Genomic DNA, 59,368 nt, shown 5'->3' with positions numbered 1-59,368 from the left:
AAGTACTTTTTGTCATACTACAGCTCAAAATCTTTTCAACGGTGATCAACGACCAAAGATACTTTACGATGTGACTCACTTTATCGTGTTTGAGCCTTGCATAGTTGCAAAAATTTGCTTTGTTGTCATTTTTCGATGTCATTCGGCAACCTATGGTGAGGCACCAACTATTGTGGACATCCTTACCTCATTGTGAGCTCAGAACCTCTGCCCACTAAAAAATATGCCAAACCTACCTACTAAAAAATGAACTCACCTGTGATCAAATGTGGGTCTGCCAGTTGACTGGATAAGCGCCTGGAAGTTTTGAACTTATGACATGGTAGTGATGCTGAAGATAGTTGGAGGTTGCTGGACGATGCCGAAAAATGATAATAAAGTTGGTCGGAAAACCAGATCTCTGTAACTACCCATTAAAATCTGGACTCACTTGTAATCAAATGCACCACTTTGTGTGCGTCTGTCGGATGGCCTTCCTGTTGATGGGACAAGTGCCTGGAGGTTCTTGTCTCATGGTGTGGTAGAGATGCATAACCAAAGGTTGCCGGACAATGCTGGAAAATGATAACAATCTGTCAAAAAAACAGATCTTTGTAACTATGCAAAGCTCGAGCACGATAAAACGGGTTGCATCATGAAGTATCTCCGATCGTCGATCCGAGATCACCGTTGGAAAGATCTTGACATGTAGTATGCCAAAAAGTACTGGTCTTGCTCTAATTTTGCCAGAATCTTTGCCGAAAGTTGCAACTGCACTACTAGTGTGTAGGTTTGACATGTTTTTAGTGGACAGTATATATATATAACATATTTGTAAAGTTTTTTGTGGTTTATTATTTTCCACCAAAAGTATTTTGAGCATGTTTAGTCTTATATTTAAGAGGGAGAAATTTTTTTAGTAGTTTAAATAGAGTGCTTGTTCTCTATTCTTTACTTTGGTAAACCTTGTGTGTTAGAGTGACTTGTGGACGTTGTTGCACTTTGCACAGGAACAGACGCACCGTTCGCGCACACGAGCATGTGTGTTCGCAAGGGCACTTAAGGCACAAGCATGTGAGGTGTTGAGGTTCGCTTTGACCAAGCCGTCTTTTAACTTTTCATTTTTTGAATGGTCTGGCTGTTTGAAATACTTTAAAAATGCATTTATATAGCATTTATGGGGTATTGTGACTATTGGACAGTTTTGGAGGTCCTTGATGGTTGGTCAAAGGCGGTTGACCATTTAGGGTCATTTTTTGTTTAATTTTCAAACTGTTGGATTTATGACCTTTAATTTCATTTATTACAAAACATCATGACTTTCTTAAAGTCTATAAATTTTTTCATTTTTTGTTTTTTAAATCATCAGATTTTTTGATTCTCAAGCTTTCTCTTTTTATTCTTTTGTTCTCGATTTGTCTTTCCAAGTTCAAGTGTGGGAGAGGTCACCTAATCTTGTAGAGCAGTGTCTCTCTTGAGGTTCAAGCCTAGTTGTATTATGAGAACTCAATCTTGAACAAACCCTTTTCGCATTTTCAGAATTCTCAAAGTGAGGGGATTGAAGTTTTAAAGATAGCTATCTTAGGAACGTGCCTCTAGGATTGAGATCTCGATTTTCTTTTGGTCACCACTTGTTCCAACCTACATAGAGCATTATTTTTGACATTTTCTAAAAGCTTTTTATAGCTTCCCCCTTGCAGATATTGACTACATTGTTTGGTACTAGAAAACATGTTTTACCTCATGTGGTTTGCAAGCATGTTTTGGATCATATTGCCTCTCTGAGTTGAAATTAAGATGGAACATAGTGTGACATACTTTAGAAAAATAGACTAAATTACAGCGAAAGAGAAACACATTTTTTTATGTCATATACATATCTGATAATAATGTGTTTTTAATGAGCGTTAGATCAGCTTTTCAAGCTCTTAGCCTATTGCTGAAACTCGAACTTGGCTTGCAAGACTGGGACCAACTTTTGAGCAAAGCTAAGAAGCTCGGTATTTTGTTCTTCCCTACCAGTGAATTATTTTCTTAGCCACTATTTGGTTTTGTCAAAGTACTCATTCATAAAAGGATCTCTTGATCGTCTACTGGTTTCAACACTTGTTGGTAGGGGTGTCAACAGGTCGGGTTTAGTTCGGACCTGGTTTTTGGGTATGGTATCCTGACCCAGGTCTAATCAGGTCCAATATAAGAAAAACCATACTTGGACCCGGTAAGAACTACATGAACCAGACCTGGATCATACCCGGCAAAACCATTTTTTTTTTATCATTTTTACATTGAAAATTTATGGGTCTTAATCGGAACCCAGGTCGGGTCGGGTTTGGGTCTCGTATAAAATTTCACAAATTATACCTGGGTCCATGTATTAATCGGACCTTTGGGTCCGAACTCATGTCTTAATCAGTCTTATTATTTATCACTATACCCGAACCCTATAGTGTTTGGTTCGGGTAAACCCACCCCGTTGACACCCCTACTTGCTGGACATCTACTAACGGTTTTTTTCTTTTCGGTGAAGTAACCATTTGAAGTAAATTCCAGTGCTGACTGTAGTCATTTTCCAAGTGTCCATGCAGACATGTAGGGCTGGTAAACAAGATGAGCTGCTTGTGGCTTGGCTCATGTTTGGCTCGTTCGCTCTCATAAAATAGGCTCAGCAAGCCAAACACAAGCAACCAATGTTGGGCTCATATAGGCTCGTTAATTAGTAATAAATATATTTTACATCATAGAGCATAGGAGGTTGAAGTGTTTGGCTTGCAAACAATGAGTTTAGAGTTCAAATTCTATTGCTTACAAATTCAAAACAATTATTTATTCTGTAAATGAGCTAGTTCGAGCTTGGCACAATGGGTTTATGGTGCAAATTCTATCACCCTAAACTCTTAAAAATGTACTTTTTTGTAAATGAGGTGGCTCGGCTTGTTTAGCTCGGGCCCTTCATGAGCTCAAGCTCAGTTCTGCTCGACATAAAAAACAAGCTGAGCTTCAATACCCTCTGCTCGTTGCCCAGCCATGCTGACATGAATGGTTTAATATCTACATGTCACATAAACATGCCGGAAAAGAGACCCAGCGCTATTTTTTATAATTTTCAATTAAGAATACTTTGGGAGAGGGTGATTGAGTCTAGGTTGAGGAAGGTTGTCATGATATCGGAGAATCAATTTGGTTTTATGCCTGGAAGATCAACTATGGAAGCTATACATCTTCTTAGACAACTTATTGAAAGATATAGAGAGAGGAACAAAGATTTGCATATGGTTTTTATTGATTTAGAGAAGGCATACGATAGAGTACCTAGGGACGTTCTCTGGTGGACAATGATGAAGAAAGGTGTTTCTCTCAAGTACATTAGTATAATTAAAGATATGTATGAAGGAGTAGTAACCAATGTCCGCACTTGTGGAGGGGTGACAACCAATTTTCCGATAACGGTTGGGTTACATCAAGGATCTGCTTTAAGCCCTTTCCTATTTGCGATAGTGATGGATGAGCTTACGAGATCAATCCAAGAAAATGTACCGTGGTGTATGTTGTTTGCTGATGATATTGTTTTGATTGATGAGTCTAGAACTGGGGTTAATGCTAAGTTAGAATTATGGAGACAGACATTGGAAGCTAGAGGTTTTAAGTTGAGTAAGAGTAAGACTGAATATATGGAATGTCGGTTTAGTAAGCAACGAAGTAGTGATGGGAGTGTAGTGAAGCTTGGTGAGCAAGATATACCGGTGAATGATTATTTCAAATATTTGGGATCCATCATTCAAAAGTATGGAGAAATTGATGGAGATGTAAATCATAGGATAAAGGTTGGGTGGATGAAATGGAAAAGTGCTACTGGAGTGCTGTGCGATCGTAGAATGCCATTGCGGTTGAAGGGAAAGTTTTATAGGACGACTATTAGACCCGCTTTACTATATGGTACGGAATGTTGGGCTGCCAAGAGACATCATATTCAAAAAATGAGTGTAGCTGAGATGCGGATGCTTAGATGGATGTGTGGAAATACAATAAAAGATAAGATTCGGAACGAAGAGATACGTAAGAAGGTAGGTGTTGCACCAATTGAAAATAAGATGCGAGAGAATCGTTTACGGTGGTTTGGACATATTCGGCGAAGGCCTAATGATGCTCCAGTTAGAAGGTTGGAGAAATGGGAAAATATATTAGTTAAAAGAGGTCGGGGTAGGCCTAGGAAGACTTGGATGGAGATGATAGGAAAGGATATGAATGCTTTGAACCTCACCGAGGACATGGCGTTGGATAGAAATGATTGGAGGAAAAGGATTCATGTGGAAGACCCAAAATGAATTTCTTTTTTGGTTCATATCGCTGACCCCAATTGTTTTGGGATGAAGGCGTAGTTGTTGTTGTTGTTGTTCAATTAAGAATAGTATATAAGGCACGACACGAGTCAAATGGAGTATCCATGTGACAGCTTGGTAGCTGCTATGGCTGAATGATATATTATCTGTGTTGAATCGGCAGCAATTGATCACTCATAGAGGCCAGTCTGAGTGAAAGGAATGCCAATTATGATTTGGCCACTTCATGACTACCTTAGATGGTACACTGAAGGGCAGCCAATTAGAGAAGGAGATAAATATATGCATACAAGAAGGTTGTGTGATCATCATTGGCTGCACGAAACTTGAAGGGGTCTCTTTTACAGACATTTTTCTAGTTTCAGAATTGTATTAAGACATTATAACAATAGTAATTTTCACTATCCCCAATGCAGTTTCATTTTTCAAAGAATGACCTTATTAGATGAATATGAGTTGAATTCATAATTTTTTGAACCAGTGAATGAGATAGGTGGATGGTTAAGTTCATATTCTTCAGATAATGGTAATCAGTTTTTTTTTCTTTTTTCTTTTCGGGGGTGGGGAGAGGGTGAGCAACATTTTACACCCCTAATAATTGGCCTTTTATTTATTATCTTTGTTTGTGTATAGCAAATGAAGTAGGAAACCAGTATTCAATGTAGAATGAACAGTGAACATACAGGCATTGATCATGCAAGCTCGGCAGTTAGTTTGCCATTATATGCTATATGGGAATAAGTTACTCTAGAAAATGCATCATTACATGAATGAAGTATCTGAACTAATCATCAACATTTGTTACAATGACCAATCAATAATCAAGTAGATTTGGTACTTCAACTGGATACTGGTGGATGCGGTCTGACCATGCATTTTTGTCATCCTTCTGCAATTCAGATACACACTTACATACAACACTGTTACACTTGAAGCCACTCCCAAAAGAAAACTGCCAAACCCTATGTCCTTTATTCATCCTTCCCTTGGCTTCAATGTAACAGAGCTCATACCATACCGAAGAAGATGTGTTCCCAAACCTATACAGTGTCATCTTTGAAGGTTCTGCTTGTTCACTTGTCAAGCCAAGCTTCTTCTCCACTGCATCTATGATAGCCCTCCCCCCTGCATGGATACAGAAATGCTGGATATTTTTCTTAAAGTTAGGAATATAAAATGGATGTTCACTTTTTGAAAGTTTCCGTTGGATTACCGACAATCCATATCGGATCTTCTCTGAAAGTGGTAGAACTAGAGGACACAATAATGAGATGTTTCTCCCAAGCGCGTTTCCGGCAACCTTTACTATGGTCTTTGATAGATAGCAACCAACCACACCATCTTGATCTATCTGTTGAAATATGCATCCATAAGCATCATCAAAGGAACACATACCCATATGTGTTCTTATGACATGTTGAAGTACACATTTTGCCTTCTTTCTATCCTGTTCTCTGTTTCCCAACAGTATGGCACCACCACCTATTCTGAACAGACAATTAGCCATCAACATAGACTTACTTTTCTCACCATAACCATAGGGACCTATAGCCTCCATGGTAAGAACCAAAGCTAAAGAGTTCTTGTGAACTTTTAGCAGATCCTTAGCTAGACATATAGAAATCATTCCTGAACTGCAACCCATCCCAGAGATATTAAAACTCATGACATTGCTTTTCATTCCAAACCTACCAATGAGCATAGCACAGATTGATGGCACAGGATTGAACCCCGAACAATTCGTGATCAGAATGTCTATAGAGTTTGGGTTTATGTTGTGCTTATGAAATAGATCTTCTGTTGTCTAGAAGAGTACTTCCTAGACTTCTTTTCTTGCAGCGGCAAAGGAGAAATCTGGTGGCAGTTCATGAATTCCGAACGGCATACAGGACTCGTTTCCGATACCGGACCGTCTGAGGGCCTTTAACTGAAATTCTATGCTTTCATTATTGGACCATTTTGCAAGTATCAAATGCTCAATGTAAGTGGAGACTGTTACTCTCAAGTCATCTGGTGGCCGATAGCATGAAAAATCTATCAGATAAACATCATCTCTCTTGGTTGATAGATATATCAATGCTAAGACTAACATCATTACAATGAAATAATGGAGGCTGCTTATCTCCATTATTTGAAGTTGACTGAGATATGGTAGCAGTGAATTGAACATTACTGCTATGAATAAATGTGCAGAAGAAGGATTGTGGATCATAATTTCAATGAAAATTTATAGAAGTGCAACACTAGGATATAAATCGTTTGTTGGGCTCAGTTACATGCCCTGTAAGTGGGATGCTTTTATGCATGAATAATGCTGGGAATCTGGGTCATGCAAAACCAGCTTCAACAGTCATCATTGTGGCATGATATGGTTATGACTATGTTCTGTTATTCCAGATAGTTAATTTGTTTCCTTTTTTAATTGTTTTCATGTTCTAGTGTAACATAAGCAAAGCCAAGTTAGGCCTCCGCAATATCAAACTGGTGAACTAGTTGCTTCGCTTGGTTATGAGCCAAGAATGGTAGGTGACTGAGTTTTACTTGTTCGGAGCTCTGCAAAAAAAAAAATCTGTTTAAGTTGGCATGTGGGGTCTGACTAGGGCTGGTAAACGAGTGGAACAAACTGAATAGAGGGTGTTCAAGTTTGGCCCATCGTTGTGGCGAACTGAGCCGAACTCGAGCTCATGGCAAGCCCGAGTTAAATGAGTCCAGCTTGAGCGGGCTCATTAAAAAAAACATTTTTGAAAAATGAAAATAATAGAATTTGGACTTAAGCCTATTGAACCAGGCCCAAAAATGATCGTTTACATAATACATACATTGTAACAAACATGTAAGCAATAGGATTTGGACTCCAAGTCTAACCTTATTGCTTGTAAGCCAAACATTTCAACCATCTGCATTTTATGATATAAAACATATTTATTATTAGTTAACAAGGCTATATGAGTTGAGTCAAACACTTGTTCATAGTAAGCATGCTGAGCCTATTTCACGAGTTTGAACAAGCTTTTTATGAGCAAAGCCACAACCGCTCATCTCCTTTCCCAGCCCTAAGTCCCACATTGTGGGACACTTCATTCTTAGTAGTTTGAGTTTTCAGTGGTCAATTTTAGGACGGCCTCAAGGCTCTCCTGTTTTCTTTTGCCCCCATTTGTTAGAAATTTTACCTTATTTAGTGGGTCAGACAATTGATCTTGAACCAGGTACACTCAGAGGCACGCATATACACGCGCTATCTTTCAAGCAATAGTTGTCCCACTTAAGATCAAGTCTTTGGTCCAATGAGGTACTTGTGCAACTATTCACTTAGGATAAGATTTTGCCTACTCACGAAAAACCAGTCAATGCCTTGCACTGGGTGAGACCGATAACCTTGACACGAACAGTCTTGAACAATCTCTTGACTAAGATATAAAGATCTAGGTTCGAATTGGGTATAAATCTTGAGTTTTGATATGAGTATGGATCTAAACTGCAAGTGGGTATGGATTTGAACAACAACTAGATTGAGATCTTAGTAATGGACCCAAACACCAATTGGGTCTGAATAGCATATGGATCTGGATCTATATCTGAATATAAATTGTAACTAGATCTGGATCCAAATAGCAACTGAATCAGGATTTGAACTACAAATCGATTATGAAGTAAATAGTAACTGGATTTGAATTTGAATAGCAACTCGATCAAGATCCGAACTGTAACTAGATCTAGATCTGGATAGCAATTGGATCATGATCTGAATTGTACCTTGATCAGGATCTGAATAGCAACTGGTTCTAGATCTGAACTGTAACTAAATCTAAAACTGAATAGCCTGAATAAAGATTTGAACAACCGGATCTGGATCCTAGATAAGGATCCAAATTGAAATATCAAAAACCCAAAAGATGAGAGAGAGCATAACAGAACTCGTGGGAGAGGGAAAGATTACTCGTGAGAGAGGAGAGGAGAGAACGGGATGAGAGAAATGGGAGAAAGTTGGGGTTTATATAGACCCTAATCTTCAAGTCACCATAAAGGTCATAATGGTTATTTAAGAGGCCCAAATGACTAGAATTAAATAGTCCATGATCATCCAAAATGGCCAGCCATAAAGGCCCAGCCATTATGAAAACAGGGGCACCAAAACTGGATAGAAACGACCCTAGCAAGGTTAAATCCGAAACTTAGTCAAAAGACAACGGTCAACTAAGCCAAGGATAAGGGGTGGCTTATGGATTGTTTCAAACCTTTAATGCCCATGCAGGTTCAAACGAAGTTGGATAAGATCTAGAAAGATTCAAAGAGGATTAATGTTGGGTCAAAGTTAATTAATAGGTTGATCAATGATCAATTTTAGACTTGGGGATTAGATTTATCTCAAGTACTAAAAAGATAAACGAAGGTCCAAGGTCCAAATCTAAGTCCAAAGGTCAAGAGTCAAAGATCAAGAGTCGAGATCTAATATCCAAGATATAAGAATAAATGATACACAAGCTTAAGATCTAATACCCTTCAAGGTCTTGCCCTTTAAGCCACCACCCTCTACATAAGGAGAAGAGTTTTTCCAAAAACCTTTAATGTGGAATTAAACTTTTGTAAAGAATTCATTACCCACAAACTTAAGGAAAAATGAAAAATAAAGTGAATACATACGAATAGTTTTGAGTCAAATTCCAACAATCCCCCACATGGATCAAAACTATAGAAGATGACTCAAGAGATTGTTCGCGAATATTTAATACATAAGTGAAAGTACCTTTTGGGTTTGAACCCCCATGTTTGATGCAACTTTTTCAATAGAGTATTTTTAAAAAGATATTTTCAATAAAAATGTTTGTGTAAACCATGCATCAAATAATAAAAACCGGTTCACACTAGTGGTGAAGTCCGGGGCAAACTCAAAGAACAAGAAAAAAAACTTTGTATTCCATAAATAACTAAACTACTTTTTATTGCCTTAAAAAAATTAATTAACTTAATGAGAGTGTGGCCCCTTGCAGAGGGCTTAAACAAATAAAAATGAATGATTTTATTACAGACCCAAATGAATTAAATGAAAGAGATAAAATAAAATCCTAATATAAAAATAAGAGAAAAGTCACTACAAGAATTATGTAGATTAGCGAAGGATGCTAATACATCGCCAATCCATCGCTAAACAGTTTAGCGACGAATTAGCGTCCGTCACAATTCCTTAGTCACTAATTAATGACAGAACTGATTTGTCGCTACTTTCGTCACTAATTTATGATAAATTAGCGATCATGTTCTGTCGCGAGTCAGTCGCTAAATAAGCACTGATTTAGTTTTGCGAAAGATACATATCAGTCGCTATTTTAGCGATGGATTACATTTCGTCGCAAAATATCGAAAATTCATTGCTGAATATTAGCAACGGATAATATCTGTCGCTAATCCATTTTGTCGCTAATCAAAAATTAAAACAATTTTGTTTGAAATATAAATATTGAGATAAAATTTCTCGTTATACAATTTATATAAGTTGTGTATAAAAGATAAAGTACACATAAAAAATACATATACAAAGTAGGTGAAACAAATTTAACACAAGTTATAAGTGAAACAAATTTAACAACCCAGTATAATCTTCGCCAAGTTCTATTTAGTTATAAGTGTACATATACAAAGAGTTTTGTTTGAAACAACAAGTACGTGAAACAAATTCAACACATGAAGCTACTCTTCACCAAGATTCGGAGCATCATCCTCTTCATTGTCTCGATTTGCCCCTCTATCCATGCCTCCATAAGCTCCTCTACGCTGATCATCTCCAGCATCCTACAAGAGAACCAAAATGTTAATCGACTGGTTTTGAGGGTGCAGTGGGGTAGAAAAAGAAATCAATAAAGACCAAGCAATTAACATGACAAAGGAGTTCCAGCTAGATCACAAAAACATATAGAGCTACAGGTGAATAAAAAGAAAATGTGATTGTAAGATAATCATATAGATCCTTTTTTTAAGCACATGACAACATAAATCTGGGGTACTTAGAAACGGCCAGGCAAACCTGCAAAGAGATAATTGATGATTACAGGCACATACCATCACCTGGTAAATCAACATTTTAGTGAAACAGACAAGAGTACTTACCGAGTTTGGGAAACATCAGATTTGCAGCTCCTGCATCCATTTCAGGCCCACGACACAGTCGCTGCTGAACATCGTAAAGATGTAGGACAGCACGATGCAAGACCTCTTGCTCTCTGGTCAAAGAAGATGCTGGTCTCTCTGGAACACCAATCTCATCCTTATCAATACACAGACCAACTTGTAACATCTTGTGGATTCTCACAACAAAAGCATTAGGCTGCCAAAGGTGAGCAATGTCATCTTAAGCAGCTGCTGCTTAAAAACTCACAGAATTTTCAGCACAGCAGCATCAATTCCTGTAATTTGGTGCAGGAGAAGCAACAGCCAATACAAGCAATGCCGTATCAAACAGCAACAACACCAAATCCTAAATTTTCCACCACAGTACCAGTTGTCTCAAGCAATGCCACCTTGAACAGCAGCATCAACACCAAAACATGAAATCCAAACTTGCATTAGAAAACAGCTAAAGAAATAGATAAAATCATAAATGTCAAAATCCAAACTCCAAACGAGCACCAGAATTATGACCACCTATCAAAAAAAGAATCCTTGCAACAAGTGACCCACAAAGACTGCCATTAGGGATGCCAATGAACTGGATTTTATTTGATATCCAACCAAATTCAATTTCTTTTAGTTGCATTTGGTAAGCCAAAAACAATATCCAATTATAATCAGATGCAGATATGTTTTTTGATTTTTTGCAACTGAATCCGAAAATTATGCATATTTGACAGATAAATGAATCCGTTTAGCCAACATCCACTTAGTCGAATATGGTATTGGCCACATCCAATCCGAATCCTAACTGCCATGGGAAGCAGGTTATGGTTCCAAGATTTCTTCTCCAATATCATGAAGCCCTTTTAGGTAATTTTATCTCACGCAAGAGCTACTGACTACAAAAATTTATCCCAGGCCTTCCTTGCAGCAGATTTAGATAACTTTCAGTAGCATCTACCAAGGACTTCAACAAAATGGATTTGAGATCATTATCCAATATTTATAGTGAAATGCACCAAATATCACTAAATTAGTTCCAGTTCTTGGTTATCAATGATTTGAATTAACAAATAGACAAAAGAAGAAGTTGAAAGTTGAAACTAAACAATTTCAATGATGAAACAATAGAAAATTTGAGACAATGATACTTATTACATGTGCATCAAATTGTCAGCTAGCTTGTTTATGAATTTTCTCTTGTACACAATTTGCAAAACCATGGTTCAAGAAGGGTGATAAGATTCCTTTTCGTAAGAGTTTCATTTTCATGAACAGGTTCTTACATCCCTTATAAGAGGGATCTTATCACACAACTTGGCTGAAGCCAATCCATGGGTAGCATATCAAGATGGCCATGTACAGCTACATCCCATGTGTATGATTACTTGTACAATTAGGGTTTCATATAAATAGGACTTTGAAGCAAGTTTTTTTTATTCCATCATTTTTTTTAGTTTGATTTAATTAAGTTTTATGTTTTAATTTTTCAGGTGTTCAAGAGACCTGGTGTTCCCATAAACCCAATCAAGTTCAAAGAGGTGAATCCTTTTGATAATGGATCAGAATTCAAAACTGGAAAGATGAAAGATGTCAAGAAGAAAAGCAGCGTGAAGAAAAGTAAGTCAAAAGGATAGAAGTGATGGAAAAGTGCATTTGGTGAGAACCGTGCCATTATTTAAAAGTCCTTTGCGCACAAAATATATGATCTGTGCTTTGGTGGTTCCTGATGCACTGGTTGGTTGTGTGGGAAAAATATTCCACGGATGTGCCATTCATTTGGGGTTTCTCTTGATCAATAGTGCCGTGATTTTGGTCCTTGTCATTTTTGTGAGACAAAAGGAGAATTGAGAGAGCAACATACCATCTCCTAGTAATTTTTCATCTGTATAGATTTGACGGAGTCGGCCATTTTTGCTAGGCAAAAGGAAGCAAACATTTAAGATGAGATTTATGCTTTTACTGTCAGGTATGCAAATTCTTTAAGTTATGAACGTCCACATGCAAGAAACAGGTTGTATTGCATAACAATGTAGCATCAAAAAATGATGCATGGACACCATGGCACAGAAACATTCATGAAACACTTTTGTGTCTCCTCTTTAACGATGTACTGAGTCGTTTTGCCATGCATCATGATAGACAGTAAAAATCCTAATTTACAAGGAATATAGAAATAAAAGATTCACAAGTTCTCTCTGGCATTTATTACTCTATTTGTGTGAATATACTGACAGAATGAATTAGAGAAACTTATTCTCTGGAGGAGACATCTCTGGTCAGATATGCACAGATCTCGGCATCTTTGATGTAAACTAAGATGGAGATCTGCTGAGTTTTTTTGCCATGCATCATGATAGACCGTAAAAATCCTAATTGACAAGAAATATAGAAGAAATTCACAAGTTCTCTCTGGCATTTATTACTCTATTTGTGTGAATATACTGACTGAATGAATTAGAGAAACTTATTCTCCAGAGGAGGAAACATGCCTGCTCAGATATGCACAGATCTCGGCATCTTTGATGTAAACTAAGGTGCAGATGACTGAAAAGATGATGAACCCGTTTTGATCTTTTATTTTAGCCATGAATTTTGCTTCTCAAGCTTATTTGTTGATTCATTATTATCTTTAATGCATGCATTCCATAATCAAATCATGAAAATTAGATGAAACTTATACAGATTCTGTTCAAACTTCAAACATGTAAAGCTGTTGGTTGTAAATAAATCTGGAAGGATGTCACGTCCTGTTAGGCAAAGGTATTTACCAGCCTACTAGAGTATTGGATACAATTACAAAGATCATATATGTGAGATGACCAATTAATAATCAAGCGTAGCAGGTATCTGAACTGGGTATTTGTGGATCCGGTCTGACCAAACATTGTTTTCTTCCCTTTTGAATTCAGAGATACACTTCCAAACGGCACTATTGCACTTGAATCCACTTCCAAAAGCAATCTGCCAGATTCTATCTCCTTTCTTCATTCTCCCCATTGCTTCAATATAGGAAAGTTCGTACCAGATGGAAGATGAAGATGTATTTCCAAACCTATACAGGGTCATTTTTGAAGGCTCTGCATGTTCAGGTTTCAATCCCAGATTCTTTTCAACTGAATCAATCACAGCCTTTCCACCTGCATGAATGCAGAAGTGCTCAAAAGCCTTCTTGAAATCAGGAACATAGAGTGGATGTCGACCTTTCAGAAATTTTTGTCCAATTACAGACACTCCATACTTGAATTGTTCTGAAAATGGTAAAACAAGAGGACCAAGACTAGCAATGTTGGCTCGTAGTGCTTCTCCAGCTACATTTATTACATCCCTTGATAAAGAAATACCAACATGACCTTCTGAATCAGTCTGTTGATAGACACATCTATAAGATTTGTCCTCCCAACCTGTGTGTGTACGAACTACGTATTGAAGAACATATTTAGCTTTCTTTTTGTCATGTGCCCTGTTGCCTAATAGTATAGCAGCACCACCCATTCTGAATAAGCAGTTGGTTAACAGCATGGACTTTTCTCGCCCTGTGTAACAATTTGGGGTGAGAGCTTCCATACTGAGCACTAGAGCAAGAGAATTTTTATGAACTCTGAGTAGATCTCTTGCTAAATTTAGTGACAGGATTCCTGCACTACATCCCATTCCTGATAGGTTGTAACTCATCAGATTGCTTTTCATACCGAACCTATTGATGATCATAGCAGGTATTGATGGAGTAGGACTGAAGACGCTGCAGTTTGAGATGAGAATGTCGATGGACTTTGGGTTAATGCTATGCTTTTCAAAGAGATCTCTTACTGCCGTGCATATGATAATTTCCACTTCTTCTCTTGAACTGACCAAAGATTGATCACCTGGGTAAGCGTGAATTGAGTCAGGCACGCAGGTCTCGTTTCCAATGGCAGATCGTTGGAGCGTGTTTACCTGGAACCAGATACTGTCTTCATCAAATTTTTTAGAAAGAATTGCACTTTCATGGTACGTAGAAAGTGGCAATCTGTACTGATCTGGAGGATAGTAACAAGCAAAATCTACCAGATAGATATGTTTTCTTTTGGTCGAGAGATACATCATTGCTAGAACCAATGCAGTTGCGGCAAGGTAATGGATACTGTTCATCTCTAATTGTCTCTGTTGGACGATACTTGTGACTTTTAGCAGTAGGAAACCAAATGCCACACGCATTCTTTACCTGGAAGAAGTCTTGTGTTGAATAAGGATGCTTTTGCTTCTCAATTTATAGTGACGAGTTGTGTGTGTGTGTGTGTGTGTGTGTGTGTGAGAGAGAGAGAGAGAGAGAGAGAGAGAGAGAGAGGTTTATATTGCAGCTATACATGCAAAACTAATGCAGGTGGTTTTGATGTTATAATCGTTGGTTGATGCAAAGTTGCATGTTATACAACTGATGCAGTAGCTTTTGGTATTTTATGCATAACAGTCGGATGGATTTCAGGTCATGCCAATAAACTTTCATCAGGGTTATCATTATGATTGACTGGCAGTTTGAAGCGAGCTATGTGAGGTGGCTTCGTTTGTTTCTGTAGCGACGGGATGCTACAACACGCAACATGCAAGGTTGTTTCCTAGAAATTGGCAAAAACTTTGAGAATGATTGGGTCCTGCAAAGTATGTGTAAAACAGGAGAGTGAACAAGCTGCATCCTGTCAAAGACAATAGAAACATACTGTATAGGGACGCTGCTGGCAGTTAAAAATCTTTTGCAATGAATAGCAATAACTTTTCCGGTAACAATGTGGTGTATATATATATATATATATATATATATATATATATATATATATATATATATATATATATATATATAGAGAGAGAGAGAGAGAGAGAGAGAGATAGATGAAAACCTGCTCACAAAAAACATGCCAAACCTACCGACCACACGTTTTATTGGATTTTTGTTTTTTTTCTTTCAAAATTTCAATAGTATAGATGTGATCTATATGTTTTTTTTATAGTAATCAGCTCTTGGTGCATGTGATTACGATGCATAGAAGGTTTTTATAAGTTTCAAAAATCAATGGTGTACATTTTTTATAATTTTTCAAGGCTTTAAATACCATTTTTCTATCCAAAATTAATGATTCCACTGTCAATTTCTAGTAAATCAATCCTGCTGAACACATTTATAGTCAGAATTTTGAAAAAAAAAACACAATTTCCATGGGGTGGGTTTGACATGTTTTTTAGTTAGTTTTCATTGCTCTCTCTCTCGATATATATATATATATATATATATGAAAATCTACCCATCAAAAATCATGCCAAACCTACCCACCACAATGTTTTTGCAACTTTCGTACAAGATTCTGTCTAATTTCAACGGAATCTGTGTGAGCCAAGTTCTTTTTGTCATACTACATCTCAAAATCTTTTCAACGGTGATGGACGATCAAAGATACTTTACCATGTGACTCATTTTATGGTGTTTGAGCCTTGCATAGTTCCAAAGATTTGGTTTTTCTTGACTTTGTTGCCATTTTTTTGACGTTGGCAACCTTTGGTGATGCACCAGCTATTGTCGACATCCCTACTGCATTGTGAGCTCAAAACCTCTGCCCACTAAAAAATATGCCAAACCTACCTACTAAAACCTGAACTCACCTGTGATCAAATGTGGGTTTGCCAGTTGACTGGATAAGCGCCTGGAAGTTCTGAACTTATGACATGGTAGTGATGCTGAAGATAGTTGGAGGTTGCTGGACGATGCCGAAAAATGATAATAAAGTTGGTCGGAAAACCAGATCTCTGTAACTACCCATTAAAATCTGGACTCACTTGTAATCAAATGCACACTGTCGGATAGTCTTCTGGTTGATGGGGACAAGTGCTTGGAGGTTCTTGTCTCATGCGGCGGTAGAGATGCCACGATAGTTGATGCATCACCAAAGGTTGCTGGAAATTGATAACAGTATCGAAATACTAGATCTCTGTAACTATGCAAGGCTTAAGCACGACAAAACGGATTGCATCACGAAGTATCTCCAATCGTCGATCCGAGATCACCGTTGAAAAGATCTTGACATATAGTATGCCATAAAGTAGTTGGCTTACTCTAATTTTGCCGGAATCTTTGCCGAAAGTTGTAACTGCTACTACTAGTGGCTAGTGGGTAGGTTTGACATGTTTTTAGCGGGCAGTATATATATATATATATATATATATATATATATATATATATATATATATATATATATATATATATATATATATATATATATATATATATATATATATATATATATATATATATATATAATGGGTCGGTGCTAAACCCATTTGGTGCTAAATCGTGTGTTAAATGGGTTTTTCAGCCTTTTTTCATTTTATTTTTAAATTTACTTGATTTTATAGGGATCATCTCTTGAAGTGTTTGATTCAAAGTTTCCAACACATGGGTGAGTTTTATAAAGTTCGAAAAATCAACAGTCCAAAATCTTTGTAAAATTTTGAAGCTCCAAACATCATTTTTGTCATAGAAAACACATGATCCAAGTGTGGATTCTTAGTAAATCGACCATTCCCAACACATTTATAGGTCCCGCCGCGTAAAAAAAAGCACCGGAGAAGCTGAAAAACCCATTTAGCATGCAGTTTAGCACAAACCCATTTTTGTATATGTATACAGAGGGAGCACTATTTTTGACATTTTCTGAAAATTTTTTATAGCTTTCCCGCTAAAGATATTGACTACATTGTTTCCTACTAGAAAACATGTTTTACATCATGTGTTTGTGGTTTGCAAGCATGTTTTGGATCATATTGCCTCTCTGAGTTGAAAATAAGATGGAACATAGTGTGACCTACTTTAGCAAGAAAGAATAAATTACAGCGAAGGCAAAACACTTTTTTTTTATGTCATTTAGACCATACACATTATACATATCTGATAATTGTGTGATTTTAATGAACGTTACATCAGCTTTTCAAGCTCTTAGCCTATTGCTGAAACTCGAACTTGGCTTGCAAGACTGGGACCAACTTTTGAGCAAAGCTAAGAAACTGGGTATTTTGTTCTTCCCTACCCGTGAACTATTTTCTTAGCCACTATTTGGTTTTGTCAAAGTACTCATTCATAAAAGGATCTCTTGATCGTCTACTGGTTTCAACACTTGTTGGTAGGGGTGTCAACGGGTCGGGTTTAGTTCGGACCTGGTTTTGGGGTACGGTATAAGAAAAATCATACCCGGACCCGGTAGGAACTACATGAACCAGACCTGGACCATACCCAGTAAAACCATAATTTTTATCATTTTTACATTGAAATTTTGCGGGTCTTAATCGGAACCCAGGACGGGTCGGGGTCTGGTATAAAATTTCACAAATTATACCCTGGTCCATGTATTAATCGGACCTTTGGGTCTGGACCCGGGTCTTAATCAGGTCTTATTATTTATCACCATACACGAACCCTATAGGGTTTGGTTCGGGTAAACCCAACCCGTTGACACCCCTAATTGTAGGACATCTACTCACAGTTTTTTCTTTTCGGTGAAGTAACCATTTGAAGTAAATTCCAGTGGTGACTGTAGTCATTTTCCAAGTGTCCATGCTGACATGTAGGGCTGGTAAACAAGATGAGCTGCTTGTGACTTGGCTCATGTTGGATCTCATAAAATAGGCTCAGCAAGCCAAACACAAGCAACCAATATTTGGCTCATATAGGCTCGTTAATTAGTAATTAATATATTTTACATCATAGAGCATAGGAGGTTGAAGTGTTTGGCTTGCAAACAATGAGTTTAGAGTTCAAATTCTATTGCTTACAAATTCAAAACAATTATTTATTTTGTGAATGAGCTAGTTCGAGCTTAGCACAATAGGTTTAGGGTCCAAATTTTATCACTCTCAACTCTTAAAAATATACTTTTTTGTAAATGAGGTGGCTCGTGCTCGACTAGTTTTGCTCAGACCCTTCATGCGCTCAAGCTCAGTTCGGCTTGACACAAAAAACCAGCTGAGCTTCAATACCCTCTGCTCGGTTTGGTCGGCTCATTTCCCAGACATGCTGACATGAATGATTTAATAACTACATGTCACATAAACGTGCCAGAAAAGAGACCCAGCGCTATTTTTTATAATTTTCAATAAAGAATAGTATATAAGAAGGCACGACACGAGTCATATGGAGTATCCCTGTGACAGCTTGGTAGCTGCTATGGCTGAATGATATTGTGTCTGTGATGAATCGGCAGCAATTGATCACTCGTAGAGGCCAGTCTGATTGCAAGGAATGCCAATTATGATTTGGCCACTTCATGACTACCTTAGATGGTACACTGAAGGGCAGCCAATTAGAGAAGGAGATAAATATATGCATACAAGAAGGTTGTGTGATCATCATTGGCTGCACGATATTCAGTGTTTGATGGAAACAGATTTGGTTTGATGCACTTGAAGAGGTCTCTTTTACAGATATTTTTCTATTTTCAGAATTGTATTAAGACAGTTATTCTAACAATAGTAATTTTCACTATTCTCAATGCAGTTTCGTTTTTTAAAGAATGACATTATTATTAGATGAATTTGAGTCGAATTCATAATTTTTCGAATTAGTGAATGAGATAGGTTGATGGTTAAGTGGCACAATCATAACCGAGGGGTCTCGGTTCGAATCCCACTGGAAAGTCCATACTCTTCAGATAATGGTAACAAGTTTTTTCTTTTTCGGGTGTGTGTGTGTGGGGGGGGGGGGGGGGGGGGGAGCAACATTTTACACTCCTAATAATTGGCCTTGTATTTATTATCTTTGTTTGCGTATTGCAAATCAAGTAGAAAACCAGTATTCAATGTAGAATAAACAGTGAACATACAGGCATTGATCATGCAAGCTAGGGAGTTAGTTTGCCATTATATGCTATATGGGAATAAGTTACTCTAGAAAATTGCATCATTACATGAATGAAGTATCTGAACTAATCATCAACATTTGTTACAATGACCGATCAATAATCAAGTAGACTTTGGTACTTCAACTGGATACTGGTGCATTTGAGACCATTGATTTTTTGAGTCACCAAAAAAACTTATACATACAGCAGATTTTGATGATTCAAAAGTTGATCCCCACCAAACAGACTATGAAAGATCATGTTGGTAGGGTTAGATTCACTTAAAAAGAACACGAACAGACTAACCCTACCGACATGATCTTCAACCCATTGATATTGTACGCACTTTTGCACAAGAGACATATTTACAAAAATATGAGAACTACCCATGTGAACTGTGATTTTCATGATTTTTTTTGTTCTTTTCTCTTCAATCTAACCATACAATTGTGATCTACATGTTTGGTTTTATAAGGAACATATCTTGAATCATCCGATTATGATGCATAAACAAGACTTTTTAAGTTTTTAAAATCAATGGCACATAATCTTCATTAATATTCAAGCATATAAAAAGTATACTTTTTTATGAAAATACATGGTCCTACAGTTGATTCCTGGCAAATTTAAGATGCTGAACACATCTACATTGTTGGATTTTCAAAAAAATATGTTGGAAATGCCCAGTTCACATGACAGTTCTCATGTTCTATATATATACACAACATCCGTGCTAAATATGGCACAATGCTAAATGAAATATTTTATTAGATTTTCCATATTTTTTCAAAATTCTGACTGTACAGATGTGTTCAACATGATTAATTTACTATAAATCGACACTTAGATCATGCATTTTGGATGCATGTATTATGGATAACGATTCAACCTTCTTCCTAAAATTCTACTCCACACCTGCCAAAACAATCAGCTTCATACCTAAAATTCACATTTCTTTCCCAAAATACTACTTCACACCTGCCAAAAACAACTTTGATTTATCAGATTCATTAAGCAACATAGGAACTGTATCAGAATATGCATTTGGAATAAGTACTTTAATTTAATTTGCATTGACTTTAACTAGTAACAGAGAGTATAAGGCTTCTCTTACCTGTCAAGAATTCATATATGGAGGTTTTTACAACTGAGAAAGGACATGATATAATTCATAGTTGTGTTATTGATCTGTTAAGCAAGAAAAAAAGACATGCATTGTAATATCACGTATTTTTATACTTAGACATTTTTTGGTTTTTTTTTAAAATTTGGCTAACTCTGGGGAAAGATCGTTTCAACCTTGATTTTTAACCGATGCTTTTGAGTCTGGGCTTAGCCCAAGTCTCATAAGCTAGGTCGAGATGTGCCAATCGAAACACGAGAATGAATTTTATTTTTGACCTTTAAATTCAAGTGAAATTCAGGTTATTTTTTAGGTGAAATTCAAATTTTGATATTCATGTAATATGTCGTTGGATGCATTTCAAAATGTTGAGCAAAACGATATGTTACTTTTTAGAATTTGAGTTCCAGTTGGCCTCAAAATCGTGTTTTTTTAAAAAATGAGCAGTTTATCAGATTGAATCCGGATTTGGATCAGATTGGATCCAATAGTTTTGATATGAATTAATATGGATCTGGATTCTATCCAAGATCCACATTAATCTGGATTTGATCCTGTCCAAAATCTATTTTGATTTTTAGAGATAGATTTAGATCTTGGATCTGGATCTAGATCTAAATCCATGTCCAACACTTTTTCAAGCTTGAAATTCATTTAAAAGCTTTAAATTATAGTTAACTAAGGTTAAGAAGTCTTCCTAGTTAATTTGACTATTTTTTAAAACTTTTAAATAATTATTAACTATTTAATACTAAATAATTAATTAATTTTATTTATTCCAAAATTTTATTTTTATGGCTGATTGGGACTTCTTAATAGAACCCTTACTCATGCCTAAAAAGGCTTGAGAATTTTTAAGGGATTTTAAAAATTTTGGAAACTTTGAAAAGTCAAATTTTTAAAGATTTGAAAAGTTTAGAAAGAGATAGAGAAAAACCTCAAAAGAGGAAACTCCCCATCTCCAGCCCATCTAGAAAGGGTAGGAGAAAGGGGGCGGGCATCACCCTCTCTTGGCTTATTTAAATATCAAAAAAAAAAGAAGGAAAGAAAGAAAGAGAAAAAGAAAGAGGATAGAGAAAGAGAGGAAAAGAGGAGGAGAGTTGCTTCAGCCCTCTACTCACAATTTTAAACCTTCACCCTTACTTTTTTTATTGGATAGTCAAGGTATGGGTTTTCTCTTTTGAATCAAGTGAGAAATTGATATAGATTGGATTTTCATGCAATAATTTGATAGAAATTCATGAAAAAGTATTTATATGTATGTTTTTGCAAAAACACATGAAGGATGGTGCATGGATCTTCTTCCATGATTGTATTCTTGTTTTTTTTCATCTTTTCAATGAAATAAAATTCTGCACATGTTAAAACAAAATTTTATTGGTGGTAAAAGTGGGTATTTAAAGGTTTCTTTTGATAAATATTGATTTCCATGGATTCATTTTTTATTTTATTCACATTTTCAAAAATAATTTTCTATGTATGCTTCTTGTTATGCTAAAAGGAAAGTTAATTCATGATAAAAATAGTTTGTTATGTGATGGCATTATAATATTTTTGTTTTTCCATGGATGATGTTGTGGGTTGTTATATGCATGTATTCATGTGATAGAATGCTTCATATGCATGTATTCATCACAAAAAGAAAATGTATAATGTGAATCTAAAAATGCATGGAGTGTTGGTATGCTTATGCTTTTATATTTGTCATTGAATGCATGTATTATGTGAAAAAGAAATTATGTTTAAGCATACATGTCACCATGGGCAATCCAAATATGCATGAGTTCTTGATCTGGAATATGTATGTACACTTGTGCTTAAATTGTGAGTTGATGCATGTATTTGACAAATGAAATATGTAGTTATAAGAAAAGTGAACATGCATATATATGTGCTTGTAAAATGGTAACCACATTGCATATCTTATTGTTAAGAAAAAATATTGCTAAACATAGTTTGCTTCGGGGCTTCACGGTCTGACCGATAAACCAGCCGAGCCTTGCTCGGCTGGCCAGACTCGGCCAAACCTGGGTCGATGGGATGCAACCTTGTCATGCATGTTCATTACAAGCCTGACTCGAGCCTGTAGGGTCCACTACAAGAAAATCGTGGATTAGTGACGGCTTATATCCATCGTTAATCCGTCGCTAAGTTGTCGCTAAACTGTTTAGCGACGGATTAGCGATGGATAGAGGCCATCGCGAAATTTTGCTCGCTAATTAGCGGAAAAACTTATCTGTCATTAATTTCGTCGCTAATTTGCGACGGATAATGTCCGTTGCTAAATTTAAAAAAAAAAAAAATCATCCCTGTCGGGCGGTATTCTGGCAGCAATAAGCCGGACTTATACCGCACCCGACAGGCGGTCCTCCGTGAACCGATGCCATCATCCATGAACCGGCGCCATCATCTTCCGTGAACCAGCGTCGCCGTCATCTTCCGTGAACCAGCGTCGCCGTCCTCCGTGAACCGGCGTCATCATCCTCCGTGAACCGGCGCCGACATCCTCCAGCGATCGCCGACCATCCTCCGGTGTCACCGTCCTCCGTGAACCGGTGCTCTCCAGCGTCGTCGTCCTCCATGAACCGGCACCGTCATCTTCCGTGAACCGGCGTCGCCGTCATCCTCCGTGAACCAGCGTCGCCGTTCTCCGTGAACCGGCGTCGTCATCCTCCGTGAACCGGCGTCGACATCCTCCAGCGATCGCCGACCGTCCTTCGGCGTCACCGTCCTCCGTGAACCGGTGCTCTCCAGCGTCGTCGTCCTCCATGAACCGGCACCGTCATCTTTCGTGAACCGGCGTCGCCGTCATCCTCCATGAACCAGCGTCGCCGTCCTCCGTGAATCGGCGTCGTCGTCCTCCGTGAACCGGAGCCGACGTCCTCCAACCATCGTCGACTGTCCTCCGGCGTCGTCGTCCTCCACTCTCCAACGCGCTCTCTGACGTCGTCGTCCTCCGAAGAAGTTGGTTTAAATCGAGCGCGATCGATTTAAATTTCGAACAGGGAGAGAGGGAAAATTTCGCGCTCGGTTTAAATCGAAAATTAGCGAGGAATTTAGCGAGGAAATTTTTCCGTCGCTAATTAGCGACGAAAAAATTCCCTCGCTAAATCCCTCGCTAAAATGTTTTTCTTGTATTGAGAATTAGCGATGAAACAATTGTTGTCGTTAATCCGTCGCTAATTAGCGACGGATTAGCTAGAGAAAACTTTCATCGCTAATCTGTCGCTACTTAGCGACAGATTCATGAAGAAAGTTTTCTCTAGCTAATCCGTCGCTAATTTGCGACGGAAAAAATCCGTCACAAATTTTCGTCGCTAATTAACATTTTTCTTTTAGTAGTCCCAATCGAGTGGGCAGCAAGCTGGACAAAAAAAAACAACTGAAGCAAAGTTTTTTAAAAGAATGGATTTCTTTTTGGTGTTCTGTGGACAGGTGGGTGGCCTATTTGGGTTCAGGTCATGTTTTAAATTCTTAGCCAATTCGGTCATGATGTGGCTAGGCCATGGCTTGTCTGAAGATTCAGGCTGAGACAACCCATTGCCTACCTCTAGTTGATTTGAATATGAGAAATTTGATTGACAGTATGAGTTAGATGTGCTTGTGTGTACCCCCATCCTGACATTTTCAAATTACTAAGAAATGCCATCTTCCGACTAAGAGAATATCTTGCTGCATATTAGGTTATTGCATAACCCTAAGGTGCATATATACTATAGGCAAATTCATTTTGTGGGGTTAAGGATATCTGTATAAGCAATCCAAGCTACTTGCTTATTCTAGAATGCAATCTAGAGATGGGCTCTAGTTAGGTCTTGTATGCAATACTAGACGTACTAGATGGATAAGGTTGTGAATGATGTCAAACATGATAAAGTTCTTGATCTTCATGTTATTTCTACTTGTAGAAGGCGAAAACATGGACAGAATCCTACCACACCTGAAACTGAAGTAAGAAATAAAATCTCCTATGACTTTGGAATAATTTAGAAAGTGTCATTGTGAGATGTTTAACAAGGCTGTCTTTCAACCTTGTTATCTCAACCATCTGCCTAAATCAGTTATTGTCAACGATATTGCAAGAATGCTTGATATTATGAACTCTTGTTTGAAGTCATCTATTATTGTACTTCCTACAGGAATTTAGGGACACGAATATGAAGTCATTATCAAAAGTTCACAGATACATAATACCTACAACCATAACATACATGCCAGTTTTAGAGGTATTTAATAATGTTACCTTTGTGGAGACTTTTGTTTTGTTGTACATTGGATCCTAACTCTTTAATATGTGAAGATGACATCCAACCATTTATTCTTTTTGGGTTTAACCGATTCGGGGTTGAACTCTAACCGACAGGGTCAACTAGTCTTGGTAAGTCAACTCAAAAAGTATATATATACTTTAACACTTGGTGTTACTTGATTATGAAGTTAGATAGTTAAATTGCAAGTTAAATTTCCAGATTTAGTTATATACATGTATGGTAATCTTAATACATATTATGAATGGAAGCTTTCACATATTTTGACTTGATGTATCTTGCTTAAGTATTATGTAATATGAGATTTGTTTCAAATGCATATGTATACATAAACTAATGTGTGTTTCGCATGTACACGAATGCATGAATGTTCACTTGTTCAAATTAAGTTGATTAATGAATGAAAGCATGTTTGTGGAATGGTCACATGAAAGCACATGCACATGAATGTTGTGAACATATGCATATGGATGTTTAATACATGTACATTATTATTCGACATATATGAATGTGTATTTTAAAAGCATGTTGACATCATTTCATTTATAACATGATTGTTTCGATTTTTGCATATGATGCATCGATGATCAATGGATCATCACGGGCCTGGTGAGCCCTGAGCTTGGATTGCTCCCTTATTTTTTATGCATCACAAAAATCACATTGATATTATTTTCTATATTGCATTATTCTATGTTTCCCACGAGGGGTTGAAGTACCATTTAAAAATACGAATTTGCGATATTAATTTGGTATGCTGAATTATAAATTAATGAAACAACTATTGATAATAACTTAAAGAAAAAGAACAGTGCAATGTACCTTCTGAGATGCCTCGTCAGGAGTATAGAACTCTTGGAGTTGCGGTTTTAGAGAAACCGAAAGGATACAAAAACTTTGTGTGCATTGTTATTGCTCTTAAACCCGATATTGAGGTTCTTCTCCTAGCCATAGTTTTAGAAAGTTTCTGTCATTTTGCCTGGGGGTGGTGTGTAGACACAGCTGTTATTTTGGTATACCAAAAAAAATAACACTTATAGAGGGGTGGTCCATGATGTCTCGACATTAGATGTGTGGTCTAATGTTCTGAAGGTTGTTTTGGTTGAGGGCTAAATTTAGAATCCAATAATAAAATACAACGTGTGTGCTAAGTTACCATGAAAACCCTACTTGTCTAAAAAATTCTTACTTATTTGAGTATCTCTGAGCAATGATAATAATAACAAGTAGAATTTAAATGTGTGTACATCCTAATAGGGACATGCATATGAAAGAGAACTTGATTAAAGATAATAAATTATTCATGCATATGCACTTAGATTATGCATTTTCTTGTTATGCATTAGATCATACGTATTTACTTGCTTCTTTACTTGTCATGTATGATTAACTGCATGTCTGCTGAATATCTTTAATGCTTATCTGAATTATGTTTTTATTGCAGTAGTATCCTTTAAATTATTGCATGAATCTTATTTGTGCTATTTATGCTTATTTGTTTCATTAGAAAGACTTGTACTCATAATCTTATTTGGTTCTAACACTCATATTTTTCTTATATCTTGCAGCCTCAGATACCCAGTGAAAGGACATGGTTCTGGGAGAGTTACGAGTGCATCACGACTGCTAGACAAATCACTTAGGGACAGTGTGGCTCTACTCTTTCACTTACCTTTTTTTGCTTATTCTGATTTTCTATTATTTTACACTTATCTTAGACTATTTAATTTGAATTAATAAAGTTGATTAAGTTTGGGTTTGGATTGAAAGATTAGGTGTAAGATCCCTTGTGGTGTGTCGAGTTTCCTAGTTGTTGTGGAACTGTAAAGGTTCTGGATCTCTAGAAAGATTTTCGCAATTAATTTTAAAAAAAAAATCTGCATTTTTTCTTGGGTATGAGTTGGGGTAGTTACATGCATGCCCTTCCTCTGAACACTGTATTCTCAAAATTCTCCTAAAAATTTCAGCAACTTCTTGTACTCCCTCCCCACGAACTGATCCACTCGGAACTTGAAAACAAGGCATACCATCCTCACCTCTAGCACTCATAGTGCTCTCTTTCAAGGCTGCAAACCGACCCACTTTTCTTCATTTTCTCTCCTCATATCCATGACACCCTCTATCATCCTTTGACAATGGACTACCACATCTGAATTTCCTTCATATCCATGGGAAAGTAATTTTTATTGGATAGGCTGCTTGATTGGTTTTCCTTTTCTATCTGTCCTTTCTTCCACCTTTTCTGATTTTGCTTAATCAGATTCCTACTTCTGCCTGTCGGGTTTCGACCTCATGTCCATGAAGGACCCAGATCATCTTGATCAGAAGATCAGTTCTTCAATCAACGGTGCTCTGCTTGTCTGGTAGGAGCAGCTAGTGGATGTCACCTTGTGTTGGGACGTTGCAGGTTAAAAAACCAATGGTATAGTTGTATAATTGGTAAGGGTCTGCCTAACCCCAGCTTGCTTTCCAAAAAAAAAAAAGATCAATTCTTCAATTACCACCATAGGCGTCTCCTGGCTTGTACTCGGCTCCCCATTACCATTACTTCCACTGGAGAAGAATTTAAAACTACTGCACTCTATTTCCATGCCCTCCATACCCAAAGCATCAAAACCATTGCGCGATCTGAGGCTTTTGTTTTGGCCTCCACACTTTTTTGCTCTCGACTTCCTGCCATTCACTCACTTCATACTGGCCTCCTTTTGCTTTGGCCCTCTTCTCACACACCCCCCATCAGCATGATAGGTGGACCCACAAAGGGAACAGAATGTGATCCTTGCCTCATATTCAAGGATCACCTCCATCTCCATCTCTAACAGGTGAGAATCTGATTGGTACTTCAATGCATATAAAGACAATCTTCCCAAGGACTTTGTAAAAACTCATCCACTTCTAATAATTTGCTGCCTAAGAATTCAGCTACGTCGAGACACCTTCATCCACTAAGTTTTTTCCCTCCTTGTCTTCTTCCTCCATCATGATGTAGAAAACTTCCCTCTTGATGGTCTGCTACTCAATTATCTATTTAGCCCTTTCTTGCAATTCGAGTTGAAGGAGTTGGTCTTTCTCATCATCTTTCTCTAGATGCATGTGTCAGATCACCTCTAAGAACAATTCATGGCACACCTGGATCCCACCCTCATTCTCAACTCTTTCTCATCATCTTTCTCTACGTTGTAAGTCTTGTATTGATGAATCTTCTACTTCCTTCTCTTTATCCTGACACTCACATGAGAGAGAGAGAGGGAGCAAATCAAAATATAAACTAGCTTACATAAAATAATCTTAATTCACCAAAAAATGTGTTTTTTGATTGTCTCAAATGCCAAGTGTCATGGATGAACTTTCTGTGTATTACAAAAAAACCTTTAATCTGCATTACAAGTTTGGATCCAAAATTAGGGATTCAAATTCAACTTATATATAGATATCCATTTACCTACTTATTAAGGATGCAAAAGGATAGAATATAATGGAATTTCGATGATTTGCCTAATAAAAGTCTTAGCGGAAACATTTCTTAAAGCGGGTAGTCAGAAAATGAGTCAAGGCAAAATCGGTTTTTAATAAAAGTGAAATCCAGAAATCAACGAAGGATTTTATTCCTTGTGCTTGTATCTTCATGTAGAAAATACATGATGGTCTTCATAAAACAAAATGAATGACATGCAAATACATGCTAAGCAAAAGTATTTTTGTTTAATTATACAGTTTGTTGCCCCCACCCCACCCCATGAACCTAAAAGGAAGAAAATAAAGAAAGAAAAAGAACAGAAAATGGGGGGAAATCCAAATTATGCAACTAGTAATTATACATTTGAATTTAATAGTTGAAATTTAATTACTTTTCCTTTGAACTTGAGCTCCTTCATTTCCAAAATTTCTTGATAGTGTTTATCTCTATGAAAGTGTACAAGTATAGCTCTTCTTACTAAATTTGTAAATAGCAGTTGACTCTCTTTAGTTGTTTCTTAAAAAACTTTGATAAAGGTCATGTATATCCACTTCTTTTAGCCCATCCATCAATGTAGAGGGTGAATAATCTCTCTTCAGATTTAAGTGGCTCTGCCATATGAATGAAGTCTCAAAATTTGCAGTCTGGATTTTTCGTATCTCTTGATCCTTATGGCTAAATTTCTAGGGATTGGAATAGCTCCCATAATCTAGGTCTACCAGAAGCTTAAAGTTGATCTATAACATTGTTTTCTTCATGCATATATATATATATATATATATATATATATATATATATATATATATATATATATAGCACATATGCATACATGGTAAAAAAACAGCATATAAGTATTTTAAAAAATCATCATGATATCTACAATGTAAAAGATACAAAATAAGAAATTTTGTTTAAAGTTTTTATTTATAAAACTTTAATTTATTTTTATTTGTGTTTAATGTTATATGTTGATTTTATCTGTTCTATAAAATGTTCATTTTATATCAAAATTGACTATTTTTATATATATACTACTCATTTACAGGAATGTTTAGTGTAGTCACTAAAATAATTTGATAATTGTCTATAGATTATAAATGTTTCTAAATATTTATTTATTTTATTGTTCATTTTCAAGTAAATAAATTTTATTTCAAATCCTTGTTTACTAAAATTTATTTTATTCTTATTTGTGATATTTTTTTATGTCTATTTAGATTTTTTCATGAAGAGGAAAAACTCCTTGACAAATGAGGAAATAAAAAATTCTCAAGCTTTCTGCATAATTACTGAGATTAGCGAGTAAATGATTATTAATCAAAGTAATAAAACTAAAATAATTTCAATACATATGACACCTTATTCATCTAACTGCAGAATGATCTCTTCAATCAATTTTTTTTAAAAGATAAATTGTTATTTCAATAATACTTATGTATGAAAATCATTAACTTTGAAAAAATAAATTGTCAATTTCTGTATGATAGATAAAATCAATATTTGTATTAACTAATATACTAACGAAACTAAAATAAAATTTAATAAATAAAATTTTGGTATGGGGCACAATATCCCAAGGAACCCTTATTGGAATCCAAACAACCCCGCATCCAAGGAGGAGGCCCCCTTTGCTGACTTTTCTTTGGCATATGGACTGACATCTTACATGACCCTATTGATTTGCATACTGGATCCAAAACAAGGTCTAGATCCAATTACAATTTACCGTTTTTAACACTTTCCAATCTCCAGGATTTTCAAGATACTACCTTGGGATCCCTATTGTCGTCGTTGATGCAACATTGTGATCCACTTTTAGAGAAAGTTTCCATTGGAAAAGGGGATTCCACAACCTTGGTGGTAGGGATGGAAGTGGACCGGGGGGAAATGGGGCCCTGCTCCACCTTGCTCTGTTTCGATTGGGGATGGAGGACATGAAACGGGGATGGAGGTGGGGATGGACTTACCTTTCCCCCGCCCCGCCCCGTCTTCGTCCCCATCCCCGCTTTGCCTCATCCCATCCCGTCCCCAATCTTTATTTAGGGATGGCAATGGACCGAGGGAAAATGGGTCCTGCCCCGCCTCGCCCCGTTTGGACCAGAGATAGGGGACATGAAACGGGAATGGAGGTTAAATTAAAACCCGTGCATGGATGGAAGGCAGGATTTTGAGACGGGGCGAGGTGGAGACCTTGTCCCCCACCCCGGTTCACTGGCATCCCTACTTGGTGGGCCTACTGGGAATGAAAACTAGTGGATATAGTCAGGGCTTCCAATTGATCGAGCACTGCTGTATAAACAAGATTCATGTTTGCTACCTTTGTTTGGATGTGCTCTACAGTTCTCAAGGGAATCTTATTGTTTTTTTAAAAGATATTTTTGCAAGGAATACTGTTGAAAACTTTAAAACATGTGGTGGTCGATTTGTTTGGCCTGGTTGCAGTCAGGTGGTGCCATAGAGAGATGATGAAACACAGAGCGATCTTATTGCAGTTAGCTACTTTATCAGGGAAAACTGTCGAACCCATGTGATGATCAATGAATTTGGCTTGATGGATGTTAGATGGTTTTATCTTAAATTCTTATTAATATATAACAAGTGGATCATGTTTGAATTGTTATTGTTAGTGTGATTTCATTTGTATTATTGTTTGAATTTTGTTGAATGTAATGTTTGAATCATTATTATAGAGTGATTTCATTTGCATTGTTATTGTTTGAATTTTGTTGAATGTAATGTTTAAATTATTATTGTTTGAGTGATTTTATTTGCATTGTTATTGTTTGGAAACTTTAAAACATGTGTTGGTCCATTTGTTTGACCCGATTGCAGTCAGGTGGTGCCATAGAGAGATGGTGGAACATAGAGCAATTTTATTGCGGTTCGCTACTTTATCAGGGAAAACTGTTGAACCCATGTGATGATGATGAATTTGGCTTGATGGATGTTAGATGGTTGTGTGGATTCGTTGCAAGAATCCAGGGCCTGAATAAGATTGTTGATATCTTTGCTTCGGAGCAAAACTATTAGAATTAAGCTCACCAACCCTTTGATGGATAATTTAATTCCAATCTGTGGGAGTCTAGTGACCTTTTGTCTTCCAGGGTGGGTGTCACCATTTTTGACAAATTGGAAGAGGTATGGTTTCCCATTGATGATTTCTTCATTCCTAACTGCTAATAAGGATGGTCCACATGCTGCACTACTTTGCCCTTATTGATGAGGTTAATATGTTTTACCTTCAGCTGCATCTTTGTTTTATCTTCTTGTGAGTTTCCCTTATCTTTACTTGATCAAGGGTTCTCAGACATTCTCAGAATAAATTTAAATCATCGTGGTCGTGGGATTCTGTACTCTTATCATTGATTATGTTTAAATCTTTTGAAGCACAGATGCTATGGATAGGTAAACTACTGTTCTGCTTGTCAATATTGTTTAGGATTTATCTTCAATCGTTGGGCGTACGTCAAGTATGGGATGCAGATGTGACTAAAATGTCCTTAAATGAGAGCATAGTGACAAACGTTAAAAACTGCAAAATCTTGTTTTCAAAAAACTCGCGAGAATTTGAATTTTTTTCATAAATCTCACATTTTTTTGGCAAAATCTTGGCAATAAAAAAATAAAAATTTTTACAAGAAAATATTAATAAAAAATATTTAAAAATAAAAATACATGGTTTTTCATGATAAATAGCTGTTCAAAAAGTAAATATCGCGTTTAAATCGTGGTATTTATATGTTTTTTCATAAATCTTGCGATATTTTTGACAATCTTGCTAGAAATTGTCGTTTTAAACTTTCAGGCAATTTCTCGCGATATTATTGTGAGATTTTTCATAAATCTCACAATATTTGTCACTATGAATGAGAGACACAAGAGCAGACAATAATGACATACTACATAGATTATATTTTAGAGATGATTATGGGCTGTATGATATTTTAGGTGCATCAAGTAGGGGTGGCAAAACCTGACACGACCCACCAACCCGCTTCTTAGGCGGGTTCAGGTTTGGCTTAAACGGGTTCGTGTCATAAACGGGTCGACCCGCCTAACCCGTTTATTAAACGGGTCGGGTTCATGTTAGGGGTATGCCAACCCGCCAACCCGGCTGACCCATTTAATAAACGGGTTAGGCAGGCGGGTCAACCTGTTTACCCGAACCCGACCCGCCAACCCATTTACTCGACCCCGACCCGCCCGCCAACCCGTTTACCCGACCCAACCCGTTTATTAAACGGGTTAACCGGGTCGTGTTGGGTTACCTGTTTAATAAATGGGCCGGGTTCGTGTTTGCCACAGCCGACCCGTTTAATAAACGGGCCAGGTTCGTGTTGAGGTATGTTGACCCGCCAACCCGACCCAATTGCCACCCCTAGCATCAAGTTCCAATAATTGGCAGCCTGGAAGTATGTTTTATGTAAAGCTTCAGTCTAACAAACCTGTTTACAACCAAACCAAACAATTGATATGTAGATTTTCAGCTTGCTGTAATATCGGATTCTGGAAACTTTGATATATGATTAGTTATTATCATGTATTATTGGATTTTCCTGCCATTTTGCCATCTCAATGCCAATTGGTAAAACATCTTAAGATTGTATGTTTTATAATCCCATTGCATCTCTCTCTCTCTCTCTCTCTCTCTCTCTCTCTCTCTCTCTCTCTCATAACTAATGAGAGGTGTGCTTGTAGATCTATGCAACCAAGCCTCTCTATATTTCTACAAATCTTGATCCTAATATATTGTAATATCCTGGTATAGTGATCCAGGGGTGATCAAATACTATTGAAACAGTTTTGGATGTTGCTTATTGATGCAAATCCAAAACTCTATGCGTTCTGCTACTCCCATGGAATTTAGGCTACCAAAGCAAGAACAATGAAAACTCAACCGTAAAATATTGCATTAAAAGAAAAAATATAATTAAATTCAATATTCCCAAATCAACTCTACCATATACATAAATCTCTCATCTATAAATAGATGAGATTCTCTAATTTTAATTAAAGTAAACTACCTAATCTCATAACCCTCTTAAAAGATAAATTTATCCTAATCTAATAAAATCTGGATATTGTATTCAATACATAATCTAATATCTAATACAAATGAATCAAATACTAAAATGATCCAAATACAAAAGATCAAAATGATAAAAAAAAAAAAACCAAAATATAAATTGGATCCAAATAAATCTTTATGAACTCGGGTCTGCATCATTTTTTTCGGGTTGGAGAAGACATGCCCTCAAATCTAGATCTCTCTTACATTTCTTTCAATCTCTCTCTGGGTTACAGACTCACAATATGAAAATGAATATCATTGTAGGTCAAACCCATCTGGATCAAATTAACTCTAAGGTTGGTTTGATCCAATCTAAAGAAGTCCATGGATAAATGATTTGAACCACTTGCACCAAATGTTGTTGTCAACACATTTCAAATAAACTCAAGGCTTAGGAAAGATTTATAGATCAAAAAATGAGGTAAAATTTGATCCAAACAAGAGTGAATAGGGTTCTGAACATAGTTCAGGATCCAAAAATCCAAGAAAATTAGGTCCTCTGACAAACGAACTAGGATCTGAAGGCACAAATCGATGTGCACGACCATCAACTAGTCTAATTACGATCTGAACTGGCTTGAATCAGCCCTGTACCGATAGACAACTAGCCCAAATCGATTTTTGGCTCTATCACCGAGACAAGTCAGTATTTCAAACTGGTTCGGTCTCTTAACAGAGCCCTCTTGATTCTGAGGTCATCGATGAAGGCACCCTCCACAGTCACCATGCCATCCATGTCGGCATCGCCTCCAACAAGCAGAGGATGCCCACAGGCTGAATCCGGTCGGCAGACAAACACCAACCGTGATCTTCTCAACAACGATAGTCCACACATTGGTCGACTACAGCAACTCGGCAGTGGAGGAGGCAATCCCCACCACCACCATGTCAATGGGAACCGACCGACGGACAAACGCCAGCCGAAAGCTTGTTGGCGGTGAGTACCCTACCAACATGGAACCCTACGAGGGAGTTGGAATCATCGACAGTGCGGACACTGGGTTCCCACCCGATCGACTGTTCTTTTCAAGGAAGTGAAAATTTTGCTGATCGTTGGGGGCCACCCGACAACATTCAACCACCCAGATTCGGTCGACGGGACGATGCCGGTTGGATCCTGGCCGGCTGCATGGCTCTTCCCGGTGGTTGGTTTTTGCCACGCATAGTGTGAACCAAGGATTTCGCCAGCAGCCATCGGAGGCCCTCTGATTGTCCATCTGATGTGCAGGCTCATCCCAAACCCTCCTCTTCCATACTTCTATAGTGCAATGATCTGCACCTGGTGACCGGGGCTGATTTGGGTACTACAGGAATTCTGTGAAGGGTCATCCAAGCGTGCTGGGTCCGTTGATCTGTTCATTTCTTTTTGCACATGCATCTTTGCTATCAAATCAACCTCTCTGGTTATGTCATGTATGTCTTTATTTATTTCAAGCAATGAAACTCGCAAAATTCATGTTTGCTTCTTGAACTCCCTTCCAATTGATTTGTGAACCACTTTGATGCAAATTAAATCCTCGATTCATGAGAAAACTGTGTTACGCTACTCCTATCAAATTTATGCTACGAAAGCAGGAACACTGAAAAGTCAACAGTAAAATATTGCATTAAAAAAAGAATATAACTAAATTCAATATTCCCAAATCAACTCTACCACTGTGCTGGGTAAAGAATAAAGACTAACACCATCAACCCACAACATATGGAAATGGTGTTTCCGTACCAATGCATGACTCCCAAACGGAGCCCTTGTTCCAACAGGCACAACTGGCCCCTTTCTTCAAACTTCCAAGGACCTCCAAACTTAAACATGCACAGGTGGTCAACTTCTAAGAGTGGGGATCGCGTTGCATTATCCTAGCTTCCTATATTCCACCATCACCCATCTGTGTGACCATTTTCTATGATCACATTGTTTTTTCAGACTTAAAAAGCAACTCTTAAAGCAAAAACCAGAAGTAAGGCAATGTGATCTGATTAGGTAAAATAAAAGATTCCATTCTTGTAGCTTCCTTGCATTTGATCTGGCTGCCAGGTGACTGAATGTAACAGAGCAAAGAACTTTTACTTGATAGCAAGTTCTTATATAGACACTATTTCTGAAAACAGAGAAGATGAGAACAAACACAACACGCTCCAGAGATAGGGAGAAACTGCTAAAAATAGCCACATCGAGCCTTTTCTGACAAAAAGCTCAGTGTAAACTGAATCAGATCACTGTTTGTAAACCCTTTTTTTTTTAAGATTTCTGGTGACCATACTGTGATTTTATGCAAGAGCACCCGCACATGCCATAACAGGAGTTGCAGTGAGAGTCTTCGCAACACTGTACTTCCTGGTGATGAACCTGAAACCAGCCACACAAATGACTCGATAAAATATTCATGGAAACAAGCTGGATTCTGTCACTGAAACCATACCTATTGAATCTTATTAGAGATATATTAAATTCGTTGATTAATCAGAATGAATTAAGTGAAAAAATGAAATAGCATCTGTAATTTCAAATGCACCTGAAGAAATCCCTCCATAACAGCTCAAACATGAGCCAGTTTGTTCCATTATCTGCTGAGCTAGCACCAATTTTCAAGGTGGCGCTTACCATGCTGGTGGAGACAAGAACAGACATTAGAAGTGCCTCATCAAACCCATACAATATGAAAAACCAACCTTAGGGGTCATAGCTTTCACATGTTTAAAAGGAAAGATTGCACAGATGAAAGGCAGGCATACACACCTCATGGAATTCTTGTTTACTTCGTTGAATATGTGGCGTGGAGAGAGACAACCCACAGCTAACCATGGTGATATTTTACATGAGAAATTAGCACCGTATATGTTCTCTTTCGAGCCAACCTTGCCAGCAGGTTGTGCCTGGCATTCTGCAGCAAACTTCTTCAGCTTTTGCAATGCCTCAGTTTCACCTCCTACAAGAGAGGCATTGGCTGAAGGCTTCCCACCCTGGGCAAAATGAAAGATGTTGAGAAGTTCCTAAGCAAAGCCCATGATTCAAAATGCATTTCCAGTTACAATCGTCCAGGACAAATAAGCATTAACTGAAATAAAATGCAAAGGCATATACTTGACTCTTTGTGTAACTGTGCTTTAGTTCTACATGATCAATCGTTAATAAGCCAGCTGAATGACTCAAATTCTTCTCACTTTAGGATGTGACCATCACCCAAATGATTATATTAACAAGGTTGTTAGCAAAGAAAAAACAAGTTATTTTCACAAACCAAAACAAAAAATTTAGAGTAAACAAGGGTAAAGCTAACCAAGCAACCCAAAAACCTATTGTTGTGTTTTGGAGGCATGAAAAGTTGAAACTTTAGGTAATTAGCCACCAGATAAACATTAGTCCTCCAATTTGCACAAGATGCCCCATCCACATTGTTCATGCATTCCAACTAGGGATGCACAACGAGCCGAGCTAGCTCAAGCTCCTTGGCTCATCCCATAAATGAGCCGAGCTTGAACCAAGCTCTGAGGCTCGACCGAGCAAACGAGCCGAGCTTGATCAGCCTACCGAGCTCGATAAGGCTTGTATTATATTTTATATAATATAAGATATATATATATATATAAATTAAAAAAATGGCCCCCGCCCAGCATCGAGCCCCCACCCCGCCTTGGGCCCCTGCCCTGCCTCGACCACCTTCCCTCTCTCTCTTCCCATCTCTCCCTGTCTCCCTCCCTCCGAAGCCCCGGTCGGCCAGACCACTCTTTTCGCTGAGGATCTCCACCAGGCCTACCACCACCCCTTCCGCCGGTGTCGTTGAGGGTCTCCACCACCACCCCTTCCACCAAGGATCACCACCACCACCTCTCTCTCTCTATGTGATCAAGAAGGGGGGAAAACAAGTTTTCTCTCTCTCTCTCTCTCTCTCTCTCTCTCTCTCTCTCTCTCTCTCTCTCTCTCTGAGTCTGGCTCGAGCCTTGGGATGCACTCACCCTGTCGTGCTTGAACCGCTGAATGAGCAGAGCTCGGCACGAACTGAGCTTAACGAAACGAGACGAGCTCGGCCCGGGCTCGACTCTAGCCTGAGCACCATTTTACGTGGGCGAGCCAAGCTTAAACATGCCAAGCTCGGCTCGTGTGCATCCCTAATTCCAACAATAATGCTCAGAACCGTCTGCAATAAGATGACCTAGTGGTAGATAGCCAACAAAAAATTTGGATTCTTGTGGTCCCCAAATCTCTTAAAACAAACCAGAAGAATAACCAACTTTTTGAAATGGACTTGCTATTAGGCAATCTGACAAGGGAAACCAAATGAAGGCAACTCTGAAGAGGCAAAACATACAATGTACAGATCCACAGGGATAGTTCAACCTCTTGATCTCACTCTAGAATGGGAGAAAACCCCCACATATGCCACATATAATTCTACGTCCGTGGACCATTTCCCAAAAGTAATGCAAGCAACCATCTGGTTAAATCTAAGCACCATGTAGCTCACAAAAGAACCTTATTAATGAAAGTTTGCAGCCTCGTATATATTGAAATTTATGCAGCCAAAGAAAATGCACAATCTGATATATTAAATAAAGACAAATAATCTAAGGCAGGTATCATAAGAAACGGGAAATTCTCAAAGCAAAATCAACATTTATTTTCAAAAGTATTACATCAGTACGATGGTTTTAAAATACTGTGAAACAAGGTTGTCCTATAAATAAGGAAGTAAGAGCCAGATAACTTAAAGACAGTTGATAGTACAAACAAATGCTCCTTACTGTTATGAGTATCTCAGTCTCCACAATGTCAATCACAGTTTTAATTCCCCAAAACTCATGGGTTATGTTAGAATCGTCTACCTGGGACTTGGTGATGGACTACAGCTGCCTGGTGGATTGGCGAAACTCTTTACAGTGGTCATGTCAAGGATTTTCATTGTAGTTATGTACCTGTTATGTTCCTTATTGTCTTATGAAGCTGGATATCTTTCAGGAGGATGGCGTTTGGAAAGACAAACCTCCTGAATGGTTCTCAGACCTAATTCATACGGAATGAGTTCCTTGTAAACTGGTCGGGGTCTGCCTAACCCCAGCTTGCCAATAAAAAAAATAGTACATGCTACTAGAAGGTTGAAAGGCGGCACCTTCTAACCAAAAGCTATTTCTCTAAACTCATTCGTACCAAGCTAAATCTCATATAAGGAAGCTATTGCACTTTTCCACAGTCAAAATTTTGATTATATCCTTGGTGTAAATGAATTTTTTCTAGCATTCATAAATGAATCGACGGAATGAAAAAAGTAGCAAATGTTCCACAGATTTAAGGGTGCCAAATTGAGACTAAGTGCAATCTAAACCAACTAAGTTCATACCAATCTAAGAAATAAATACAAGATTTCCAGAATGCACGAAGGAGAAGGCATCGAAATTGATCAAATCTTTAAGGGAATGAAGGTCGAGGGAAAACCTGAACTGTAACCGGGCTGAGGCCCAAATCGGAGAGGGTGGGAATGCGCCCAGGCTCGATCTCCTCGCTCGAAGCAGGGAATCCCCTTAGCCTATCGGCCGCCTCGATCGTCTTCCTCACCTTCATCCCCTTCACCTTATCCCTAAACCCGCCATAATTTGCCGGCATTTCATCCAATTTGAACGGGAGGTCATCCAGATGGAACAATGTACTTCCCCAGAACCACTTGGTCTCCAACCCTTCCTCCGCCAAGGCCGCCTCCACGGTCGCCTCTGCCTTCATCTCCTCGTGTGCCACCTCCCGGTGCGCGAACAGCGCGTCCGCGCCGGCGTTCCTCGCGAGCTCTGCCAAAACCTTCTCCGGCCTCCCGATCCTGACAACGAGATCGGAACCCCGCTTCTTGAGGCTCTGCCGGAGGTCGGCAACGGCCTGGATGAGGAACGTCGCGCGGTAAGGGCCGGTCCTGTCGAAGCCGGACGCCGACTTCCCGTAGTCGCGCGGGTCGAATACGTAGACGGGGAGGAGCGAGAGGGACTCTGAGTCCGCGGAGCTCAGCGCCTCGTTGTCGTGGACGCGGAGGTCGTTCCTAAACCAGACGATGGCCGTCCTCCGGCCGTAGATGCCGCCGGGGGAGTTGTCGGAGTTGCCAGGCAGGTGGCGGAGCGGGTTCGCGACTGTCGACGCCGAGAAAGCGGATTTCGGAGCGTAATTGCGCCGGAAAGGGATTGGGGAAGGGTTGAAGAAGGCGGAGGAGGTGAGGGAGGACTTGATGGAGAGGTTGGGAGCGACTGATACGAAGGAAGGATTGAAGGAAGCAGTTGGTGGGGAGAGGGTGAAGTTGGTGGCCTTGGGGAGGGAGAAATGTGGGGAGAGGGAGAGGGATAAGGAGCCAAATGGGAGAATGGTTGATGGGTTTTGGTCATGGTGGTCTTGCTGCTGCTCTTCTTGTGGGGAGAGGGCGGTTTGTTCCTGATCCATGAGGATTGAAGATGAGGTGTCAGCACATTTCTCTTTAAGAACTTCCTTCATCTCTCTTCTGTTGTGGGGAGGAAGGTTTTGGAAGGGTGGGGGTTTAGTGGGGTGTGTGAGGAGAGTGAGGAGTTGGGGTGTAGGGTTTATATCAACCACACAAGGAGGAAGGTCAGGTGGATCAGAAGATGTTCTCTCTCACTCTCCCCTCTTCTTTGCCCAAGATTGATTCTGTATTTCTTCTCTCTACTTTTCCGTGGATAGACCGCGGGTAGCCTACCAAATGGGATTTCGGACCCTCGGTTCGAAGCGAATATAGATCCGGAACCTGGTAAAGTGAGCAGGCCTGCCTGTCAATGGGTCAGGATTGTACCGGGTACCTGACCCGAATACTCTCTGTTAGAGGTATCAATGGATCTGAGCTCGACTCACTCAGTTTAGCTCTTTATGGAGCATGGCCTAGATTCCATTCTAAAGGACTCGGGTATAGATGAATTGGCTTGGTACAGATTACCTCTTAGGCTCCGTTTGGAAACTGGTAATGGGATGAAAATTATGCATTTGAAAAAGTGGCAGCTGCCAAATCCTTGATTTTGCAGAGGTGGTATCTATCAAATTCCATTCTTTAGTCTAAATACAAAGGGGAGGCTTCCCATCCCCAATCCATAAACACTCATCCTAACTAGGGATGGCAGTGGGGAGGGGCGGGGCGGGGGACAAGGTTTCCACCCCCGCCCCGCCTCAAAATTTTATCCTCCACCCCCGCCCCGCCTCCGCGGCGGGGATGGATTTTATCCTCCACCCCCGCCTTCATCCCCGTTTCATGTCCTCCACCCCCGCCCCGTCCCCGTCCCCGTCCCCGCCCCGTCCCCGTCCCCGCCCCGCCCCCGCCCCGTCCCCGTCCCGACCCCGCCCCCGTCCCCGACCCCGCGGGATGAGCGTGCTCGTCACCGGCGCCGCTGGCTTTGTCGGCACCCACGTCTCGCTCGCCCTCCGGAAGCGCGGTGACGGTGTCGTCGGCCTCGACAACTTCAACGACTACTACGACCCCTCGCTCAAGAAGGCCCGCCGTCGAATCCTCGGCGACCACGGCGTCTTCGTCATCGCCGGCGACATCAACGACGCCCGGCTCCTGGCCAAGCTCTTCGACCTCGTCGCCTTCACCCACGTGATGCACCTCGCCGCCCAGGCCGGAGTCCGGTACGCTATCGAGAACCCGGCGTCCTACGTGCACAGTAACGTCGCCCGGCTCCAGGGTTAGGAATAGGGATGGCAGTGGGGCGGGGCGGGGCGGGGGACAAGGTTTCCACCCCCGCCCCGCCTCAAAATTTTATCCTCCACCCCCGCCCCGCCTCCGCGGCGGGGATGGATTTTATCCTCCACCCCCGCCTTCATCCCCGTTTCATGTCCTCCACCCCCGCCCCGTCCCCGTCCCCGTCCCCGCCCCGTCCCCGTCCCCGTCCCCGCCCCGCCCCCGCCCCGTCCCCGTCCCGACCCCGCCCCCGTCCCCGACCCCGCGGGATGAGCGTGCTCGTCACCGGCGCCGCTGGCTTTGTCGGCACCCACGTCTCGCTCGCCCTCCGGAAGCGCGGTGACGGTGTCGTCGGCCTCGACAACTTCAACGACTACTACGACCCCTCGCTCAAGAAGGCCCGCCGTCGAATCCTCGGCGACCACGGCGTCTTCGTCATCGTCGGCGACATCAACGACGCCCGGCTCCTGGCCAAGCTCTTCGACCTCGTCGCCTTCACCCACGTGATGCACCTCGCCGCCCAGGCCGGAGTCCGGTACGCTATCGAGAACCCGGCGTCCTACGTGCACAGTAACGTCGCCCGGCTCCAGGGTTAGGAAATTAGGGAAGGGAGTTAGGGTTAGTAAACAGTTCATCTGAGTTGGGGGCGGGGATGGGGCGGGGCCGGGACGGGGATGGGCCGAGGGCGGGGCGGGGATGGGCCGGGGCGGGGCCGGGGCGGGGATGGGGCGGGGCGGGGCGGGGCGGGGGAACGTGCCAGTCCATCCCCGCCTCCACCCCCGGACAGGGATGGATTTTAACCTTCATCCCCGCCTCCATCCCCGTTTCATACCCTTCATCCCCGGTCCAAACGGGGCGAGGCGGGGCGGGGCCCCGCTTTCCCCCGGTCCACTGCCATCCCTAGTTAGGAAATTAGGGAAGGGAGTTAGGGTTAGTAAACAGTTCATCTGAGTTGGGGGCGGGGATGGGGCGGGGCCGGGACGGGGATGGGCCGGGGGCGGGGCGGGGATGGGCCGGGGCGGGGGCGGGGCCGGGGCGGGGATGGGGCGGGGCGGGGCGGGGCGGGGCGGGGGAACGTGCCAGTCCATCCCCGCCTCCATCCCCGTTTCATACCCTTCATCCCCGGTCCAAACGGGGCGAGGCGGGGCGGGGCCCCGCTTTCCCCCGGTCCACTGCCATCCCTAATCCTAACTATCAGTAGGTTTTACCAATTGCATTAACTTCCATCCTAGCTACTAGTTTCCAAACAGAGACTTACTGTGTGTTTACGAGCATTTGCCAAGCACAGAAAATGCTAGGTTTGTTGTGCCAACCAATATACAAGTGGCTGATATGTTCACCAAGCCATTGCTCTCATATAAGTTTGAAAATTTCATATCAATTTTGGGAATTGCAAATTTAGGGGATGTTAAAAACAGTAATTTATAATTGAATCTGAATCTTTCTTTTTTTTGTTCAGCAGTTCATATGCCAAAAATAGAAAAGTCGGTAGAGGGAGTCTCTCCTATTAGTTATTCTTATTCTAAAATTGGATGAGCAGTTGTTTTTGCTCCTAATAAGGGGTCCTTTGTAGGAATGGCAGTGGACCAGGGGGAAAAGGTGTTTGGCCCAGTTTGGACCGGTGATGGAGGACATTAAACAAAGATGGAGGCGGGGATGAAAGTTAAAATCAAAACCTGTGCGGGGATGAAGGTAGGGGTGGACTTATGCTTTTCTCCACCCCGCCCCATCGAGAGGGTGGTGTATGTTCGCCCCCGATGATTCACTGAATCCCACGTCTGTGTTCGGGGGATCGAATGAGCGCCACGTATTCATGCACATGGGGCTCGTATTCCCGTGTATGTTGACATAACTATGCATCAGACTCTGGTGCTGTTGCAAAGACTTAATCACCCTTACTTGCTTTTCCTGCCCTGAAATGACGGTTCGAGGAAATGACAAAAATATCCTCAATTCAAAAGTTGTGAAACGACGGGTCGATAAAAAGACAAAAAAGTCCTCCATCCAGAAAGTTTGATGTTAACGTGGAGACGTTCCCTATTCATTAAACTCCTGCGCCATCTGCTTTAACAGTTGCTCCCATTATCAACCAAAACTTTGCCTTCGTCTCCAGTCTAGCTTTCTGCCTTGTTTTTTATCTTGTTGTACAACACATTGTTGCCTTCTCGTGCCTGCCTTGCGTTACAAAACATTCCAGTGTCTTCTCTTCATTTTTGCTGTCGTTAGGCATCATGGTAGAAAGCAATGATTCACAAGCATTCCTTCCAGTGCCATTAAGGCAGCGTGAGTAGCTTTTCATCTCATCATGTGATCGATGAAGAAGGCATGTCGTCTTATGTGCCATTAAGGCATTGTTTGGTTATTGCAGGTAGATCTTGTTCTTACGAAGGTTGGAAACTTATCGATATTTGTAAGACGCTGGGACCTATTGACAAGAATGCTTGTTTGCAGATGCTAGGAAGGGCCTCTACCCCATCAGGTATCCTACATTCATTCATCGTATGCATTGTATCTCAAACCGTTGTATTAGTAACAGACTCCCGTTTTTGTGAGATACATTTTTGTTAGTTAATATCGATTTGTTTGCTATTATGCTCAACTTCTTCCTTATCGATTTATAATTTATTGTGCGATATATTTATCGACCTTTTATGATGGACATATTCATGAAGCGAAGGGTATCAAACGAAAACCTGCCTCTGATCACAGTCGTCGGAGGGCAAAGGGTGCAGTAGAATTGGTTGGCAAGAAGAGGATTAAGAAACAACCTACCTGTAATAAAAAACAACAAGGCCCTTGCAATGAACAGGTATGTAAAACATTATATTGCTTCCCATTACGAGAAGCTTGTCAAATAGCTAACTCGTGTAATGTCCATCATGCAACAATACCATGCCGAAGTACCACCAAACGTTCAAACCTACATTTCTCCCGACCAGATTTCCGGCAACGATCGCTACAGTTTTACAAGTCTTTTGGTATGTAATCAATGTTGCGAGGAGGTATGCATTTCTTGTGAAACTTAATTCAGTGTCTAATATTTTCTCTTTCATGACAGGCTTTGATGCATTCGACAGATAGGTATGGGACACAGGAATCTCGTGTGGGCCATTAATTTAGTTGTTATGCCTCTTTGCATGCCCTGATCTCCACAATGCCGGATTTGTTTTTGAGTTTATAGTCATTTGTCACTGGCGACTTGCGGTCCGTCGATAGATAGCGATTTTTTGCTTTTGCAGGAAGTCGATTGATGACATCACTGTATGGCGATTTGTGGTTATCGTTGATTAGCGATATGTGGCATCGCAGCGTAGTGATTTGAGTGTATTGTTCGAATGTCGATCAAAGCGGGATGACAAAGGTTGTTCAAGTAAGCTTTTTTCGGGCAATGAGCAAGGTTGTGTTTCATTTTATGATCTAAGTATGCTATCACCTGCGCGGTTGAAAGCCTACTTGGATCATAAAATGAAGCGCAACCTTGGTCAATGCCCCAAGAAAGCTTACTTGAACAACCTTTGTCATCGCGCTTAGATCGACAGTCAAACAATACCCTCAAATCGCTATGCTGCGATGCCACATATCGCTAATCAACGATAACCACAAATCGCCATACAGTGATGTCATCAATCGACTTCCTGCAAAAGCAAAAAATCGCTATCTATCGATTTAAGCAAATCCAACCACGGACCGCAAATCGTCAGTGACAAATGACTATAAACGCAAAAACAAATCCGGCATTGTGGAGATCGGGGCATGCAAAGAGGCATGACAACTAAATTAAAAGCCCACACGAGATTCCTGTGACACCTCCAATTGCCTTTTGAAATCATTATTGTTATCTTGTGAAATGTTGTATCCATATATTGTAAATAAAAGGCTACTCAATGTGTGTTTTTAGATCCGTGGGGTTATTATCAACAAACGTTCATTATCAATTTATGCTAGTATCGTTTAACACCGCAAATCAGCGTTGACTAACACCCTTTACAAGGGCCGAGTATTGCTGCACAAATCGCTATTCAACGATAACCACAAATCGCCATGCAGCGAATATGAAGTCGAATTACTTAGTTACAACGGATAACAATAAATGTTTGATTTGTCGTACAGTATTCATTGATCATGTTGGTTGAGCAGTACATCTTTTAGGCCATAAATAGTCGCACGAGTACTAGAAGCTGTGTTTGTCTTCTACTTCCTGAACCAGCAACAATCAAACCGACGGTTCCTTCATAAACCAGGTGATTCATCCTCTAACATACAAACTTACACAAACGAAGACAGCTACACGACCAACAATGGCGAATCATGGGTATATTGTCTACACATCGTCTACATTTTCATCAAAATCCATCAGTTTCATGCCATTTTTTGTGATTTGTGATTTGTGTTTTGTGTACTGTATAATGTAATTTCAATATCGTTTGTTGCAATGTCCGCATTCATTTCAGTCGAACATCCACCGACGAAGTTGGGCGAAAACTTAGTCAATCACTCCTGGAGGACATCAACAGAATGCAGAGTGAATTCGCACAATACAACATGATCAGTAATTTTGTTAGTATGAAACTAGTAGAAGTTGTCTATATACGTAAGTCATGTGTACGTCCGTTAACAACAACATATTTGCTGCAAACAGACTATATCTGATTTCGTCAGTTATATTAAAAGCAGCGCACCAAGCCAGACTGTAAGCGTCGTAAGCCCGTATTTCATGGTATATCGGTTTTATTTTATGTTGTTTTCCGTTATTGATTTAGTCCAATTGATTCGTATGTTATCGTTAGTGTTAGCAATGTTTGGGTTTGCAGACTATCTTACGCTGTTTGCCATACTCTAGTGGATTTCAAGATGGCATACCTTATTGGGTTAACGGTAATCACTGCAGAGACCTTTTGTTAAGTGAAAAGGTAAGCAAACAAACCTACAGTGCAATATTACAGCATAACAAGTGCTAACATCATTTTTTCGATCTATTTGCAGATATTGATTCCTACACTATGGCAATCTGAAAAGCATTGGGTCTTATACGTGATGGATTTACGCGGAAAACAACTATGGTGTTACAATTCGTTGGAAGTTGACAGTGGTTTACGGCTAGACATTTCCCATCTCGTAAGTTTCAATATCTATGTGAGGAACAAGTCGTGTACTGGGGTCATGAATTTACTGTCGGTCGCATTATTCTCATATCGGTTTTCTCAAAGCCATTTTGGGAGTCGATGCTAGCGAGTGGATCTATCGCACGGCATACAATGCTCCTTTACAAGATAATGGCGTTGATTGCGGGGTATTTGTAATGAAGTACATTGAAGCAATATACAATGGTGCAGAACCCTTTTTCGATGTTGTATGCCATTTCTTCGCCTCTGTTTTTTGGGATTAAGTGCATGTCTATTGCTTCTACTTTACAATCTGTTTTTGCAGGTTGATATACCCGGATTCTGTGAAGAACTCTGCAAAAAATTGACGTCCTTTCTAATTGCGGAGGAGAAAGTGAAAGAGGCCTCGCGAGCATCTAAAAGGCTTGTAATTGATAAAAGATGTGCGCTCAACCGGCATGGTTGACAGTCGCTGAGTGAGACTGCGATGTATTTTAATGAACAAAGACTTCTAATGTTCGAAATGATAATATTCAACATCGCTATGAAATGTTGTATGCTTAAACATCGCTTTATTGCTGGCATATGAAAAAAGTGGTGAATAAGGGCCATTAATGTAGCTTTCGTATTTTATGAATTGTACAAAGCCATACGCTTAGTGGTCTACCGTCAACTACACTGCTACCACCATGAAAACTTGTGAAAGAATTTGAAAATTTCTTGAATTTTAAATGACGTTTCCTTCAATTATGATCTTGCAGACATGAAAAAGTATAAATGGATACGACAACTGCGTCAAATACGCAGGAATTATCGATTTGTCGGTTCCTTATTCGCGAAGCAAAGTGGAAGTGTGTGTTGTATCATTCAAATATTAATGAAACGTCCCATCACCCTCCGTCAGTTTTCAAGTATATACGTCAGTTTCATTAAACCAAAAGCAAATCTTCATTAAAAATGCACTCCGCATTAATGAAATTGAACAATGGGGGGGCTATTTCAAATATTAATCAATAATGTTGATCGAATTTTTCGATCTCAAATAAATCCAAAAGTACGTACACACGCGTCCCAAGAAATCGCATTAGGCGTACCTTACCGTAGGTTCAGCAATACAGCGATTTCTGAAAACAAACCTTTCTTATTGATACGTTCACTGAATGCGATTTTTAGAAATATCTATCTCCGTACAGTCTTTTTCATTACTGAAGAACAACTTCTACCAGCATTGATTATGCGCATACGACACAAAACTATTTTTGATTACGCATAAGAAATTGACTTAGGTGTACATCAGTGTGCATTTGCGTAGGTTAAGCAATACAGCGATTTCTGAGAACAAACCTTTCTTATTGATAAGGTCACAGAATGCGATTTTCAGAAAGATATTTCGTCGTACAGTATTTTTCATTACTGAAGAACAACTTTTACCAGCATTGGTTATGCGTATACAACAATGGTGGAGCTCCTGCTGGCAATCCCCAGCGCGACTGCACCGACTGGGTTGCTGTCGAGGAGGAGGGCGAGAATGGTGATGGCGGAGCTCGTTAGGTTGTACAGACAAAACAATCGATATGTTTCACTTCACATATTTTGTCTATCGTTCTTTTTAAACTCAATCAATTGTTGGCATATTTCTTAGCGTATTTCCGGCATATGATCCTGCAACAAAACATGTAATGTGAAACCAATATATAACAGGAATAAACAATAACATCGGATACAAAGCTCATACAGCGTGGAAACAAGGTTCTTCTCCATTGTATATTGCTTCAATATGCTTCATTACGAAGATGCCACAATCGACCCCATTACTTTGTAAAGGTGCATCGTCAGCACAGAGCAACATCCACTCGGCAATGTCAACACCAAGCCCGTTAAGGAATCCCGGCTGTGATAAAGGGATAATATATTACAGTCCAGTCCACCTAGAAAAGCTAAGATTCACCTATGGGCACAAGCATACCAAATGCATAGCGTCGCGTTCTACGCCAATGTGGCAGTTCAATGAGTTGTAGCACCACAGTTGTTTTTCCATAAAATTCATCTCGTATAGGACCCAATGGGCGGGATTTTGCCAGAGTGTAGGAAGTAAAATCTGCGAATCGATAAAATAATTTTTCATGTTTCGCAGACATATCGTGATGGGGATGTTACAATTAAACCTTGGAGAAGAGGTTTGTTCAATTACCTTTCCAAATTTTGAAATGTCTAGGCACTCATCATCACTGTTCCAACAAGGTAGTCATCTCTGAATCCAATGCTGTATGGCTTTTGACGGACGTACATCTGTTGCAGGAAATAGTAAGATTTAACCACCAAGAAACGTGAGTACGTCATAAAAGCAAACAAAAAAACAACGGACCAGACATACCATGAAATCAGGGTTGATGATGCAAACTTTATTGCTCTTTGGGTTGCTCTGGATGTAATTGACAAAATCACACATTGTCTGGTTGCACAAATTTACGAACTTCAAAACATACAAACCGGAACGACTTAGAAATTGATAGTGGCTAAATATTTACAAAATTGCTGATAGTGTTCCCAACTGCAAATTCATCTTGCATCTGCTCGATGTTATCTACGCACTCGTCAGGGCGTTGCCGCCCAACCTTGCCTGTGGATGTTGAACTGTGTGCACCATGAGCGTGGTATTCAGGATTCGACATTGAAATTATTGTCTACAGTAAACAACAATAGTCCAAATACGACATGAAAAGGCAAATGTTGACTAAACCGCTCAGGCGTTTCAAAAAATATACGTCTTAAGCGCTAATGCTGGTACTGTGAATGTGGTTGTCTTCTCCATTGGCGCCGTGCCTGGCCGTTTTGCTCCCATCGTCCTCTCCGTTGTCGTCGTGCCTGGTCGTTTTGCTCCCATCGTCCTCTCCGTTGGCGCCGTGCGTGGTCGTTTTGCTACCACCGTCCTCTCGGTTCCCCCGTGCCCGGTCGTAGTGCTCCTATCGTCTTTGGCACCGTGTCGGGTCGTATTGGCCCAGTAGTCGTCTTCTTGGACGCCATGGCTGGTCGTACTGCTCCAATTGTCCCCTTCTTCGGCGCCATGGCTGGACGGAGATATCGATGGCACCTTTGCAGCGCAGATACGAAAACGCCATCCTCAGTCAAATACAAAGGTAAAGTCCTTTAATGTCCCGCCCTTTTCTGAAAACCATTTTTCGAAAACAGCCCGCTAATTAAATGATTGCATTTTAAACAAATAAAAATACGTCGTTTCGCATGCCACCCTTTTTCCGATAGCCGCCGCCAAATTAAATGCTTGCTTTCGAAAAAATTAAAAATACGTCTTTCCACAAACCGCCCTTTTTTCGATAGAAATAATTAAAAATACGTCGTCTCACATGCCAGACTTTTTCGGAAAATAGACCGCTAATTAAATGATTGTGTTTTAAATAAATAAAAATACGTCTTTTGGCATGCCGCCCTTTTTGTGATAGCCGCCGCCAAATTAAATGATTGCTTTCGAAAAAATTAAAAATACATCTTTCCATAAACCGCCCTTTTTTCGATAAAAATAATTAAAAATACGTCGTCTCACATGCCAGACATTTTCGGAAAACAGTCCGCTAATTAAATGATTGCGTTTTCAATAAATAAAAATACGTCTTTTGGCATGCCGCCCTATTTTCGATAGCCGCAGCCAAATTAAATGACTGCTTTCGAAAATTTTAAAAATACGTCTTTCCACAAACTGCCCTTTTTCGATAGAAATAATTAAAAATACATCGTCTCACATGCCGGACTTTTTCGAAAACACCCCGGAAATTTAATTATTCAATTTTAAATAATAAAAAAAACCCCTCGTTTGTTGGTCGCATTATAACAAGCTTTTAGGTATGAATAATCTTTCACGATTATTCTATTGATTATTGTATATGGATACATTGATATATTCATGCAACGACAAACCCTTTTCTTATCGCTATTGATTGTTATCATTTACTCCGTCAGAACTAGTTAAATTATTGTTCACGGCTTACATCGCCAATCCTTAATGTGATATTCTTTCGAGGCGGAGACAAATATAGCGATTGCTAAACAGAAATGATATATCTTAGCGATGCCAGATAGGTTAGACAATGCCACAATTTTTGAACAAATATCTATTTTCGATTAAAGTTTATTTATTACCGAGATCCACGGACGAAAAGATGTAATAATAAAGAATTAAACAATAAAACAATGTCACGTTACTACAACTCATTATACAATTACAACAATAACCTAGCGTGATAAAAATGAAAAACTACGATTTATTTCGAGGCACTTGACGAATCAGATGAAATATCATAGACTTGTCTCTCACTTTTTATTTGTGCACTATCTATCCTGGGTGGCAGCTTCGTTGCGAGACCTTTATTAAGAAAACTGGTCATCATCTCTACCACTGAGTTCAATTGAATCCCCATAGTGCTTACTTCTGCCCTTAATTTCTTATTCTCCCTCTTCATAAGTTCAAACCTTGCGGCAGAGACAATGTTCTCTTTTAGTGCAAGTGTTCGCTCTTCCTCGCGCTTTGTTACTGAGGGACCAGTCGTAGTAACCAGAGAGAGACGACGTTTTGGTTGTAGAGGTTGGGTTGCAACATGAGAAGGGGCAGTTGGGAGGCATGGGTTCACAATTTTTTCAATCTTCAGATTTCGCCGCATTGGTTCCCAATACCTTTCGAAATAGAAGGGATCAAATTGTCGTCCTTCACGTGGATTCGAAATAGAAGGGATCAAACCACCTGAGTTCCAATTTAATAATTCATCCCTGTAGCGATCAGGCCAATTCACGTTCCTGCCCCCACCACTATTCATCTTCCTTCTCACTTCCAAAGGCTTATTTGGGATAGACTGCCCCAAGCCAGATTGTAAAAGAACTCGACTACCTTGCTGCAACTCAGCTTCAAAATTGCAGAATAGCCACAAATCGCAGTAAGACAATCTAGCAGCCTCCGCAACAACATCTTCGTCATCGTCCTCCCCATCTCCATAAGGTCTCCACAAAACCTGTACATTGGTAATTCTTTTTAATAACGAATGATAAATATATTAACATTTATTTACGCATGATATGGCAACAACGATATGTACTACGGAAGACAATCCTGCAGCGATGGATACTTAAGAATGTTGAACATTACAACGATTTATAATACTCAATGGTAAATGCTGACGCGATTGTAAACAATTTTAGAACGTTTACCTCGTTTAGTTGCAGCCCATCTAAAATGGACTTAGCATTATAAACTGCGACGTTTATTCTAGCCCAACGACCGATCTTTGGAAAACCACAAATCGGAGGGCCACAACGAGGACGCAATGAGATAATATGTTCCAACGCCCAGGCCTAACAAAAACAATATTATTAGTAACACCACAACCTGAAATGAGATTGTTCTACAATTACTAAGTATGTAATCAACAAATACCTGAACAAATGGCCAAAATCCACCAACTGTTTTCGTACCGTTACTCGCACGGTGGAGTTGACTGTACAAGTGTGCGAGCATAGCGGCACCCCAGGCATAGTTGTCGACTTCATCTAAGTCTGCCAGGTACTGCAGCCACATGGAACTTATTCTCGAACCAGAACAATCGGAAAATAATGTAAGACCAAAAAAATATAGAAGGAAGCCGCGCAACTCTTGGTTAGCTATTTCAGATGCACAAGTAGCGGAGTGGCATTCCCATTTATTACGAAAAAATGAGACCTTCATTGATGTGGAATTTATTCCACCATAAATACATTGACTCCATTCGTCCATCGACATTCCTAACAGGGTCGTGCATTTCTCCCTTGCGTTATAGTTTGAATGCCGTAACAGGACAGCACTGCCATCGCACTTAAGGCCAGTGATCATCGCCACATCTTCTAGAGTCATGGTGATCTCAAAAGAATCAAACTGGAATGTGTTCGTCTTATCATTTCATTTATTTACCAGGTGGGTCATGGTATTCCAGCAAGTTTCAAAATATTACTGGTCCAAAAGGCCACCGAAGTGCATATTTCGTAATCGGTCCTTCTGATATGCACTCAGCTGACCATACAACGACAGAACTATAGGCCATTGACACCGACCTCCGAGCTTTTCACCTGATGCTCTAGTTCTCCTGTGAACTCCCTGTAACACAAAATAACATATTATTCCTACCAATTGTAATTTAGTTCCATTTGTACTTATAAATATTATTCTACTAACCGCTATAAATAATATTGGTTGCAGATAGACTATCACAGTAATCGCTATACATATTAATACCTAACACAGTAATCGCTATACCAAAATCGCTAAACATGTTATTAAATCTTCACAGAGAACGGATATATTTACCTTGGTCGCTATTTTCTCATGTTCTCCCTCCAACCTGAGACTTTCTGGTGGGTCCACTGCCACCAATTGACTTTCAATCTCCATCTCTACCGGATCCACCATCGCATGCCTTTCTCTCGCCTTCCTTTTCTCGGCCTCCTTCTCCATCCTTTCTCTATCCTTCCTTTTCTCATCCTCCTTCTTCTTCCTTTCTCTCTCCCTTTTCTCCTCCTCCTTCTTCTGTTTCCTTTCTCTCTCCCTATTCTCCTCCTCCTTCTTCTCCTTCTTTTCTCTCTCCCTTTTCTCCTCTTCCTTCCTCTGCTTCCTTTCTGTCTCCCTTTTCTGCTCCTGCATCCTTTCTCTCCACTTTTTCGCCTCCTGCATCCTTTCTCTCTCCTTTTTCGCCTCCTCCTCCTTCTCCTTCCTTTCTCTCTCTTTTTCTCCTCATCCTTCTGCTTCCTTTCTCTATCCCTTTTCGCGTCTTCCTCCAACTTCTTCTTTTACCTTTCTTGCACTTCCTCCTGTTGCTTCTTCCTTTTCCTTTTCTTTTCTTCCTCCTCCTCCTTCCACCGCCTTTCTATCTCTTCCAGTTCTTGTTTCCTTCTTTCCTGCAATTCTTCCTCCTGCTTCTTCCTTTCTTTTTCCTTTTCTTCCTCCTCCTCCTTCTGTTGCCTTTCCTTCTTTTCCTCATTCTCCTTCTTCTGCCTTTGCATTTCCTTAGCTTCCTCAAACTCCTTCTCCCTCATTCGCCTTTCCTTTTCTTCCTCATACTGAGGAATATTCTGTTCCTTCTCTTCCTCCTCCTTATTCATTTGCCTTCGCCTATCCTCCGCCTCCTTCATTAGCCTTGCCTTGTCTCGCATTGCTCTACGCTCCAAGTTTCTCCTCTGAGATTCCGCCTTAGCCTCGGCCAGCATATTGCTAACATTACTTTCCCACTCCTTCGCATTCTTCTTCCTCTTTTCCATCACCTGTGCGTTAATCCTTCGCCTTCTATTTATATTCTCATCAATATTTCTTGCCTTTGCCTTCTCTTCGTCATCCTTGTTCTGCATCTTTCGTTCTTCAGAGTTCTTCCTTTGATCCGCAGCCTCGATATCTGATGGATAATCATCTGCATAATACGATTCCAAAGCTTTTTCCCTGTCTTCATCGTTCTCAATCTTAAGTATATTTTGGTATCTTTCAAAAACCTTAGATAGATGGGACTGGCGGATCACTTCTCTAATAGACAGCTCATAGAACGACGGGGTATCTCTAATTTGATATGGCGCAGACATTGCTAACCTGCACAACACATTACACGATCATCATGATTAGAAATCGTCGGAATATTTGGGTTCATAAGAAACAAATCGTTGTATAAGAAGCAAAGTTCAGATTGAAGAAAGAAACCTTACACGAAACTCACCAAAACGATGGGAATTTGGATATTTCAACTGTAGAGTAAGCAGTGGTAAGACAGAAACAGATGCTCTGGAACAAAGGGAAAGGATGCTCCGACGACTCCAGATGAAAGCAAAGAATCTCCGGTAGAGTGCTTAGAGCGAGAATTGATTGTTTCGAACTATTTGAATCCTACAACATAACGCTTGCTACATACGCAAACTCTGCGGAACGTTTTGGCGCGATAACGATGGAGGGCAGCTTTGTCCTTTTCACGAACCGACGGTTCAGTTTTCTAGAAGGAGGGCATTTATGTCCGTTCGAGGAAGATGAAGCAAATGGCGGTAAAGGGTACTTAAGTCTTTGTTGCGGCACCAAATTACGATGCAGTATGATGCGGACTATCATCGGGAACCATGCCGGTCTCGATCGTATACGTGGCGCTATTTGGAAGCCCCGAACATGAGATCTCAGTACCGGCCCTGTTTGGGGGGGGGGGGAGGACATATAACCTGCTTTGCGCCCCATCTCCAATCTTTCTTTAGAGATGGCAATGGACCAAGGGGAAAAGGTGATTGGCCCAGTTTGGACCGATGATGGAGGACATTAAACAGAGATGAAGGTGGGGATGGAAGTTAAAATCAAAACTTGTGCGAGGATGAAGGTAGGGGTGGACTTATGCTTTTCTCCACCCGCCCCATCTCCAATCTTTCTTTAGGGATGGCAATGGACCAAGGGGAAAAGGTGCTTGGCCCAGTTTGGACCGGTGATGGAGGACATTAAACAGAGATGGAGGCGGGGATGGAAGTTAAAATCAAAACCTGTGCGGGGATGAAGGTAGGGGTGGACTTATGCTTTTCTCCACCCCGCCCCATCTCCAATCTTTCTTTAGAGATGGCAATGGACCAAGGGGAAAAGGTGCTTGGCCCAGTTTGGACCGGTGATGGAGGACATTAAACAGAGATGGAGGCGGGGATCGAAGTTAAAATCAAAACCTGTGCGGGGATGAAGGTAGGGGTGGACTTATGCTTTTCTCCACTCGGCCCCATCTCCAATCTTTCTTTAGAGATGGCAATGGACCAAGGGGAAAAGGTGCTTGGCCCAGTTTGGACCGGTGATGGAGGACATTAAACAGAGATGGAGGCGGGGATGGAAGTTTAAATCAAAACTTGTGCGGGGATGAAGGTAGGGGTGGACTTATGCTTTTCTCCACCCCGCCCCATCTCCAATCTTTCTTTAGGGATGATAATGGACCAAGGGGAAACAAGGCATCTCCAATCTTTCTTTAGGGATGGCAATGGACCAAGGGGAAACAGGGCTTCACCCCGCCTTGCCTTGTTTGGACCTGGGATGGAAGACATGAAACAAGGATGGAGGCAGAGGTAGAGGTTAAAATCAAAACCCGTGCAAGGATGAAGGCAGAGATAGAGGGCAGGATTTTGAGACTGGGCCGGAGTGGAGACCTTGTCCCTCGCCCCGGTTACACTGCCATCTCTAGTCCTACTTCATTATCACTTCAGCTCATTTAGTCCTATATAAACCCTGTGTATCATGGGTTTTAAGCATCCTATTACGAAATGAAGTGAATTTCAAGTGCATGCGAGAGTTTAAGTGTCGTGTTTGGCACTTTCTCACATCTTCTCTCTATTTCTCTACTGGTCATCAAGGTTTTGAGAGATATCTTCTCCGGTTCGTGATGGGAGATAGCTTTCATAAAACTAAAAACTTAAAAACAAATTAAAAAATGTCTTACAATCCAAAGTAAATAGCTCCGGCATTTTGAAATTGTTAAAATGTTGAAGTATTTTTATCCCTTAATACCCTTATTTCTTCTTTTATAAGTAGTATAGAAGAGAGCTAAGGTTAGGCAGACCCCTACCAATTAGGCACGATCTTTGCTATCTTTATGTTCTTTAAACATTATCTAAATTTAAAGCTGACTTTACTTTTCTCTCTCTTTAAGGATGGAGGAAATTTTGATAAAGTCTGGGTTAATCTTTTCTTTAATTTTGTTTTTTAAATTTATTTATGCTAATTATTTTATTATTATTTAATTGTTTATCAAAACAAAAGTTTGAATATCAACATATTCACAATGTGTCACTAGAACATGTTTACCAGAGTGTGAACTAGGTATTTCCAATGCTTTTATTGTGAATTCAACGCTGCAGATGTGTATGACATAGTAAGTTTGCTAGGAATCAATCACTGGTTCATGTATTTTTGACAAAAAAATTTATTTTTGGTTCTTGAATATTTACAATAATTTGAATAATTTGAACCATCAATTTTCAAGCCTTAAAAGACCATGCTTATGCATCGTAATCAGCTGATCTGAGAGCAGGTCCCCATAAAACCGAGTATGTAGATCGCATTTGTATGGTGAGATTTAAGAAGAAAAAAAAACAATGAAAATTGGGTTCGTAAACATATTTTCAATTAACATATTTAGTGACTCTTCGTAATGTTTGCCTTTGTTCAATATTAATCTGTTCATGAAGTAGGGGAACTCATGTAGATAGGCTTCTATGCTAATTTACCCCTCATTTGGATCACTTTATAAACTGCTCCTTGTCATTTATACTTATATTATCATGTGATTTAAAATGTGGGCAAGTATCTTCATTATAAAATGTGATTTAATTTATTTTTATAAGCAATAAACAAAAACAAATCCAAACAGGCCCTAGTAACTCTACTAGATGATTTTTTTCCTTTTTTATAACAACTCTAGTGGATGGGCTTGGATCTATGCCGATGTGATAAGTTTGAAATTTGTTTGAAAAATAGTATACTATTTTTTTTATTTTTAATTAATAACAACACTTTTTTATATTTTAATATATAAAAATGCATTTTAATAAAATACTAACAATTATTAAAATAATAAAAATAAAAATAATGTTTGTATGTGTTAGTGTGTATTAGTATGTCATAGCAAGTTTGATTGTGTCACCATGTACGAGGACTCAATATGTCACCATTAGGGGTTGCTTGATCCCTCGTCTCAGCCCAATTTTGAACGGAAATCATGTTGGGAACATGAGGATGCAGAATGTGCCGACCTCTTATTTTATGAGTGTAGCTGAGATGCGGATGCTTAGATGGATGTGTGGAAATACAATAAAAGATAAGATTCGGAACGAAGAGATACGTAAGAAGGTAGGTGTTGCACCCATTGAAAATAAGATGCGAGAGAATCGTTTACGGTGGTTTGGACATATTCGGCGAAGGCCTAATGATGCTCCAGTTAGAAGGTTGGAGAAATGGGAAAATATATTAGTTAAAAGAGGTCGGGGTAGGCCTAGGAAGACTTGGATGGAGATGATAGGAAAGGATATGAATGCTTTGAACCTCACCGAGGACATGGCGTTGGATAGAAATGATTGGAGGAAAAGGATTCATGTGGAAGACCCAAAATGAATTTCTTTTTTGGTTCATATCGCTGACCCCAATTGTTTTGGGATGAAGGCGTAGTTGTTGTTTGTTGTTGTTGTTGTTGTTTTGCTCCACCCCCTCTTACGGTTAGAACAGGGACGTAGGGAACATTATTTAAAAATAAATAGGGAAGAGGGGTCCCCAACTCTCTCTCTCTCTCTCTATCTCTCTCTCTCTTGCACCCAGGCGGTGAGGGGTGAGGTTGCAGGCGAGGCTGCCATTGAGGCCCCCCCTTTTTTTTTCTTCTCCTTTCCTTGATTAGACTCTCGATCTCCCACTTGTCTTCTTAATTTCTTTCATTTCTTTGTTCCTTTCTCTCTCCTCCTTTTTTTTTCATTCTTCTTCTTCTTCTCTCTTCTTTGTTCTTCTTTTTCTTAGGGCTTTGATTAGTTTTTTCATTAATTAGAGTTTTTTTATTATTGATTAAGATTTTTTCTTTGATTTTCATTAATTAGGGCTTTGAATCAATTTTTTTAAATTAGGGCTTTTAATTGTAGTTATTTTTCTTAGAGTTTTTCATTTGATTTTCTATAATTAGGGCTTTGAATGATTTTTTTTAATTAGAGCTTTTATAATTAATTTGATTAGGGTTTTCCTTGAGTTGATTAGTGTTTTTTTTCTATGAATAGGGCTTTGCATAAAAAAAATTTAATTAAGGTTTTTATAGTTAATTTGATTATGGTTTTTTTTGTATTTGATTAGGACTATTTTTTATTTAATTAGGATTTGAATTAAGACTTTTTATTTAATTTTATGATTATTTTTCTTATAGTGTAGGTTTGTTTTTGTTTTTTTGTGATTTATTTTCATGCATTTTAAGGTTTTATGATTTAATAGGGTTTGATAATTTGATTTTTATAGACAATTTATTTTTAGGGTTTGATCTTCTTATGATGAACTTTCATAATTATATGTAATATGAAATTGTTTAAAGCATTTATATATAAAAAAATATCAAGTCTTATTTTTTCTCAAAATACTCAAATTTTAAATATATTTTAGTTTTTAGATCCAATCTAAGATCCATATCCAAGGCTAAAATCCATAATAAACATGTTAAAATACTCATATAGTTGGGTGAATTGAGTTGTACCATCCAAAACAAAGTTATCTAACACATTATTTGTATGTGTTTATGTTGTCCTCACACCCCATAAAACAAACATTGGACACAAGAAGCACAACATTTTATACAATCGAATGTTCTCAATACAATTTTTACAAAACAGGCAAAACATAAATTCTATTTGTTATATTCGTTCATTATGTCCAATCTTGGATGAGGCATCAAATGCGCCCTTAGGGCTGGTAAACGAGATGAACTAACCGAGCTTAAAGTATTGAAGCTTGGCTCATTCTTGTGGCAAGCCGAGCCAAGTTTGAGCTCATAATGAATCAGAGTTAAACAAGCTGAGTTTTAGCTGCCTTGTTTATATAAAATGTATTTTAGAGCCGAGAGAAATAAAGTTACAAAAAACATGTAAAATATATTAAATTTCTAACAAGCTTCTACGAATTTAGTCGAGCTGACTACCTATTATTCATATTCAGCTAGTCAATAAATCTAAATGAGCTATTTTACGAGCCATGAGTGGCACGGCGTGGCTTGGTTCCCAGCCCTAGTCACCACACACCAGGGTTGGAGCCATATTGACAAACGTTTAAAACGTCAAAATATCGACAGTAAAAAAACTCATGAGAATTTGATTTTTTTTTTAAATCTCATGTTTTATTTGGCAAAATTGTGGTAACAAAAAATAAATAAATAATTTTTAAAAGTATTTAAAAATTAAAACACACGTTTTTTTCATGATAAATAGCCATTAAAAATTTAAATATCACGAGAAATTATTGTTTTAACTTTCAGGTAATTTATCACGATATTGTCGTGAGATTCTCGTAAATCTCGCTATATTTGTCAGAATGGTATTGGAGCATGACCAAGATCATGTGCCCTACGACACACTAGGCAAGTTATTGTTTCTGAGTCTATGTTACAAGGACACTATTTTGACCACGTGTCCCTGTCATCCGAGCATGCTATGTCACGTTGGTTTGGACACCAATACAAACCGACATTATTTTAATACTTAAATAATTTTGAATAATATTTCAATAGAAACACATTTTTATATATTGAAACATCAAAAAATAGTTCTACATTAATTTAAATAAAATTCCATCTTTGTGATAAACGGTAAAATCTTTAATTTTTTTTTTTAACTTCTACAACTAAGAATAATAATTCTGGATTTTTTTTTTTAAAGGCAAGGGCT

At 39.4% G+C, this 59,368-nt stretch overlaps 1 protein-coding gene and 2 pseudogenes across 1 annotated transcript; all 3 read right to left on the bottom strand.

Annotated features, from left to right (window-relative positions):
* Positions 1–5,130: 5,130 nt before the first annotated feature.
* LOC149839296 (3-ketoacyl-CoA synthase 7 pseudogene) lies at positions 5,131–6,444 on the bottom strand (annotated as a pseudogene).
* A 6,803-nt stretch (positions 6,445–13,247) lies between these two features.
* LOC149839295 (3-ketoacyl-CoA synthase 5 pseudogene) lies at positions 13,248–14,618 on the bottom strand (annotated as a pseudogene).
* A 20,539-nt stretch (positions 14,619–35,157) lies between these two features.
* LOC149839294 (blue-light photoreceptor PHR2-like) lies at positions 35,158–39,809 on the bottom strand. The gene is made up of 4 exons (XM_090002434.1): positions 38,627–39,809; positions 35,936–36,159; positions 35,712–35,804; positions 35,158–35,545 (listed from the first exon to the last, which is right to left on the bottom strand). Exons 1-4 carry the CDS (start codon positions 39,653–39,655, stop codon positions 35,467–35,469), a joined length of 1,425 nt encoding a protein of 474 aa, XP_089858560.1. The 5' UTR covers positions 39,656–39,809; the 3' UTR covers positions 35,158–35,466.
* Between the last annotated feature and the right edge of the window lie 19,559 nt (positions 39,810–59,368).

Source organism: Nuphar pumila, chromosome 4 (genome assembly GCF_984573655.1).
Source record: "Nuphar pumila chromosome 4, dmNupPumi1.hap1.1, whole genome shotgun sequence".
Classification (NCBI taxonomy): Eukaryota; Viridiplantae; Streptophyta; class Magnoliopsida; order Nymphaeales; family Nymphaeaceae; genus Nuphar; species Nuphar pumila.
This window is presented reverse-complemented; position numbering and strand designations above follow the sequence as displayed.

Bases quoted from the DNA above. Each gene is read 5' to 3' on its own strand.
- LOC149839294 (XM_090002434.1), bottom strand. From the start codon at position 39,655: ATGAAGGAAGTTCTTAAAGAGAAATGTGCTGACACCTCATCTTCAATC. The intron at 36,160-38,626 runs GTTTTCCCTCGA...CATTTTGCCCAG, and splicing joins TCAGCCCGGTTACAGTTCAG to GGTGGGAAGCCTTCAGCCAA. The intron at 35,805-35,935 runs GTGTGTATGCCT...TGTCTCCACCAG, and splicing joins GTAAACAAGAATTCCATGAG to CATGGTAAGCGCCACCTTGA.